General features: G+C 45.4%; 3 protein-coding genes across 4 annotated transcripts in view; 2 read left to right on the top strand and 1 right to left on the bottom strand.

The window, feature by feature from the left end:
* Positions 1-6415, bottom strand: part of DPPA3 (developmental pluripotency associated 3) — a 6772-nt gene extending 357 nt beyond the window's left edge. The window contains exons 1-4 of one of the 2 annotated variants that reach the window (XM_003811794.5): positions 5557-6415; positions 1782-2026; positions 965-1006; positions 1-236 (exon numbers count right to left, since the gene is read on the bottom strand). The exon at positions 1-236 is cut by the window's left edge and continues 357 nt beyond it. In XM_003811794.5, coding sequence (XP_003811842.1) covers positions 126-236; positions 965-1006; positions 1782-2026; positions 5557-5638 — 480 coding nt within the window. In that variant the 5' untranslated portion in view covers positions 5639-6415 and the 3' untranslated portion in view covers positions 1-125. The other variant, XM_034935294.3, reaches the window with a different exon arrangement.
* A 6709-nt stretch (positions 6416-13124) lies between these two features.
* On the top strand, positions 13125-27429 carry GDF3 (growth differentiation factor 3). The gene is made up of 2 exons (XM_003811793.4): positions 13125-21772; positions 26506-27429. Exons 1-2 carry the CDS (start codon positions 21505-21507, stop codon positions 27330-27332), a joined length of 1095 nt encoding a protein of 364 aa, XP_003811841.1. The 5' UTR covers positions 13125-21504; the 3' UTR covers positions 27333-27429.
* Positions 27430-49539: 22110 nt separating this feature from the next.
* APOBEC1 (apolipoprotein B mRNA editing enzyme catalytic subunit 1) lies at positions 49540-62828 on the top strand. The gene is made up of 5 exons (XM_003811792.5): positions 49540-52050; positions 57764-57791; positions 59547-59944; positions 61232-61350; positions 62679-62828. The coding sequence occupies exons 1-5, from the start codon at positions 51999-52001 to the stop codon at positions 62826-62828; spliced, it is 747 nt and encodes a 248-aa protein (XP_003811840.2). The 5' UTR covers positions 49540-51998.
* The last annotated feature ends 7814 nt before the right edge of the window (positions 62829-70642 follow it).

Here is a 70642-nt window from a genome sequence, read left to right as displayed (position 1 = left end):
CAAGAAAAATACATCCTAGAACTCATTATCAAAATTATTGGTGTATAGTCTATACTAGCATAGAGTAGCTTTCTCAACCTGCTATATAAAATTACTAGCAAGAAAAAAAGGTGCAAGAATAAGATTTATGGCTGAAGTGGCTTGGTGTCTTGATTCCCTATTCTAGCATTCTCAGAAGGATCCCATCCATTAGACACGCAGAAACTGCAGGGACATTTGAATGGTCTTGATTCCTTCTGAAAAAAAATGATGAAATGGATTAATTGGAATATTGTACCCCAGAGAAATGTAATAAACCCTCAACTATAATGTTGTTTATTTTGGTAAGTGTTGGAACAGGGAACACACACAAAAAAGGACATACAGGCCAAAAGCAAAACATTTTAGGAGAAAAAAAGATCAAAATATGGGTACCACAGAATGGCAGCTTGTGGGTCATTTTGTAATGGTAACAAGTGCAGATTGTCAATAAAACATTCTAGTCTCCGTTCTCTGAATGCCTTAAATGTAACTCATTCTGCTGCTAGACACTCTGCTGAAGTGTTTGTCCTCTTACTATACAGTGCTACCGTGAAGATATTTGTGACAGCACGTGAAAGTATCAACCTAACACCAAGAGTGACCCCTAGTGTAAACTATGAACTCTGGATGATAATCCTGTCAGGGTAAGTTCATCAGCTGCAAAGTGTGCAATTCTGGTGTGTGACGTTGACAGTAGAGGCGGCATGTGTGGGGTGTGGGGGAAGGGCTATGAACATAAAACTTCTCTGAAAAATAAAGAATAAAGAATATATTTTTAAAAACTACAAACATGAACTGACTTATCCAGGGTCCCTGGGGATTCAGAAAGTCCAAGCAAATTCCCTAATTCCCTATTCCGGCAAAAGGAAACAAACCAGATACCCATCCACATATATAGCCAAAAAAAAAAAAAGGAAAAGAAAAAGAAAAAAATTATACTTACCTTAACTCCCTTAGGCTCCTTGTTTGTTGGTCTTCTTTCATGCTTCATGGGAAAAAAATATATATATGTTTATTGAAAACTATCAAGAAAAAGATTACTAATATTACACATCTATATAAGGGAGAGAAGCTAGGGAATTTGTTATTGAGACAGGGTCTTTGTTGCCCAGGCTGGATTGCAGTGGAGCAATCATGGCTCACTGCAGCCTTAACCCCCCAGGCTCAAGTGATCCAGCTGCCTCAGCCCTCAGCCACCCACCCCACAGCAGCTGGGACTTACAGGCACGCACCACTACACCCAGCTAATTAATTTTTTGTAGAGATGGCTGATTTTATTAATTTTTTATATTGCCTAGGCTGGTCTGGAACTCCTTGAGCTCAAGTGATCCTCCCACCTCAGCCATCCAAAGTGCAGGGATTACAGACGTGAGCTGGGAGTCTTTTTTTGAGACTCTTGTTTTGCTCTTGTTGCCCAGGCTGGAGGGCAATGGCACAATCTCGGCTCACTGCAACCTCTGCCTCCAGGGTTCAAGCGATTCTCTAGCCTCAGCCTCCCAAGTAGCTGAGATTACAGGTGCCCACCACCAGGCCCAGCTAACTTTTTGTATTTTTAGTAGAGACAGGGTTTCACCATGTTGGCCAGGCTGGTTTCGAACTCCTGTCCTCAGGTGATCCACCTGCCTCAGCCTCCCGAAGTGCTCAGATTACAGGCCTCAGCCACCGCACCGGGCCTAGAGCTAGGGAGTATTAATTAGGTCTTAATTTATGAGTGTCACTCTCCGGAATTGGACAGCCCCGGCCACATCACATCAACATACCCTACGAACTCCGCCGAGTAACATGTATCTCAATCTTGCCATCTTTTCTCTCTGCACAGACAGCAATGTTCTTACTCCTCTCCTGCTGTAAAGCCACTCATCTTCGATTTCCCTGAGGACTGCTGCTCCTACAGACTCTCGACGGAGTAAAGCTTCCGATAGAGGGGAAACAGATTCGCTACTAGCGTTGATAGTCAAGTTACTAAGGTTCTTTATCAACGTCTCGGAGGAGATTTGAGAGGCCCCTGAAAGAGAAGGTTAAAAGCCATTACATTAAGGGGATCTTCAACATTCACACTTCAACTAGGTCTGCCCTTAAGCAGGGGAACAGGGCGCTGTGTGGGAAATTCCTCAGGGTGGAAGGTCACAGTAAACAACGCACAACCTCTAGTCTTTTCTCAAAAATCGTAAAGTTATCCCAGCGCGGTGGCTCACGCCTGTGATCCCAGCACTTTGGGAGGCCGAGGCGGGCAGATCATAAGGTCAGGAGATCGAGACCATCCTGGCTAATACGGTGAAACTCCCTCTCTACTAAAAAATACAAAAAATTAGCCGGGCGTTGTGGCGGGCGCCTGTAGTCCCAGGTACTTGGGAGGCTGAGGCAGGAGAATGGTGTGAACCCAGGAGGTGGAGCTTGCAGTGAGCCAAGATCGCGCCACTGCACTCTAGTCTGGGCGACAGAGCAAGACTCCGTCTCAAAAAAATAAATAAATAAAAATAAAAATAGAAATAAAACTACAAAATTAGCCAGGCGTGGTGGTGCATGCCTGTGATCCCAGCTACTCGGGAGGCTGAGGCAGGAGAATCGCTTGAATCCGGGAAGCGGAGGTTTGCAGTGACCTCAGGTTGCGCCACTGCACTCCAGCCTGGGCAACAAGAGCAAAACTCCGTCTCAAAAAAAAGGAAAGTCAAGGCAGGAAGAAGTCACTTGTACAGGGGCACATGATAACACAGCTGACCCTTGAACAACACGGGTTTAAACTTTGGGTCCCCCTTACGCGAGAATTTTTTCCAACCAATCACAAAATTCGAAATCCCCACACACACTGTTAACCTTTTTCGCAAGGTTTCGCAGGGCCCACTGTGGCACTTGATCACTTACAGATTTTGGGGGTCTCCTGGAACAATTCCCAGAGTATAACCGAGGGATGACTGTAATCCCTTGTTTTCTAGACTGTTTTATTATTATTATTATTATTATTATCAAGACGGAGTCTCGCTCTGCCGCCTAGGCTGGAGTGCAGTGGCGCCATCTCGGCTCACTGCAAGCTCCGCCTCCCGGGTTCACGCCATTCTCCTGCCTCAGCCTCCCGAGCAGCTGGGACTACAGGCGCCCCCCACCATGCCCGGCTAATTTTTTTCTATTTTTTAGTAGAGAAGGGGTTTCACCGTGTTAGCCAGGATGGTAGACTGTTATTGTTTGAGACAGGGTCTTGCTCTGTCACCCAGGCTGGAGTGCAGTGGCACTATCATGGCTCATTGCAGCCTCTACCTCCCAGGCTCAAGCGATCCTCCCACCTCAGCGTCCAGAGTAGCTGGCGCTACAAGCGTGTCCCACACGCTGCCCTGAGCTAGCTTTGTTCACTTACACTTAAGAGATCCCCTGAGTATCTCACAAGCATTACCTACCGTACATTCTGTGGAATCTTGTGAAAGAGACAAGAAAAACCCATATACTATTTTCTCCCAGAATCCTCATCCTTAAGCAAAACTGGGCAGTCGAAGTAAGTGGCTGTTACCCTCTCCAGTTAGCCCTAATTTAGTTGCCCAGCTTCTTCATGGTATTAGATCTCTTCACTCAAACTCTATTTTGGGAAATCAACCACTCATTCTCGTCTCTCCCATCCGAACTGTGAGGCGTATCCCCTACATACGCATATCTCATACAATAAGAAGGTTATCGTTAACTGCCCCCTGTATGTGTGTTTTGTTTTGTTTTTTGCCCCCTATATGTGAAAGTATTAAACAATATCAAAGTTCGAGATCGATTCTCAAAGTCTAGGGACCTGTGCACATGGAAACGAGGATCCTTTGTGGAACTGTGAGGTACTAAGGCAGACGCAAGGAAAGGGAGAGACTGGGGGTACGTTCATTTTTCTTTCCCACTCGGATATATAAACCAGCATTCTTTCTTCTGGACGCAGGGGACACAGCTAAGACCAGGCGCAGAGGGCGTCAGCGCGCCAGCGGCCCAGTTCCCAGACCTCCCGGCATCGGGCAGTCGAAGTTGTTGGCTCCAGGGTTTCTGCCGCCACCACCCTAGACACCCAGCCCCGCTGTCAGGGTCATAAATAAGACTTCAAACCACGTGGAGGGCCTCAGTGGCCAAGCCCGCGCTTGGGTGCTGCTGTAAGAAAGGAGTTCTCCACCGGAAGACCCGGCCTATCAGGGAGCAGAATTACCCAAGCAGTTTCTAGATAAGCCGCCCTCCGGTGTAGGTCCTGCTACTAATTTACATTACGGAGCACGTTTACGGCCTCTCCCTTCCATTTTCCCAGTGAAGCTGTTAGTCTGTTTATTAACATTTAGCTGGAAAGCCAGTCTCAAAAATGTTGGCTTAGAGCCCGGACTCGGTGGCGCACGCCTGCAGTCCCAGCTACGCAAGAGGATGGACTGAACCCAAGTGTTCGATACCAGCCTGGGCAACATGGAGAGACCCACTGTCAAAAATAAAAATAGGACGGGCGCGCTGGCTCACGCCTGTAATCCCAGCACTTTGGGAGGCAAAGGTGGGCGGACCACGACGTCAGGAGATCCAGACCAGTCTGGCCAACATAGTGAAACCCTGTCTCTACTAAAAATACAAAAGATTAGCCGGGCGTGGTGGCACATGCCTGTAATCCAGCTACTTTGGAGGCTGAGACAGGAGAATTGCTTGAACCGGAGAGGCGGAGGTTGCAGTGAGCCGACATCGCGCCACTGCACTCCAGCCTGGGCGACACAGAGAGACTCCGTCTCAAAAAAATAAATATAAATAAAAATAATGTTGGCGAGAGATTAAGAAAAACTTTAGGTTCAACTGAAGTTAAAGTTTCTCATATTCTTTCATTTTTTTCCCCTATCTTTTGTTTATTTGGTCTCTGTATTTGTTCCTTTTTACCGTTCCTGACATGTATTGCTGTTGGGGAAGATACTGATGCAACGACGCCATGAGCCGCGTTCTGTGATTCCAATTATTTCTCCCCAGAAACTGGTCTTAGAAATCTGAAGTACTGGCCGGGCGCAGTGGCTCAAGCCTGTAATCCCAGTACTTTGGGAGGCTAAGGCGGGCGGATCACGAGGTAAGGAGATCAAGACCACCCTGGCTAACACGGTGAAACCCCGTCTCTACCAAAAATACAAAAAAAAAAAAAAAAAAAAATAGCCGGGCGTGGTGGCGGGCGCCTGTAGTCCCAGCTACTTGAGAGGCTGAGGCAGGAGAATGGCGTGAACCCAGGAGGCGGAACTTGGAGTGAGCCGAGATCGCGCCACTGCACTCCAGCCTGGGCGACAGAGCAAGACTCCGTCTCAAAAAAAAAAAAAAAAGAAAGAAAGAAATCTGAAGTACTCCTAAGCATAGTGAATAAAATAATACAATTCTCACCACCACCATCACCGCTTTTAATAAAGTCTTTGACCTCTGTGTTGACTACCTCTGGTTTGAGGTTTACCTAAATACATTCCTCTTGCAAAGACTGAAGTCAACATTAAAAAAAAAAAAAAAAGAAGACGGCAGCCTTTTGACCTCCCAACCCCCCTATAGTCATATAGTCAAGAAGGGCATTATCTGGCTTACCTGAATCGTCCCGGGAATTTTCTTCGGTAAGCATTTGTGGAGACCCTGGGATGTAGGTTGGATTAAACTGTGATGGGTCCATCGGCGTCTTGACACAACACTAAGCTTCTCCTGGATCTTTGAAACGTAGCAGAAGCTGATGACAGAGCCTCAAATTGCTACAAGGTAGCCCGGAAAGAGGCTGAAAACCGGAGCTCCAACGAATGGTCAAAGAACTGACGTAAACTATAGGTCCGGCTTCCTTTTAAAATACAGATAGGCCAATCTTCCAGGATATTTGAATGTTAATGATCCCATGATTAGAGGATTAAGGGATCCAAATGATTAAAGGTGAATGGGTGTAGTTTAGACTCATAGGGTAGTTCTTCATCTGCTTTGCATTAAAATAATCTGTCGGATGTCATATCTGCTAGAAAATTTATTAAAATCCTCTTTTTGTGGTTCTGTCTCCCTGAGGTTGCCTTACATATAAGTTGTTTTTTTCTTGTTTTTTTTTTTTTTTCCCCAAACTCTGCTCCTGGAGATGGCTTCTGTTTTGTGAACTGGGCTTTAGTGTTCTAGTGCAGAGAGGAGAATGGCAGTTCTTACCGCCCCCGCTCCACCACCACCACTGCCCAAAAACTCCCAATTAAGCTAACTGAGAAAGTTTCCTTTAAGTTTTCCTTGCTTCAATCATCTTAAACCTTTGCTGCTACTAAGAAAGAAGAGAGGAATAATGAAGAAGTATCTGTTATGAACACTTTCATAGCTTGATATTTTAGGGACATGTATTTTTTATTTGTTAATTTGTTTTATAAACTATAAACAGTACCTAACATTTCTGAGCAGCTGAAATTAACTAACCTTACAAATTGCTACTCCCTCCCCACAAAAAAATGCTTGTATTTGTAGCAAAGCACAACAACATTTAACCACTGATTGTCTGCAGGAGGTGGAAGAACAAGTCCCCAGCTGCCCCTCTCATCTTTTTCCCTCTTATTCAAATACGCACCTTCCCCCATTCCCTCTCTAGGTGGAAACCACGAGAAAATACTCAAAGGCAACCTTGTTTGGGTTTGGTAAAAAGCAAAAATTGAAGTTATGATTAAGAAATATTTTCATAGAGAATGAGCAGCCATAGGCATAGATCATGTCCCAACACTTTATGCAAGTGATTCTCAAAAGTGTGGTCTCCAGCATCGCTTAATCAGCCAGCAGTTAAAGGCTGCAGTGACCTATGACCGTGCCACTGCACTCCAGCCTGGTAGACAGGGCAGGACCCTGCCTCTTGGGAAAAAAAAAAAGTGCAGTTTACAACAAGCACCTAGTTAACTTAGATATACAAATTCTGAGCTCCAACCCAGCCCTACTGAATCAAAGACTGGCGCCCAGTGGTAATGCTTTAACAAGCCTCCCAGGCAATTCTGCATTTAGCCAGAAGACCCAGAAGTGATCCCCAGGTGATTCTGATGGGTGCTCAAGTTAAGCAGCCCTGCTTTACGGCACTGTGAACTTTCTACTTCTGTTGTTCAGCTCTTGGCTAATCTCCCTCTTGCCTGGGGGAATCTCTGATAATCAGTCCCCAAGAATTTCACTGGAGAGAGAAATACAAAAAAATCCCATTGCAGGGGGTTTAGGATTAGGAGGTGAGATAACAAAAAGGGCTGAAATAGACTCTCATTTGTAAAAAACCTAGGCTGGGCACAGTGGCTCACGCCTGTAATCCCAGCACTTTGGGAGGCTGAGGCAGGTGGATTGCTTGAAGCCAGGAGTTCGGGACTAACCTGGCCAACATGGTGAAACACTGTCTCCACTAAAAATACAAAAACTAGGCCAGGCACAGTGGCTCACGCCTGTAATCCCAGCACTTTGGGAGGCCGAAGTGGGCAGATCACAAGGTCAGGAGATCAAGACCATCCTGGCTAACACAGTGAAACCCCATCTCTACTAAAAATACAAAAATTTAGCTGAGCGTAGTGGCAGGCGCCTATAGTCCCAGCTACTCAGGAGGCTGAGGCAGGAGAATTGCTTGAACCCGGGAGGTGCAGGTTGCAGTGGGCCGAGATCATGCCACTGCACTCCAGCCTGGGCAACAGAGCAAGACTCCATCTCAGAACAAAACAAATACAACAATTAGCCGGGCTTGGTGGCAACCACCTGTAATCACAGCTACCTAAGAGGCTGGGGCAGGAGAATCACTTGAATCTAGGAGGTGGAGGTTGCAGTGAGCCAAGATCGTGCCACTGCACTCCAACCTGGTGACAGAGCAAGACTCAGTCTCAAAAAAAAAAAAAAAAAAAAAAAAAGACAAAAAAGAAAAGAAGCAAATTAGAAGGATGAGGAACCAAATTTGAAATATGTTAATACATGAGAAGGAAGAGGAAAAAAGCCACATCTGCATGTTAGAAGTCAAGAAAGGATGCCTAAATGGAAAAAATCAAGACATATCATTACAAACTTGCTCTATAGACCAGGCACGGTGGCTTATGCCTGGACTCCCAGCACTTTGGGAGGCCAAAGTGGGTGGATCACCTGAGGTCAGGAGTTCGAGACCAGCCTGGCCAACATGGTGAAACCCCCGTGTCTACTAAAAGTACAAAAATTAGCCAGGCGTGGTGGTGCATGCCTGTAGTCCCAGCTATTCTGGAGGCTGAGGCAGAAGAATTGCTTGAACCCAGGAGGTAGAGGTTGCAGTAAGCCGAGATCATGCTATTGCACTCCAGCCTGGGCGACAAGAGTGAAACTCCATCTCAAAAACAAAACAAAACAAAACAACAAAAAAACTTGCTCTATAGAAATACACAAAGGCCGGGCGTGGTGGCTCCCGCCTGGAATCCCAGCACTTTGGGAGCAGATCACTTGAGACCAGGAGTTTGAGATCAGCCTGGCGAACATGGTGAAACCCCACCTCTGCTAAAAATACAAAAATTAGCCGGGTGTGGTGGCACATGCCTGTAGGCCCAGCTACTGGGGAGGCTGAGGTGAGAAAATCGCTTGAACCCGGGAAGCAGAGGTTGCGGTGAGCCCAGATCGCGCCACTGCATTCCAGCCTGGGTGACACAGTGAGAGGCTCTGTCTCAAAAACAAAAACAAAAAAAAGAAAAGAAATACACAAATGCCCCCCCAAAAGCCATCCATACCAAAGTTTAAAGTGGGTGCTTATGGGAAAAAGAAAATGAAGAATGCAGCAGAGGACGGCAGTTGGGACATGTGTCAGTTAGGACATGTGTCTGTTTTAAGAAACTTAGAACTATGTGCTACTTTATAGTATATGCACATACAACTTTTTGAATTTAAAAAAGTGGGGGAAAAAGGGGTAAAGGGGCCAGGCACAGTGGCTTATGCCTGTAATCCTAGCACTTTGGAAGGCCAACAGAGAGGCCAGGAGTTTGAGACCAGCCTGGCCAACGTGGCAAAACCCCATCTCTACTAAAAATACAAAAATCAGCGGGGCATGGTGGCATGTGCCTGTAATCCCAGCTCCTTGGGAGGCCGATGTGGGAGAATCCCTTGAACCAGGGAGGGCGAGGTTGCGATGAGCCTGGATGGGCCACTGCACTTCAGCCTGGGCAACAGAGCAATACTCTGTATCAAAAAAAAAAAAAAAAAAAAAAAAAAAGGTGGGGAAGGAAAGAGGGGAGTAAGAAAAAGAAAAAAATGGGGGAGAAAACAATTATCAGCTGTAAAACACATAAGAGAAGGGGAAAGGGGAGCAAGAATGAACGTAGGGAAATCCACAAGAACATTGCATTGAGTCTGGATGAGTAATGAAAATTATTTAAGTGTTTAATGATACATGGTAAAGAGTTATAATTTTAAAAAGTTCGTAAGTTCAGTTATGAAAATCTGTTATGTGTATAGAGGAAACAGGGCTGGGCCTGGTGGCTCAATCCTATAATTCCAGCACTTTGGGAGGCGGAGGCCGGAGGATCACTTGAGCCCAGGAGTTCAAGACCAGCCTTGGCAGCATAGTGAGACCCCTGTCTCTACAAAAAATACAAACATTAGCTGGGCATGGTGGCTCGTGCCTGCAGTCCCAGCTACTCTGAAGGCTGAAGTGGGAGCAGAAATTCTGCCTCCCAGGTTCAAGCGAGTCTCCTGCCTCAGCCTCCCGAGTAGCTAGGATTACAGACATGAGCCACCATGTCCAGCTAATTTTTTTTAGTAGAGACGGGGTTTCACCATGTTAGCCAGGCTGGTCTCGAACTCCTGACCTCAGGTGATCCACCCGCCTCAGCCTCCCAACGTGCTGGGATAACAGGCGTGAGCCACCGTGCCCAGCCTCATACCTGACACTTCTATAACAGAAGACAGATTAACAAGAGGTAAGCATAACAAATTTATTTAAACATATTTTAAGTGGACCGACCATGGCGGCTCAGGCCTGTAATCCCAGCACTTTGGGAGGCTGAAGTGGGAGGATCTCTCGAGCCCAGGAGTTTGAGGCCAGCCTGAACAACAAAGCGAGGCAAGGTCTCCCCCCAAAAATGTAAAAATTAGCTGGGGCTGATGGCACAGGCCTGTGGTCCCCAATATGGGTACCCAATACGGGTCACTGAGGCAGGAGGATGGCTTGAGCCCAGGAGTTGAAGGCTGCAGTGAGCTATGATTGCACCATTGCACTCCAGCCTGGGCCACAGAGACCCTGTCACAAAAATATATATATTTTTGACCTCCCATTTTGAAACAAATTCATATATACATACATACACACATGTATATGTGTGTGTGTGCGTGTATGTGTGTGTATGGTATTCCAGAGAGGGAAAGCCTGGTAAGGGGAAGATGAGGGCTGCTATTTTGGAAAACCCTACCAACATGCAGCTATTTTTCTTTCTTTCTTTTTTTTTTTTTTTGAGACGGAGTTTCGCTATTGTTGCCCAGGCTGGAGTGCAATGACACGATCTCGGCTCACCGCAACCTCCGCCTCCCAGGTTCAAGCGATTCTCCTGCCTCAGCCTCCTGAGTAGCTGGGATTACAGGCATGCGCCACCACACCCGGATAATTTTGTATTTTTAGTTGAGACGGGGTTTCTCCATGTTGGTCAGGCTGGTCTCAAACTCCCGACCTCAGGTAATCCGCCCGCCTCGGCCTCCCAAAGTGCTGGGATTATAAGCGTGAGCCACCGTGCCCGGCCCGCTATTTTTCTTTTCTTTTCTTTTCTTTTTTTTTTTGTTTTTTGTTTTTTGAGACGGAGTTTCGATCTTGTTGCCCAGGCTGGAGTGCAATGGCGCCATCTCGGCTCACTTCAACCTCCGTCTCCCGGGTTCAAGCAATTCTCCTGCCTCAGCCTTCTCAGTAGCTGGGATTACAGGCACGCGCCACCACGCCCGGCTCATTTTGTATTTCTAGTAGAGACAGGGATTGCTCCATGTTGGTCAGGCTGGTCTGGAACTCCCGACCTCAGGTCATCCGCCCGCCTCGGCCTCCCAAAGTGCTGAGATTACAGGCGTGAGCCACCGCGCCCTGCCGACACGCAGCTATTTTACTTAAGCTCTTTCCATGCTTTCTAACCGTGGCGGCCCGGGCCTCCCCCGGGCCTGTCCCTTTGCCCCGGCAGCCCCACCCCAACGCTAGCCTCTCTTTGCATTCGTTCTCACTCTCCACCCTAGCATATGTGCGGTTCAAACCGGACGTTTCCACCTGGCTTTGAAGGTTACCCGCCTTGCATTCCTGCAGTGGAAGCCCAAGGGGGCACGACGGAGTCGAGCAGCCCCGCTGGGGTGGGGCGGGAGGGTCCGGAGTTCACCTAGGCGGGACGCCGCGGGGCGTGTGAGCAAAACAACTCCTGGCGTCCACGCCTCCTCCTCACCTCCCGCAGCCCTCAGTTGCCTTCCTCTCCAGGAATCCTCCTTAGTTTTTGGAATTCCACAGTGAGAAATTAATACTCCCAGGGCCAATTATTTAATAGCTTAGTGGAAAATAATGATGACAATACGATGACAGCCCTCTAAAGAGCTTGCTGGAAGAAATGGTGGCTCTGATAGAAAGGGGAAGATGGGTGGTAGATTTCCCAAAAGTCGCTGTTTGAGTGAGGCTATCTGGAACCCTGACTAAAGGTCACTCGGGCCTCTCAGAAGAGGGTAGTAAATACTGTTAGCATTCCCAGATTTGCTTAAGGATGAGATTTCAGGAAAGACTTGTTTTGTGTATTTATAGAGCTCCACAGAATGTACAGGGAGTAATGCTGGTGGGGTGTTGCCTAAGAATAACTTTGTGTTTCATTGTTTCTGTTTCTTTTTTTCTTTTTTGAGACAGAGTCTCGCTCTGTCGCCCAGGCTGGAGTCCAGTGGCGCGACCTCGGCTCACTGCAACCTCTGCCTCCCGGACTCAAGCGATTCTTGTGCCTCAGACTCCCAAGTAGCTGCGATTACAGGCACGTGTCACCACGCCCGGCTAATTTTTGTGTTTTTAGTAGAGACGGGGTTTCGCCATGTTGGCCAGGCTGGCCTCGAAATCCTGACCTCCGGTGATCCACCGCCTCGGCCTTCCAAAATGTTGGGATTACAGGCGTGAGCCACCGCACCCGGCGAGATCTTACTTTCTAGTAACATTCTCCAATAAAAAGAACGAGAGCTCCTTGGAGAAATGGCTAATTCTAGGACTGGGAAGAAAATATGTAAGATAAGAGCATTGTCAGACCAGGCGTGATGGCTCACACCTGTAATCCCAGCACCTTGGGAGGCCAAGGCAGGTGGATCACTTTGATACTGCTCAGGTGAATGAAGGAACACCAGGGCTCTTGTCTCTCCTTGAATTAGATAAAACAACATGGCCGGGAGCGGTGGCTCATGCCTATAATCCCAGCACTTTGGGAGGCTGAGACGGGCAGATCACAAGGTCAGGAGTTCGAGACCAGCCTGGCCAATATGGTGAAACCCCGTCTCTACTAATAACACAAAAATCAGCTGGGAGTGGTGGCACACGCCCGTAGTCCCAGCTAGTCGGAAGGCTGAGGCAGAAGGATCACTCTAGCCCAGGAAATCAAGGCTGTAGTGAGCTTTGTTCATACCACTGCACTCCAGCTTGGGTGACTGAGCAAGACTGTCTCAAAAGAAAAAAGAACCAAAAACAACACACCTGTTGGTAGGAGCACAGGAGCCAACTAAAAGACCTGGAACAGCTTGAGCCACAAAATAAATAAGTAGTATTGGATTATCACCCAAAGTTTAAAATAAATATTCATGAGGTCACTCTGATGTAAATAAATGATAGGACAAATTAATAATTGGACAGGAAGTGACAACTCTCTCTCTGGGCTGTTTTTTGTTTGTTTGACAAAGAGTCTCGCTCTGTCTCCTATGCTGGAGTGCTGTGGCGTCATCATACCTCACTGCAGCCTTGAACTCTTGGGCTCATGCGATCCTCCCACCTCAGACTCCTGAATAGCTGGGATTACGGTCATGAACCCCAACAGTCGGCTAATTTTTTTAAGTTTTGGACAAGAATTCCAACTCTCTTTAGAATTGCAGAAGAATTCCAAACAATATATGCTCAAGACAGGGGTGGGGGGGCACACCCAACTACCCACTTCTTAGGTGTGAGCTGCACATAGTGACTCCTTTTATGGTATGAGGCCACCACTTCTCCTGTTGGCCTTCTCAGTTTCTCCCCAACCTCCCCTTTTCCCTAGTTTATAAGACAGGAGAAAAGGGAGAAAGCAAAAAGTTGGAAAGAAACAGAAGTAAGATAAATAGCTAGACGACCTTGGCACCACCACCTGGCCCTGGTGGCTAAAATAATAATAATATTATTAACCCCTGACCAAAACTACTGGTGTTATCTGTAAATTCCAGACATTGTATGAGAAAGCACTGTAAAACTTTTTGTTCTGTAAGCTGATGTATGTAGCCCCCAGTCACGTTTCTCACGCTTACTTGATCTATTATGACTTTTTCACGCAGACCCCTTAGAGTTGTAAGCCCTTAAAAGGGCTAGGAATTTCTTTTTCGGGGAGCTCAGCTCTTAAGACACGAGTCTGCCAACGCTCCCGGCCGAATAAAAAAACCTCTTCCTTCTTTAATCTGGTGTCTGAGGAGTTTTGTCTGAGACTCATCCTGCTACACTTTCAAAGTGTACAGTATGGCTGGGTGTGGTGGCTCATGCCTGTAATCCTAGCACTTTGGGAGGCCAAGGCGGGTGGATCACGAGGTCAGGAGTTCGAGACTAGCCTGACCAACATGGTGAAATCCCATCTCTACTAAAAATACAAAAATTAGCCGGGTGTGGTGGCGCACACCTGCAACCCCAGCTACTTGGGAGGCTGAGGCAGAATCACTTGAACGTGGGAAGCAAAGGCTGCAGTGAGCCGAGATCACACCACTGTACTCCAGCCTGGGCGACACAGTGAGACTCTCTCAAAAAAATAAAGTAAAAATAAAAATAAACCCCAAAAATCAAAGTGTACAGTATGGAGCCAGGCACGGTGGCTCATGCCTGGAATCTCAGCACTTTGGGAGGCTGAGGCAGGCAGATCACTTGAGGTCAGGGTTTCAAGACCAACCTGGCCAACATAGTGAAACCCTGTCTGTACTAAAAATACAAAAATTAGCCAGGCCTGGTGGTGTAGGCTGAGGCACAAGAATCACTTGAACCCAGGAGGCGGAGGTTGCAGTGAGCCAAAGTTGCACCACTGCACTCCAGCCTGGGCAACAGAACAAGACTCCATCTCAAAAATAAGAAAAGAAAAGAGAAGAGAAGAGAAAGAAAAAAAAATCAGGTGTTGGGATTATAGGCGTGAGCCACCATGCCTGGCCCTTTATGTACCCTGAATTGATAATTAGACATAATTTAATAAGAAGATAATATGGCCGGGCTCAGTGGCTCGTGCCTGTAATTCCAGCGAGGAGGCCAAGGAGGGCAGATCACGAGGTCAGGAGTTCAAGACCAGCTTGGCCAACATGGTGAATCCCCATCTCTACTAAAAATACAAAAAATTAGCCAGGTGTGGTGGCGGGCGCTTGTAATCCCAGCTACTTGGGAGGCTGAGGCTGAGGTAGGAGAATCTATTGAACACCCGGGAGGTGGAGGTTGTGGTGAGCCAAGACCGCACTACTGCACTCCAGCCTGGGTAACAGAGCAAGACTCTGTCTCAAAAAAAAAAAAGAAGGTAATATAAAATGTAAATCTTTTTTTTTTTTTTTTTTTTGAGATGGAGTTTCACAGTGTCACCCAGGCTGGAGTGCAGTGGCACAATCTCTGCTCACTGCAGCCTCCACCTCCAGGGTTCAAGCAATTCTCCTGCCTCAGCCTCCCGAGTAGCTGAGATTACAGGTGCCTGCCACCATGCCCGGCTGATTTATTTTATTTTATTTTATTTTATTTTATTTTATTTTTTGCATTTTTAGTAGAGTCGGGATTTCACCATGTTGGTCAGGATGATCTGGATCTCTTGACCTTGTGATCTTCCCACCTCGGCTTCCCAAAGTGGTAGGATTACAGGGGTGAGCCACCGTGCCTGGACGTGAGATTCTTTTCAAAAGTTAGTTTTGGTATGTTGGCTTTGTATGTACCCTCGGCAAATTCTATTCAACCTATTTCGATAATGTCTCATTGCCTGTGCTCATTTCCTTTCTTTGAAAACTAGTAAGAAAGGTAGAAATGGTCACCAGGGCATGGCGTGTAATTAGTACAGGACATCTCAAGGAGTTTTCCTTAATTTCTGAAGATTCTTCTCAACTTTCTTTTTTTTTTTTTGAGACCGAGTCTCACTCTATTGCCCAGGTTGGAGTGCAGTGTTGTGATCTCGGATCACTGCCAACTCCGCCTCCTGGGTTCAAGGGATTTTCATGCCTCAGCCTCCCAAGTAGCTGGGATTACAGGTGTGTGCCACCATGCCCGGCTAATTTTTGTATTTTTAGTAGAGATGGGGTTTCATCATGTTGACCAAGCTGGTCTTTAACTCCTGACCTCAAGTGATCCACCTGCCTCGGCCTCCCAAAGTGCTAGGATTACAGGCATGAGCCACCGTGCCTGGCCTCAACTTTCTTATATCCCTACTAATGATCATATCATGTTTAGAACAGATGGAAGAGGTGTCCACAATTCAGTTGAGAAAAAAAGTTTCAAACAACAACAACGAGACATTTCTATTAGGAAAAGGAGCTCATTTATCAATGGGAGGGTGTTAGAGTATAAGGGTTGAAGAAGAAGCTTCAATATATTTGAAGTTCTCCTCCTGAGTGTTTTTTGTTTGTTTGTTTTCAAGACAAGCTCTTGCTCTGTTACTCGGGCTAGAGTGGAGCAATTACACTTTTTTTTTTTTCTTTTTTTTTTCTTCCTTTTTGTGGAGAACGGGGTCTCGCTATATTGCCCAGACAGGTCTTGAACTCCTGGGCTCAAGCTATCCTCCCGCCTGTGCCTCCCTGAGAGCTGGGATTACAGGCGTGAGCCACCGCGCCCGGCTGAGTGGAGCAATTACATAGCGGAGCAATCACATAGCGGAGCAATCATAACTCCTGGGCTCAAGGGATCCTCCTGCCTCTGCTCCACCAAAGCACTGGGATTACAGGCATGAATCACCATGCCCAGCTGGGTTTTCAAATTTTTTTTAATTTTTATTTTTAATTTTAATTTTTAAATAGAGGTGGGGTTTTGTCATATTGGCCAGACGTCTCTTGAACTCCTGGCCTCATGTGATCCACCCTCCTTGGTCTCCCATAGTGATAGGATTGCAGGCGTGAGCCACCACGCCTGGCCAGGAATAGTTTTTAAACATTTAGTATATATTACAAATTTTTCTTCCAGATAAGTTATGTTAATGTATACCTAGACCTGTGTATAATAGTGTTAATTTCCTTGTTTCCTCATCCACACAAGCCGTTGTCTTTTTTCATCTTGCTAATTGGATAGACAAAGACATTTCATTGTTTTAATTTGCATTTCTTTTTTTCACTAGTGAAGTTGAAAATTTTTTATGTTTATGATAACAATAATTCTGCTGGACTGATATTTTTCTCATTTTATTTTATTGTATCATTTTAACTTTTATTTATTTATTTATTCTTGAGGACAGAGTCTCTGTTTGTCGCCCAGGCTGAAGTGCAGTGGCACAATCCTGGCTTATTGCAACTTCCACCTCCCGGGTTCAAGCGATTCTACTGCCTCAGTCTCCCGAGTAGCTGGGATTACAGGTGCGCGCCCCCACGCCCAGCTAATTGTTTTCATATTTTTAGTAGACCCAGGGTTTCACCATGTTGGTCAGGCTGGTCTCGAACTCCTGACCTCAAGTGATCTGCTCGCCTTGGCCTCCCAAAGTGCTGAGATTCCAGGCATGAGCAACTGCGCTCAGTCCTTAACTTTTATTTATTTTTAATTTTTTAATTTTTAATTTTTCTGAGACGGAGTCTTGCTCTGTCGCCCAGGCGGGAGTGCAGCGGCGTGATCTTGGCTCACTGCAAGCTCCGCCTCCCAGGTTCAGGCCATTCTCCTGCCTCAGCCTCCGGAGTAGCTGGGACTACAGGCACCCTCCACCACGCCCGACTAATTTTTTTGTATTTTTAGTAGAGACGGGGTTTCACCGTGTTAGCCAGGATGGTCTCGATCTCCTGACCTCGTGATCCGCCCGCCTCAGCCTCCCAAAGTGCTGGGATTACAGGCGTGAGCCACCGTGCCCGGCCAACTTTTATTTTAAATTCAGGGGTACATGTGCAGGATGTGCAGGTTTGTTACATAGGTAAATGAGTGTCACGGGGACCCATTGTACACCTGGATTGTTTAATCCAGGTGTTAAACCTAGTATCCATTCATTATTTTTCCTGATTCTCTCCCTCCTCCCACCCTCCCTCATTTTCTCATTTTATGGATTAGAAAACTAAAGACCAGAGAAACAATTTTTCCAGGACCCACAGCCAGTAAGCGATTGAGTTAGGATTTTAGTCTTAAGTCCATGACTCCAGAACCAATTCTATACTACCTAGCTATATTGCCTTGATTTTCTTTTCTTTTTCTTTTTTTTTTTTTTTTTAAGACAAGTCTCGCTCTGTCACCCAGACTGGAGAACAGTGGCACAGTCTCAGCTCACTGCAACCCCCACCTCCCGGGTTCAAGTAATTCTCCTGCCTCAGCCCCCTGAGTAGCTGGGATTACAGGCATGTACCACCAGGCCCAGCTGATTTTTGTATTTTTAGTAGAGATGGGGTTTCACCATGTTGGCCAGGCTGGTCTCGAACTCCTGACCTCAAATGATCCACCTGGCCACTGTGCTTGGCTGATTTTTATTTTCTGATTTGGGCTCAAAGTCCAGAATTACAGTGGCTTTGCTTATAGAATCTTTTTTTTTTTTTTTTTTTTGAGACAGCGTCTTGCTCTGTTGCCCAGGCTGGAGTGCAGTGGCATGGTGGCATGATCTTGGCTCAATGCAAACTCTGCCTCCTGGGTTCAAGCAATTCTCCTGCCTCAGTCTTCCGAGTAGCTGGGATTACAAGCATCTGCCACCATGCCCCGCTAAGTTTTGTATTTTTAGTAAAGATGGGGTTTCACCATGTTGGTCAGGGTGGTCTTGAACTCCTGACCTCAGGTGATCCACCAATGTCGGCCTCCCAAAGTGCTGGGATTACATGCGTGAGCCACTGCACCTGGTCTGCTTATAGAATCTTTAAAAACAATAAAATTCAATCCTATGATTTCTTAGGTAAGCAAAGTGAGTCCCAAATAGGTTAGCCCTGTATGACATATCAGACCATTCCAATTCTTCACTTTGAAAAATTTCCATGCCTGAGTATATATCATAAAAGACTGAGTGAATTGCCTAAGATTACATTGTTTGTTTATTTATTTATTTATTTTTGAGATGGAGTTTCATTCTTGTTGCCCAGGCTGGAGTTCAATGGTGCGATCTCAGCTCACTGCAACCTCCGCCTCCTGGGTTCAAGTGATTATCCTGCCTTAGCCTCCTGAGTAGCTGGGATTACAGGCAAGCGCCACCACTCCAGGCTAATTTTGTATTTTTAGTAGAGACGGGGTTTCAGCATGTTGGTCAGGCTGGTCTCAAACTCCTGATCTCAGGTGATCTGCCCACCTTGGCCTCCCAAAGTGCTGGGATTACAGGAGTGAGCCACCGCGCCCAGCCTACAATTACATCGTAATTGGAAATACTGTGCTTAACTCAGATCCCCTGGCCGATTTGGTGCTTTTTCTGCTAGGCAACTGCACATTCTCTATTACTTCTTTTTCCCTCCATGATCAAACTACCTCTCTCCCTGCCTTTTTTTTTTTTTCTTTTTCTTTTTCTCTTAGCATGTGCTCTGCTGAACCTTTTTTTTTTCCTTTAGGAACTGGGTCTTGCTATAGTACCCAGGTTGGCGTCGCACTCCTAAGCTCGAGGAATCTTCCCACCTCAGGCTTCCAAGCGGCTGGGACTACAGGCACAAGCCACTGCACCTGATCGACCTCCTCTTTAATTAATAATAATGACGATAATAATAATAGCTAACTTTTATTGAGTGCTTTCCATTCGGCAGACATTGTCCTGAATGTCATCTGTACATTATTTTACGAGTTGCCCTCAGCACCTTAACAAAGAATGTTTTTGTTTGTTTGTTTGTTTGTTTTGAGACGGAGTCTTGCTCTATCCCAGGCTGGAGTGCAGTGGCGCGATCTCTGCTCACTGCAAGCTCCGCCTCCTGGGTTCACGCCATTCTCCTGCCTCAGCCTCCTGAGTAGCTGGGACTACAGGCACCCGCTACCATGCCCGGCTAATTTTTTTGTATTTTTAGTAGAGACGGGGTTTCACCATGTTAGCCAGGATGGTCTCGATCTCCTGACCTCGTGATCCGCCCGCCTCGGCCTCCCAAAGTGCTAGGATTACAGGCGTGAGCCACTGCGCCCAGCAACAAAGAATATTTTATTCCCACTTTACACTTGAGTGGCTTGCTCATGGTCACATAACTAATCAGTAGTGGAACCAGAATTTGAACCAGTTAGTCTGATTTCTGACCTTAAGTCAGGAAAGTCAAATAAAGAAAACCCAAATACAACCTACTCTTATTGTTGAAAAAAGGTTAAGATTGTAGATTAATTTAAAAGTGTTAAATAAGATAGAAACAGGAGATAAGAGAAGTGGGACCTGCGAGCAGTGGCACCTGCCTGTAGTTCTAGTCACTTGGAGGCTGAGGCAGAAGATTCCCTTGATCCAGTAATTCAAGGCCAGCCTGGGCAACACAGTGAGACACTCCCCAAACCTAGTCTCTAAAAAAAAAAAAGAAAAAAAAGAAATGGGGAAAACCTCGCTATATAAAAGAGTGAGACCTCTAGAAATAGCAACCAATTAATTCCTTAATTTATTTTTTGCACAGATATTTATCAAATGTCTGCTACCTGTCGGACACTTTCCTCACCAGTGGAGATACTTTGGGGAAAAAGACACACTGAAGATACTTAGGCAAAGAGACACAGTTCTGATCCTCAAGGTGTGAGTTGTCTGAAAAGGAAGGAGGCAAACACAGTAAAATGCACTGCAGAAACTGTAATGGAGGGCCGGGCGCAGTGGCTCACACCTATAATCCCAACACTTTGGGAGGCCGAGGTGGGCGGATTACCTGAGGTCAGGAGTCTGAGACCAGCCTGACCGACATGGAGAAACCCCGTCTCTACTAAAAATACAAAAGTAGCCGGGCATGGTAGCGCATGCCTGTAATCCCAGCTACTAGGGAGGCTGAGGCAGGAGAATCGCTTGAACCTGGGAGGCAGAGGTTGTGGTGAGCTGAGATCGTGCCATTGCACTGCAGCCAGGGCAACATGAGCGAAACTCCGTCTCAAAAAAAAAACAAAAAAACAAAAAAAACTGTAATGGATGCCCAAGTATGGCTCAGTGGGAGAAAGAAGTATCTCAATCTATTTTGGTGAGTCGAAACTGTGGAAGTAGAGGTGACCTTTGAACTTGGTCTGTGTAAAGGCTCTGAGATGAAATGAGCTCACAGAGCTACAAATAGGTCAATGTAATTAGAGCATCCACACTAAGGATGGTGGGTGGTGAGAAACAAGGCTGGCGGCTGGGTGTAGTGGCTCATGCCTACAATCCCAGCACTTTGGGAGGCCGAGGTGGGAAGACTGCTTGAGACCAGGAGTTCAAGACCAGTCTGGACAACATGGCAAGGCCCCATCTCTGTAAAAAATAAAACAATTAGCTGGAAGTGGTGCCCTACGCCTGTAGTCTCAACTACTCCAGAGGCTGAGGTGGGATGATCTCTTGAGCCCAGGGGGTCGAGGCTTGCAGTGAGCCAAGATCAGGCCACTGCACTCCAGCCTGGGCGACAGAGCGAGACCCTGTCTCAAAAATAAATAAATACATAAATAAAAATAAAAATAAAAATAAAATAATAAAATCTACTTGAGTATTTGTCTAATCCAGGGGTGTCCAATCTTTTGGCTTCCCTGGGTCACATTGGAAGAAGAAGAATTGTTTTGGGCCACACGTAAAATATACTAACACTAATGATAGCTGATGAGCTTAAAAAAAAAAAAATCACAAGAAAGTTTCATAATGTTTTACAGAAGTTTATGAATCTGTGTGGGGCTGCATTCAAAGCCATCGTGAGCCTCATGCGCCCCTCGGGCCGCAGGTTGGACAAGCTTGGTCTATGTAGATGATTAATTACAAGTCTATGAATTATTCACTGCTCTATTCCTAGCACCTATCTCAGCACCGTGCACATAATAGATGCTTAATAACTGTTTGTTAAATGAATAAATGCATGTCTCCTTTTCACTCTGTCTACTGCTGACAACCTCACATTGTTGTAGAGTTTATGTCCATGCATTGGTAATCTTTGTTCTGTGAACTTTTTCCTGGAAGAGTAGAGCAAGAGAAGAGAAAAAAAAATTCCCTCTTCACATCCAATGGCCTTTGAGGAGCTGGGAAGAGAGCAATTCACACTTGATTATCTTACATCAGATAAATTAGCAGCCCCTGAATCGTTGGGCAGTCTGGCAGTGGAGCTCTCCCCGGTCTGACAGCCACTCCAGAGGCCATGCTTCGTTTCTTGCCAGATTTGGCTTTCAGCTTCCTGTTAATTCTGGCTTTGGGCCAGGCAGTCCAATTTCAAGAATATGTCTTTCTCCAATTTCTGGGCTTAGATAAGGCGCCTTCACCCCAGAAGTTCCAACCTGTGCCTTATATCTTGAAGAAAATTTTCCAGGATCGCGAGGCAGCAGCGACCACTGGGGTCTCCCGAGACTTATGCTACGTAAAGGAGCTGGGCGTCCGCGGGAATGTACTTCGCTTTCTCCCAGACCAAGGTAAGGAAATGGGAGTGTTATCCAGAAAAACATCTGGAACTGGGTGGTGTGAAGAAAGGAAAGGACAATAGGAAATGACAATTACTGATGGCCTTGTGCTGGTATTTTTCATATTTTATCTCATTTAATTCTAGCCACGATCCTGAGAGGAAGTTAGATATTCTTATCAAGTTCCTAACAGTAAGGAAATCAGGCTGAGACAGTAGGTAACCTGTAATCTATTCAAGATCATACAGCTAGTGTGTGAGAACAAAGTCAGGATTTGAAATAGGTTTTTGTTTTCTGAATCAACTGCTTTGTGCTTCAGTTGAGATGAAAGAGGTGAGGGAGGAGTCGGAGCTCAGTCTCCCACCCTTCAGCCCATATATACACATCCTGCCGTCTTCCGTGTGGCAAGCAGGGTATGAAAATTTTGAGGTTGGTTTGCCCAGGAGTCCTGCTTCCCTTATTTGTACCTCCTGGCTACTCTTGTTGGGTGGCAAAGGTTATTCTAGATTTGTGAATAGAGAGCAATAATATATACAACTGTCATATCCTTTTAAAAGGATCTCAGTGAGTGGGATCCAGTACTTTCCCAAACTGACCACCCACCAAATAACTTAGGTGTTCCATTGACAGTAGATCCTCCAACCCCATTCCTGCCCCTAGTTCTCCCCACCCAATTCTTATTCAAAGTCTGAAATGGGTGTTGAGAATCTGCATGTCTATACAACCTCCCGGGTGTTTCAGATGCAGAATTTAGAGCCTTGGTTAGTTTTACAGCAACTGGAGAGAAGATTTGAATATTTATTTGTCCAAGAAGCACTTATTGGATACCTATGGTGAGCCAGGAACTGTGTATGGCCTTGAGAATACAAGATAAAGTTTGCCTTTTTTTTTTTGAGAGTCTCGCTCTGTCTCCCAGGCTGGAGTAGAGTGGCACTTTCTCAGCTCACTGCAACCTCCGCTTCCTGGGTTCAAGTGATTCTTCTGCCTCAGCTTCCCAAGTAGCTGGGATTACAGGCGTGTGCCACCACGCCCAGCTAATTTTTTAATTTTTTAGTAGAGACAGGGTTTCACTATATGTTGGCCAGGCTGGTCTTGAACTCCTGACTTCAGGTGATCCGCCTGCCTCAGCCTCCCAAAGTGCTGGGATTACAGGCCTGAGCCACCGCACCCAGCCCAGAATTACCTTCTAAAAATGCGTATTGAGTCATACTGCTCCTCCACGTAAAATTCTCGTCTGCAAAATTCTGCAAGAGTTGACCCACCATGCCCTGCCTGTTCTGACCCTGCTGCTTACTTCCCCAGTCTCACCTTTTACGCCCTCTCCTTGCACACTCAACTCCAAGCTCATAGTAGTCTATTTCTTTTAGAGCATGCATTCTTGTCTCATCCTCACACGTGCTGTATCCAGGCTGCCTGAAGTACTCCCTCAGAATTTGCCTGGTCAAGTACTTCAGGCTTTTCTTCTTCTTCCTCTTGTTCTTCCTCTTTTTGTTTTTTCCCCTTGAGACAGGTCTTGCTGTGTCACCCAGGCTGGAGTGCAGTGGCACAATCTCGGCTCACTGCAGCCTCCACCTCCTGGGCTCAAGCGATCTTCCCACCTCAGCCTGCCGAGTAGAGTAGTTGGAACTACAGGCTACAGGTGCACGCAACCACGCCAGGCTGATTTTTGTATTTTTTTTATAGAGATGAGGTCTCACCATGAGGCTGGTCTCTAACTTCTGAGCTCAGGCAATGGCCTGCCTTGACCTCCCAAAGTGCTGGGATTATAGGCATGAGCCACCATGCCCAGCCAAATTTTGTTACATTTTGAATGATGCTTGAGAATGAAGAGGTGTGGTGGTGGGGTGCTTAAGAGTGTTTCGGTTTGAGTTGTAATTTCTCCCTAAGCTGAATGACCTCAGAAAATACCTACTTAAGGCCGGGCGTGGTGGCTCACACCTGTAATCCCAGCACTTTGGGAGGCCGAGGCAGGCAGATCACGAGGCCAGGAGTTCGAGACCAGCCTAGCCAACATGGTAAGGCCCTCCCCCCACTCCCCCGACCCCCGTCTCTACTAAAAATACCAAAAAAAAAAAAAAAAAATTAGCCAGGTGTGGTGGCGGGCGCCTGTAATTCCAGCTACTCTGGAGGCTGAGGCAGGAAAATCGATTGAACACCCGGGAGGCAGAGGTTGCTGTGAGCCAAGATCACACCACTGCCCTCCAGCCTGGGTGACAGAGCAAGACTCCATCTCGGGGAAAAAAAAAGAGAGAAAATACCTACTCAAGCGTGAAGTCATTCTACCAAACAAAATGATGGCATTAGGCCAAATGAGTTATTTGTGGAAAGGGAGAAATTGAAGATGCAAAAAATAAAATAGTAAAAGTATACTGTATTGGGTCTTTTCCTAGAGGAATAGGTAAAATTTGAAAATTCAGGCAGGAAGTTAGCTTAGAAAACAGGGAGAGCACATTTGTAACTTCAGAAGAGGGGCATCCATGGACAAAAATCGAAGAATCACATTGTACTTCAATATGAGGAGAGGCTGGGCACAGTGGCTCATGACTGTAATCCCAGCACTTTGAGAGGTGGGAGGATCCTTTGAGCTCAGGAGTTCTCGATAAGCCTAGGCAACATAGAGAGACCCTATCTCTACAAAAACTTAAAAAAAAAAAAAAGTGGCTGGGCGTGGTGGCTTTTGCCTGTAATCCCAACACTTTGGGAGGCCGAGGTGGGCGGATCACCTGAGGTCAGGAGTTTGAGACCAGCCTGGCCAACATGGTGAAACCCCGTCTCTACTAAAAATACAATTAGCCAGACGTGGTGTGCACCTGTAATCCCAGCTACTCCAGAGGCTGATTCAGGAGAATTGCTTGAACCCGAGAGACGGAGGTTGCAGTGAGCTGAGATCAAGCCACTGCACTCCAGCCTGGGCAACAGAGCAAGACTCCGTCTCAGAAAAAAAAAAAAATTAAAGCCAATCTGAATGATTGGACTTTGGCCAACAACACCTGACTGTCTAGGTTGCTATTTTTTTTTTTTTTTAATTGAGACGGAGTTTTCCTCTTGTTGCCCAGGCTGGAGTACAATGGTGTGATATCGGCTCACCACAACCTCTGCCTCCCAAATTCAAGTGATGCTCCTGCCTCAGCTTCCCGAGTAGCTGGGATTACAGGCATGTGCCACCCTGCCCGGCTAATTTTTTTGTATTTTTAGCAGAGACAGGTTTTCTCCATGTTGGTCAGTCTGGTCTCCTGACCTCAGGTTATCTGCCCGCCTTGGCCTCCCAAAGTGCTGGGATCACTGGTGTGAGCCACCATGTCCTGGCCCAGTCTATTGACTCTTTCTCAGAATAATGGTTTAAGTGCTTGAAGTAAAATATTTAGGATTTCAAAAGAAACCAATTAAATATTGAAATACATTTAAAAAATTTTTTTTAAACTTTTTTTATTTTTTATTTATTTTTTATTTTTTGAGGCAGAGTCTTGCTCTGTCGCCCAGGCTGGAGTGCAGTGGCGCGATCTTGGCTCACTGCAAGCTCCGCCTCCCGGATTCACACCATTCTCCTGCCTCAGCCTCCTGAGTAGCTGGGACTACAGGCACCCTCCACCTCGCCTGGCTAATTTTTTGTATTTTTAGTAGAGATGGGGTTTTACCGTGTTAGCCAGGATGGTCTTGATCTGACCTCGTGATCCGCCCACCTTGGCCTCCCAAAGTGCTGGGATTACAGGCATGAGCCACCACGCCTGGCTTTTAAAATATTTTAAAGACAAATGTATATATAGTAATATATATAATGCTTTATTCATATAATACATAACAAGATTTAGGGAGGTGACTATACCTATAACTACCATAAATTTCGGCATAGTGTTAGCATAAGTGTTTTTTTTTCTTTTTCTTTTATTTATTTATTTATTTTGTAGAGATGGGGTTTCACTATGTTGCCCAGGATGGTCTCAAACTCCTGGCCTCAAGCAAATCTCCCATCTCAGCCTCCCAACGTGCTGGGATTACAGGCATGAGCCACCTTGCCTGGACTCCATAAATATTTTAAGTTATTTGCAACAACTAAACGTATGAACACACCTATGATTTTATTGATAACAATGTCATAGGCCCTGATGATATTACTGGGATTTGTTACCTATATTCATAATGAAGGAAATGCTAAATTTCATTTAGAGTTTAGTGGAAATAATGATGTAATTATTTTTCCCATCTAAGTTCGTGCACCCTCTACATTTCATCCAGGAATCTCTGGGAACCTGTGGATGTGAAGATAAGAACCTCTGGCTTTCTTTTTTTTTTTTTTTTTTGAGACGGAGTCTTGCTCTGTCACCCAGGCTGGAGTGCAATGGCACGATCTCGGCTCACTGCAAGCTCCGCCTCCCGGGTTCACGCCATTCTCCTGCCTCAGCCTCCTGAGTAGCTGGGACTACAGGCGCCCGCCACCACGCCTGGCTAATTTTTTGTATTTTTAGTAGAGACGGGGTTTCACCATGTTAGCCAGGATAGTCTCGATCTCCTGACCTCGTGATCCGCCCGCCTCGGCCTCCCAAAGTGCTGGGATTACAGGCGTGAGCCACCGCGCCTGGGGAACCTCTGGCTTTCAGGAATAGAGAAACAAACCCTCCCAAATGACAGGGCTTGTGTCTTTCCCTGCCCTTATATTGTATATGTGGGTATCTGACATTTCTATTATATAGGTGGATATGAAGTAAAATACATTATTATGACTCTGACATGTCTCTTTTCCCATCTAGGTTTCTTTCTTTACCCAAAGAAAATTTCCCAAGCTTCCTCCTGCCTGCAGAAGCTCCTCTACTTTAACCTGTCTGCCATCAAAGAAAGGGAACAGTTGACATTGGCCCAGCTGGGCCTGGACTTGGGGCCCAATTCTTACTATAACCTGGGACCAGAGCTGGAACTGGCTCTGTTCCTGGTTCAGAAGCCTCATGTGTGGGGCCAGACCACCCCTAAGCCAGGTAAAATGTTTGTGTTGCGGTCAGTCCCATGGCCACAAGGTGCTGTTCACTTCAACCTGCTGGATGTAGCTAAGGATTGGAATGACAACCCCCGGAAAAATTTCGGGTTATTCCTGGAGATACTGGTCAAAGAAGATAGAGACTCAGGGGTGAATTTTCAGCCTGAAGACACCTGTGCCAGACTAAGATGCTCCCTTCATGCTTCCCTGCTGGTGGTGACCCTCAACCCTGATCAGTGCCACTCTTCTCGGAAAAGGAGAGCAGCCATCCCTGTCCCCAAGGTTTCTTGTAAGAACCTCTGCCACCGTCACCAGCTATTCATTAACTTCCGGGACCTGGGTTGGCACAAGTGGATCATTGCCCCCAAGGGGTTCATGGCAAATTACTGCCATGGAGAGTGTCCCTTCTCACTGACCATCTCTCTCAACAGCTCCAATTATGCTTTCATGCAAGCCCTGATGCATGCCGTTGACCCAGAGATCCCCCAGGCTGTGTGTATCCCCACCAAGCTGTCTCCCATTTCCATGCTCTACCAGGACAATAATGACAATGTCATTCTACGACATTATGAAGACATGGTAGTCGATGAATGTGGGTGTGGGTAGGATGTCAGAAATGGGAATAGAAGGAGTGTTCTTAGGGTAAATCTTCTAATAAAACTACCTATCTGGTTTATGACCACTTAGATCGGAAATGTCAATATACCTGTGTTTATAATTTGTCTTCCTGAAAAACCCACCATAATTAACAGTGCCCATACTTGCATGCGTGTGCACACACACACATCCTGGAGTCCTAATAATCATAGTTAATTTCTGTTCTAACATACTCATTATGCATGTGACAGTATGGACACTGGCATTTACTGATGGCCGATTATGGGCAGGCATTATCCTACGTGTTACTTTACAAACATTTCACTGTCTTTGAGGGAAGCATTGTTATTTATGCTTTATAGACAAAGAAGCTGAGGTTTAGAGAAGCTAACAAATTTTCCTAAGGTCAGCAGCTCTCCCTGGCTCTCCCTGGCAAATCTGATATGCTAATAGCATTACATTAAAAATATTTGAGGCCGGGTGTGGTGGCTCACGCCTGTAATCCCAGCACTTTGAGAGGCTGAGGTGGGTGGATTATGAGGTCAGAAGATCGAGACCAGATTGACCAACATGGCGAAACCCCGACTCTACTAAAATACAAAAAATTAGCCGGGCGTGGTGGTGCATGCCTGTAATCCCAGCTACTTGGGAGGCTGAGGCACGGGAATCGCTTGAACCCAGGAGACCGGTTGTAGTGAGCTGAGATCGTGCCATTGCACTCCAGCCTGGCAACAGAGCAAGACTCCGTCTCAAAAAAAAAAAAAAAAATTAATTTTTTTAAAGGAAGCCTCGGCTTCTAAAAGTGCTGGGATTGCAGGTGTAAGCCACTGCACCGGGCCCTAGTTAGACCAGCCCCGTTCTGGTCTTTTATTGACGTTCCATATGATTCCTATAGTGCAGATCACATTGTACATATAATCTTTTTTTTTTTTTTCTTTTTGAGACGGAGTCTTGCTCTGTCGTCCAGGCTGGAGTGCGGTGGCGTGATCTCGGCTCACTGCAAGCTCCACCTCCCGGGTTCACGCCATTCTCTTGCCTCAGCCTCCCGAGTAAATGGGACTACAGGCACCCACCACCACGCCCGGCTAATTTTTTGTATTTTTAGTAGAGACGGGGTTTCACTGTGTTAGCCAGGATGGTCTCGATCTCCTGACCTCGTGATCCACCCGCCTCAGCCTCCCAAAGTTCTGGGATTACAGGCGTGAGCCACCGTGCCCGGCTCATTGTACATATAATTTTATTTTATTTTATTTATTTAATTTTGAGGGCTGGGCACGGTGGCTCACGCCTGTAATCCCAGCACTTTAGGAGGCCGAGGTGGGCAGATCACCTGAGGTCGGGAGATCGAGACCATCCTGGCTAACACGGTGAAACCCTGTCTCTACTAAAAGTACAAAAAATTAGCCAGGTGTGGTGGCACATGCCTGTAATCTCAGCTACTCGGGAGGCTGAGGCAGGAGAATCGCTTGAACCTGGGGGAGGCAGAGGTTGCAGTGAGCCGAGATTGTGCCATTGCACTCCAGCCTGGGCAACAAGAGTGAAACTCTGTCTCAAAAAAAAAAAGGAAAAGAAAAGAAATATTTTGAGACAGGGTTTCACTCTGTCACCCAGGCTGGTGTGTAGTGGCACAGTCTCAGCTCTCTGCAGCCTCCGCCCCCTGGGTTCAGTCGATTATCCTGCCTCAGCCTCCCGAGTAGCTGGCATTATAGGCATAGGCCACCATGCCTGGCTAATTTTTTTGTTTGTTTGAGATAGAGTTTTGCTCTTGTCGCCCAGGCTGGAGTGCAATGGCATTGTCTCTGCTCACAGCAACCTCTGCCTCCTGAGTTCAAGCAATTCTCCTGCCTCAGCCTCCCAAGTAGCTGGGATTACAGGCATGTGCCACCACACCCAGCTAATTTTGTATTTTTAATAGAGATGAGGTTTCTCCATGTTGGTCAGGCTGGTCTTGAACTCCTGACCTCAGGTGATCCGCCCACTTTGGCCTCCCAAAGTGCTGGGATTACAGGCATGAGCCACCTCGCCCAGCGCCGGGCTAATTTTTGTATTTTTAGTAGAGACAGGATTTCACCATGTTGGCCAGGCTGGTCTTGAACTCCTGACCTCAGGTGATCCACCAGCCTTGGCCTCCCAAAGTGCTGGGAGTGCAGGTGTAAGCCACTGCGCCTAGCCCTAGTTAGTTAATTTAATGGCTGCAACTGTATGTGCTTGTTTAGATATACCATAATTTACTTCAGAGAACGTTTATCACTAGACATTATGAAGTTTGCAGTTTTCATGATGGAATAGGGTTGTAACTCTGTGTTCACATATCATTGTCCATTTTTTAGTCCCCACCCACTTAGAAAATTTTCAGACATGGAATTGCAGAGTCAAAAGCATAAGCTGACTCGTGTATAATTAACATAAAATCAATATTAAAACAAATATGGATAAATTTTGGGGTGAAATGCAAAATTTGCATATATATAGAAAAACTCTAGTCTGGGCTTGGTGGCTGATGCCTGTAATCCCAGCACTTTGGGAGGCCGAAGTGAGAGGATCACTTGAGGCCAGGAGTTTGAGACCAGCCTGGGCAACATAGTGAGATCCCATATCTACAAAAAATTAAGAAATTAGCTGGGCGTGGTGGCACTTGTCTACAGTCCTAGCTACTTAGGAGGCTGAGGTGAGAGTATTGCTTGAACCCAGGAGATTAAGGCTGCAGTGAGCTGTGATTGCGCTACTGCCCTCCAGCCTAGGCAACAGAGTAATAAACAAACAAAATTTACAAAATAATAAAATGTAGATTATAATTTTACTATATTATAAATATATGTGAAGACCCCTGCATAACCCCCTCAATCTTTTTTCTCATCCTTCCAAAGAAACCACAAACCTGAATTTGTTGCATATCTTTTCTGTTTATTTCTTTAAAATTTTACTACATATATATATATATTTGAGACGGAGTTTGGCTCTGAATAGCAATCTATTATGTGCACGTTCCATGCTGCCCAGGCTGGAGTGCTATGGTGCCACATCAGCTCACCACAACCTCTGCCTCCTGGGTTCAAGCGATTCTCCTGCCTCAGCCTCCCTAGTAGCTGGGATTACAGGCATGTACCACGGTGCCCGGCAAATTTTGTATTTTTAGTAGAGATGGGGTTTCTCCATGTTGGTCAGGCTGGTCTCAAACTCCCAATCTCAGGAGGTGATCCACCAGCCTCGGCCTCCCAAAGTGTTGGGATTACAGGTGTGAGCCACCACCCCTGACCTACTACATATATTTTTAATCCATAAACAGTATAAAACATTATTTCACAAATATGTAAACATTATACAAATCATATTGGAATATCTATCTATCTATCTATTTTAGAAATGGGGCCTCACTGCATTGCCCAGGCTGGAGTGTAGGGGCACCATCATGGCTCACTGGAGCCTCTACTTCCTCGGGCTCAAGTGATCCTCCCACCTTAGCCTCCCAAGTAGGTGGGACCACAGGGATGTGCCACCAAGCCCAACTCATTTTTGTGTTTTTAGTAGAGATGGGGTTTTGCCATGTTGCCCAGGCTGATCTGGAACTCCTGGGCTCAAGCGATCTGCCTGTCTCAGCCTCCCAAAGTGCTGGGATTATAGGTGTGAGCCACCACACCTGGCTTCCAAAGATATTTTTTTAAAAATTAGGTCAGAAGCTGGGCATGGTGGCTCACGCCTGTAATCCCAGCACTTTGTGAGGCCGAGACGGGCAGATCGCTTGAGCCCAGGAGTTTGAGACCAGCCTGGGGAACATGGCAAAACCCTGTCTCTACAAAAAGTACAAAAATTAGCCAGGTGTGGTGTGGTGTGCCTATAGTCCCAGCTACTTGGGAGGCTGAGGTGGGAGGATCGCTTGAGCCTGGGAGGTTGAGGCTGCAGTGAGCCATGATCGTGCCACTGCACTCCATTCTGGGTGACAGAGTGAGACCCCATCTCAAACAAAAAGAAAAAAAAAAGAAAGAAAAAGAAAAAAAAATGGTTTTTGAGATGGGTCTTTCTGTGTTGTCCAGGCTGGCCTTGAATTCCTGAACTCAAGTGATACTCCTTGTTTAGCCACCTGAGTAGCTGGAACTACAGGCACCTGCCACCACACCTGGCTAATTTTTGTATTTTTAGTAGAGAAGGGGTTTCACCATGTTGGTCAGGCTGGTGTTGAACTCCTGACCTCAGGTGATCCACCCGCCTTGGCCTCCCAAAGTGCTGGGATTACAGGCGCGAACCACTGCGCCCGGCCGGTGATATAATTAATTTTTTTCCTAGCTGAATAGCAATCTATTATGTGCATGTTCCATGATTTATTGATTTGCTATCTCATTATTGGATACTCAGGACATTCAAACGGATTGCAACAATCATTCCTGTAGAAGGGACACAAAATCTCTTTGCATAGCTAGAGCTTCATTAGGGCAGCAGTTTGGGCAATTTGTAAGGCGAATGGAGAAAAGCACAGGGAGCCTGTGGCTACTCTGAATGTATGTCCTTGAACATAACTGAAACTGGTCTTTAAAAGCACTCGCCTCGCCAAATGCATCATTTGAATGAAAAGTACTGTTATGACTGAGAGTAGGAGATTGACTCTGGACCAATCATTTAGAACAAATTAGTGGAATAATCACTAACTTGGATAACACAGTAATAACCTGCATGAATATGATAACAAGGCACTTTTAGATTACGTTTGTTGAAGAAAGAGCTAAGAAATTAATGTATGGACATAAAGAAGGGAACAACAGGCACTGGGGCCTACTTGAGGGTGGAAGTGGGAGGAGGGAGAGGAGCAGAAAAAATAACTATTGAGTACTAGGCTTAGTACCTGGATGACAAAATAATCTGTATAACAAATCCCCAAGATCGGAATTCAACTATGTAACAAACCTGCACGTGTACCGCTGAAATTAAAATAAAACTTAAAAAAAAAAAAGTCCTGGCACGGTGGCTCACACCTGTAATCCCAGCACTTTGGGAGGCCGAGGTGGGCGGATCACGAGGTCAGGAGATCAAGACCATCCTGGCTAACACGGTGAAACCCTATCTCTACTAAAAATACAAAAATTAGCCGGGCGTGGTGGCGGGCGCCTGTAGTCCCAGCTACTTGGGAGGCTGAGGCAGGAGAATGGCGTGAACCTGGGAGGCGGAACTCGGAGTGAGCCGAGATCGCGCCACTGCACTCCAGCCTGGGCGACAGAGTAAGACTCCATCTCAAAAAAAAAAAGAATGTAACAGAAGAAAGATGGGTGGATGTTTTGGTGAAGGTAGCAGTGCTTTGGTGAGGATGCGGTGGTCTCAACCCTGACCTCTGTCTGTGGGTCTAGGATTCTTTTTTTCTTTTTTTTTTTTTGTGAGACTGGTCTCGCTCTGTCGCCCAGGCTGGAGTGCAATGGCGCGATCTTGGCTCACTGCAACCTCTGCCTCCCAGGTTCAAGCCATTCTCCTGCCTCAGCCTCCTGAGTAGCTGGGATTACAGGCACCACCACCATGCCCGGCTAATTTTTTGTATTTTTAGTAGAGATGGGGTTTCACTATGTTGGCCAGGCTGGTCTCGAACTCCTGACCTCGTGATCCGCCCACCTGGGCCTCCCAAATTGCTGGGATTACAGGTGTGAGCCACCGCACCCGGCTGTATACTTAATCTATGAGTTTACAAAAAGATGCCAAGGGAAGAGGGCCAGCCAGCACTCTTGTTGATTAAAAACAAAACAGAAAACAAAAAGTAAAACTTTCTGCTAGGGTTGGAGGGGGAAAAAAAAAATGAAAAAGAAAAGAAAAAACAAAGTACACTTGAAAATCAGTTTATCATCTGAATGTGTATTGGGAAATCAGAGGAAAGGAATTAGGTAAATTATCCCAATGGCAAGATTTATTAACCTCCAGGTCCACACACTGAAGACATTTTCTAGTCATTTTACATCTTATCTCTCCTATTAATATTCTAATTAGTCTACAATATGCTTGATAGAACTCTAGCTTTTTTTTTTTTTTTTTTTTTCCAGACAGAATCCCGCTCTGTCCACCAGGCTGGAGTGCAGTCGTGTGATCTTGGCTCACTGCAACCTCCACGTTCCGGTCTCAAGAGATTCTCTCACCTCAGCTGGGACTACAGGCACCTGCCACCACATCCGGCTAATTTTTTGTATTTTTTGTAGACATGGGGTTTCACCATGTTGCCCAGGCTGGTCTCGAACTCATGAGCTAAAGCGATCCTCCTGCCAGACCTCATATAGCCCTGGAATTACAGGCGTAAGCCACTGTGCCTAGCCTAGCTTTCTTATTTGTATCATATGTCAAACCCGCTTCCTAAAGCCTCCTAAAGTGCTGGAATTACAGGTGTGAGCCACCGTGCCCAGCCTAGCTTTCTTATTTGTATCATATGCCAGACCTGCTTCCTTGGGCTTATATTGATTGGTGTAATCCTAAATCATGTTGGCCAAACATTACAAATCATAGCACAGATTATTTCTGAAGTAAATTATCTGCACAGTTTCACTTTTATTTCATTCAACTGATATTTATTGTGTGTCTATTATATGCCAATTAGTGTACTAGGTCCTCGGAAATAAGAATAAATGGTCACTTTCATTGTAGAGGTTAAAATCTAGCACTTTTTTTTTTTTTTTTTTTTGAGACGGAGTCTCACTCTGTCATCCAGGCTGGAGTGCAATGGTGGGGTCCCGGCTCACTGCAACCTCCACCTCCTGGGTTCAAGCAATTCTCCTGCCTCAGCCTCCTGAGTAGCTGGGACTACAGACATGTGCCACCACACTCAGCTAATTTTTGTATTTTTAGTACAGACAGGGTTTCACTATGTTGGTCAGGCTGGTCTTGAACTCCTGACCTCATGATCCGCCCATCTCGGCCTCCAAAAGTGCTGGGATTACAGGTGTGTAACACCACACCTGGCCTTTCTAGCACTACAAATTATTTGAGTATAAATTATTTGAATATGTACGTGTGAAAAAATTTAGCATATATCCCAATGTAGGCATATTTAATTATTCACAAACTGTATGTATTATTTTTAATTAATATATTGTGCATATTTGAAAATGCTCACATTAAAGTTTTTTTTTTCTTTTTTCGAGTCAAGAGATTTGCTCTGTAGCCCAGGCTGGAGTGCAGTGGTGTGATTATGGCTCACCTCATCTTGCTTGAGCCTGCAGCCTCAACCTCCCAGTCTCAAACAATCCTCCCATCTCAGCCTCCTGAGTAGCTGGGACCACAGGTGTGCAACACCACACCCAGCTAATTTTTGTGTTTTTATATATATATATATGTTTTTTGTTTTTCGTTTTGTTTTTGTTTTTTTTTTTTGGTAAAGATGGCATTTCACTATGTTGCTCAGGCTGGTCTTGAACTCCTGGGCTCAAGCAATCCGCCTACCTCTGCCTCAGGGAGGCAGAGGTTGCGGTGAGCTGAGATCGCGCCATTGCACTCCAGCCTGGGCAATGACAGTGAAACTCCGTCTCAAAAAAAAAAAAAAAAAAAAAAAGAGAATAGTGGCTACTGCCTTTTTCCAGTTGTTCTGAGGTTGGCTGGTTTGTTCTGTTCCTGAATGAATCACATTATCTCCTGAGGTCATTATCATGCCTAAAACTAAAGAAATGCATGCATAACTGCCTTCATGGGTTTGGGATCCACATTATTCTATTTCTCTACTAGAATCTTCATGTTCGTCAGACCAGTCTACAATAGGCAGAGTATGTGCCCTGTAGGCCAAGTTATAGGCTGTGATTTGGGCAGGTTGGGGCAAGATGGGACTCTTTATTCTAAAATTTAAGTAAATTAAGCATATGTGTACAGCACAGCTATTTTAGAACATTTTAAGACTCATGATCTTATTTAATGGCAGGAATTTTTACCATCAATTTAATTTATTTCTATTCAATTTCACATTTACTGAATGCCTTCGTGAGGGAAAAGAGATTTCTTTCTTTACCCATTGTTCAATTCATGGCTGATGCACACATAACATAAGAAAAGAAGGATTGGTGGGGCGCGGTGGCTCACACCTGTAATCTCAGCACTCTGGGAGGCCGAGGCGGGCAGATCACGAGGTCAGGAGATAGAGACCATCCTGGCCAATATGGTGAAACCCCGTCACTACTAAAAATACAAAAATTAGCCAGGCATGGTGTCATGTACCTGTAGTCCCAGCTACTCGGGAGGCTGAGGCAGGAGAATCGCTTGAACCCAGGAAGCGGAGGTTGCAGTGAGCAGAGATTGCGCCACTGCACTCCAGCCTGGCGACAGAGCGAGACTACGTCTCAAAAAAAAAAAAAGAAAGAAAAGAAGGATTAACAAGGGAAAAGCAATCAAATTTATTTAACGTTAAGTTTTAGTGAAAGGAGAACCTTCAGAAATGAAGACTCAAACAGGGAAACTTGTGCTAAGTTTGATAAAGGGTAGACAGTTGTGCCGAAGTATGATTGGACAAAGGAGGTCTGATTTAATGGTAATATACTGGGAATGGCTCGGCACTGTGGTGTGAGCCTGTAGTCCTTGCTGCTTGGGGGGCCAAGGCCTGAGGATCACTTTAACCCAGGAGTTCAAGACCAGCTTGACCAGCTTGGGCAACATGGTGAGACCCCCACCTCTTAAAACAAACAAACAAACAAACAAAGGAACTGGAGGAGTACTTAGCAAGCCTGTTCGTTCTGATTCTTCTTAGTGCCTCTGTATCTTTAAGGATAAAGATGTTCCTTTTCTTTGGGTATAGAGAGGATACATCTAGAATGAAGTTTTTATGCAGAGGAAGGGCAGAGAGTTCTTTCATGGCCTGCTTTAAGAGGAAGGGCAGGAGAAAGTGCAAGAGACTTTCGGGCTTCTGTTTCCTCAGATACCAAGGTGCTGTATTTTGGGATAGTATGTCCTGAACCCCATCACCTTGAAGGGAGAAAGAAAAATAAGATAGAGATTCGGCCTTTGAGTAGTAGTTTATCGTAAAACTATACTTCCTAAATTCAGACTGGGCCTAATTTTTGTTTTCCTTTATTTATTTATTTATTTATTTATTTATTTATTTATTTATTTATTTATTGTGAGAAGGCATTTCGCTCTTGTTGCCCAGGCTGGAGTGCAATGGCATGATCTCAACTCACCGCAACCTCCGCTTCCTGGGTTCAAGCGATTCTCCTGCCTCAGTCTCCCAAGTAGCTGGGATTACAGGCATGCACCACCACGCCTGGCTGATTTTTTTGTGTTTTTACTAGAGACAGGGTTTCTCCATGTTGATCAGGCTGGTCTCGAACTCCTGACCTCAGGTGATCCGCCCATCTCAGCCTCCCAAAATGCTGGGATTACAGGTGTGAACCACCACGCCCGGACTTTTTTCTTTCTTTCTTTTTTTTTTTTTTGAGACAGAGTCTCTCTCTGTCGCTCAGGCTGGGGTGCAGTGGCACCATCTCAGCTCACTGCAACCTCTGCCTCCTGGGTTCAAGCAATCCTCCTGCGTCAGCCTCCTGAGTAGCTGAGATTACAGGCATGTGCCACCATGCCCAGCTAATTTTTGTATTTTTATTAGACATGGGTTTTCACCATATTGGTCAGGCTGGTTCAGACTCCTGACCTAGTGATCCACCCACCTCAGCCTCCCAAAGTGCTGGGATTACAAGTGTGAACCACCATGCCCGGCAATTTTTGTTTCTTTTAAAATAAAACAATCTTTTCTCCTAATCCACTCCCACTGCTTCACTCGACTAGCCTAAAAATAAGTAAGTAAATAAAATAAAACAATCCAGGCTCAGTGGCATGCTATCAGCTACTCAGGAGGCTGAGGGGGAGGATCACTTGATGCCAGGAGCTCCACTCCATCCTGGGCAACATAGCAAGAAATTAAAATTTCTAAAAAATTAAAAATAAAGGGATTCATTTTTATGAAATGAAGGGACTCATATAGGTTCACGCCTATAATCCCAGCAATTTGGGAGGCCGAGGCGGGCAGTTCACTTGAGGTCAGGAGTTCGAGACCAGTCTGGGCAGCATGGTAAAACCCCATTTCTGAAAAAAAAAAAAAAAAAATTTGCTGGGTGTCAACAAGTGGGCCTGTGGTAAGGCGGGAGCATTGCTTGAGCCTGGGAGGTGGAGGTTGCAGTAAGCCGAGATTGCACCACTGCACTCCATCCAACTTGGGTGACAGAATGATGCCCTGTCTCAAAATAATAATAATAATAATAATAAATGAAAAAATTAAAATTACACAAAACAAAAAAGCAATGGAGCATAAACATCAGTACACCAGGGGTGGTTGCAGGATTGTTTTCTCAACATTTTATTCTCTCCTCAAAATGATATTGAGCACTTTAACTTTTATCGCAGTGGTTTCTGTGCTTTGTTTTTGAGTGGAATATTTGGAGCATGTGTCTTTAAATATTTGAATCTGTTGACTTTTGACGAGAGTTTTGACTGAAAACAGGCACCTGTTTCAACAGGAAAGGGGTATGTTCTGTTGTTTTTTTCCACTCTTCGTAGGGCAGAAAGCACTGTCAGTGATTGCATATGCCAAGATTTTCTCCTGGACCAAACTTTGGTGGGGCTCTTCTGAGCTTGCTTTTCTACTCAGCTTGACCTTGGGCTTCTGTGTTCAGTTCTGGCAAGAATTCCCAACCTTGATATAGGATCACTGTCTTTAAGTGACCAAATTCCTCATCCTGCATTGCCCCCAGGTGATGTCTGATCACCTTGGCTTGTCTTCAGCAAGAATTCTAGTCTGAAAAAAAAAAAAAAAAAAAAGAATTCTGTTAGGTCAATTTAGCCAGAATCCCCCCTTACTCCTGACGTTTTTTTCGTAGTAATTTTCCATCAGAGATGAAAGTTTTCCGTCAGAGATTGGAAAATTACTGGTCTTTGGCACTTCATACTTTCATACCCATTTTTCCTTGTTGTATTTGGAATTAAGCCCACTCTAAACTAGGCCCCTTCTCCCCTATTGCAATCGTCCTGAACAAAATCTATTTTTACCACATCAGCTACTGTTCAGCTCTAGGTTTTCTTCAATACATGCAAACATGAATGCATTCCTTTAGGTCCGGGCACGGTGGCCGTGCACGCCCAGGCTGGGGTGCAGTGGCACCATCTCAGCTCACTGCAACCTCCGCCTCCCGGGTTCAAGCAATTCTCCTGCGTCAGCCTCCTGAGTAGCTGAGATTACAGGCACGTGCCACCATGCCCAGCTAATTTTTGTATTTTTCCTTTACATTACAGGCATGAGTCTGTAATCCCAGCACTTTGAAAGGCTGAGGCGGAAGGATCTCTTGCGCCCAGGAGTTTGAGACTAGCCTGGGCAACACAGGGACATCCCATCTCTACCGAAAAAAAAAAAAAAAAATTAGTCGGGTGTGGTGGCACGCCCTGTAGTCCTAGACTGGGACTACAGCCGCATCTGAGATGGGAGGATCACTTGAGCCTGGGAGTCGAAGGCTGCAGTGAGCTGTGATTGCGCCACTGCACTCTAGCCTAGAAAGCAGAGCAAGACTCTGTCTAAAAAAAAAAACAAAAAAAAAAGTATATCACACAGACACACATATATACACACACACATGCATACATATATACATATATATTCAAGTGGGTTTGATGGACAGATAGATTCTTTCTTCTCTCTTTTAATAACAAAAAGCATTAAATAACAAGAGTAGGGGCAATTCTTTCTGATCAAAAATTTATCACTGCAATCATTATTACCCTGTTGCGATAATGTAAAATTTATCTTTCTGAGATAGTGAAACTTACTTGAGAATTGTTTTAGCCACAAACTATTTCCTCCTCCTCCTCCATTTTTTTTTTTTGAGACAGAGTCTCACTCTGTTGCCCAGGCTGGAGTGCAGTGGCTTGATCTCGGCTCACTGCAACCTCTGCCTCACGAGTTCAAGCGATTCTCGAACCTCAGCCTCCCGAGTAGCTGGAATTACAGGCGTGACACCACACCCGGCTAATTATTGTATTTTTAGTAAAGACAGGGTTTCGCCTTGCTGGCCAGGCTGGTCTCGAACTCCTGACCTGAAGTGATCCACCAGCCTCGGTGTCCCAAAGTGCTGGGATTACAGCTGTGAGCCACCGGGCCCGGCCCTATTTTCATCTTTCAAAAAGTAAATAATATACAATAATTATATGGTAAGTGATATGGGAGCTTTAGGCTCCTCATGGGGTAATTGTTCAAGGTCTCCTGGAACAATAGTAATTAAAACAATATCAGTTGTGAAAGAGAATATGATAACTACCGCAGGTGTAAACAGAAATGAGAAAATTAAATTCTTCTGGAAAGATGATTTAAAAAAAAGAAAAATGCAAATTAAAGACTGAGTCCAACTAAATAAAAGAAGAGGTAGGACGCAGTGGCTCACGCTTCTAATCCCAGCACTTTGGGAGGCCGAGGGGGATGGGTCACCTGAGGCCAGGATTTCAAGACTAGCCTGACCAACACGCTGAAACCCTGACTCTACTAAACATACAAAAATTAGCCAGGCGTGTTGGCGGGCGCCTGTAGTCTCAGCTACTGGGGAGGCTGAGGCAGGAGAATCGCTTGAACTCGGGAGGTAGAGGTTGCAGTGAGCCGAGATGGCGCCATTGCACTCCAGCCTGGGTGACAGCAAGACTCCGTCTCAAAAAAAAAGAAAAAAAAGAAGAAGAAGAAGGACTGCTTATCTTGATATGGTTATTCAGAGATAGTAGTATTTTGACAGAGGGAGATGTCAGGGAATTTTATCTAGAGCAAAGGCAGGAAACAGATGGCAGAAACTGAGAGGGACTGGAGGAGTTTGAGCAATTTCTGTGTTGTGGTTGGCTCTGCTAATTCTATTGTTTTTCTGCCCTCTGCTGACTTAAATGGGGAAAAGCAAATCTATGAAAACACTTCTTACGTCTGGGGGATTGAAGGACCCATTAAGAACCTGATAAAACATGTAGACACTCCCCCAGAAAATAATGCACATAAACACAAAATGCTTTGCATATAATTTCAGTGGCTTCATGGATAAACTATGGGATGATGAAAGGCACACTCCTCTTGAGTCAGGTATTTTTCCTTTTGTCTGTTTATGATTTTGTGTATGTGAGTACACACAAACTCTTTTGCAGTATTCAATTCCTTTTAAGTAACCTATTTCTCACTCCAGCTTTTTCTATTTCCATGTATCTATGGCAGGTTTGTTATGACAATTGCCCTTTAACCTATTCCCTACACTGCAGCTGTGGTGGTTCTTTGAAAACCCGATTCTGGACCAGGTGCTGTGGTGCACGCCCAGCACTTTGGGAGGCCCAGGCAGGAGGACTGCTTGAGCCCAGGAGTTCAGATCAGCCTGGGCAACATAACGAGACCTCGCCTTTACTAAAACAATTTAAAAAATAAAATAAGCTTGTACAGTGTTGAGCACCTATAGTCCCAACTACTTGGGAGGCGGAGGAGGAGAGAAAAATCACTTGAGCCTAGGAGTTTGAGCTTATGATGAGCTTTGATTGCACCACTGCACTCCAGCCTGGTGACAGAGTAAGACCTTGTCTCAAAAAATAAAACATAAATTTAAAAAACCCCAATTCTAGTCATGTTACTTCCCTGTGGTACTGAATTATTTTTTGCCTTAGGGAAGACAACCCCCTGATTTTCCTTAGAACACTTATTTCACTTTTTTTTTTTTTGAGATGGAGTCTTGCTCTGTCACCCAGGCTGGAGTGCAGTGGCGCGGTCTCGGCTCACTACAAGCTCTGCCTCCTGGGTTCACGCCATTCTCCTGCCTCATCCTCCCGAGTAGCTGGGACCACAGGCGCCCGCCACCACGCCCGGCTAATTTTTTGTATTTTTAGTAGAGACCGGGTTTCACCGTGTTAGCCAGGATGGTCTCGATCTCCTGACCTCGTGATCCGCCCGCCTCGGCCTCCCAAAGTGCTGGGATTATAGGCGTGAGCCACCGCGCCCGGCCACTTATTTCACTTTTGTTTGCCTTACTGCAATTAATTTTTTAATTAAAAAAAAAATAACAAACAAAAAAACCCCATACACACTCAAAAGCATTTCCTGGAAGAGAATTGAAGTCTATGACAAAAATGCACAGACTGATCAAAAGTCTCTAATTTCTTCCAATTTCTGAAATTTCTCCTGGAAACTGATTTGTCTTGTTTTGAGACAGAGTCTCCTCCATCACTTAGGCTGGAGTCCAGTGGTGCAATCTCTGCTCACTGCAACCTTTGCCTCCAGGGTTCAAGCAATTCTTGTGCCTGAGCATCCCAAGTAGCTGGGATTACAGGTGTGTGTCACCACAACTGGCTAATTTTTTTTTTTTTTTTTTGAGACAGAGTCTCACTCTGTTGCCCAGGCTGGAGTGCAGTGGCGCAATCTCAGCTCACTGCAACCTCCGCCTCCCGGGTTCAAGCGATTCTCCTGCCTCAGCCTCCCAAGCAGCTGGGATTACAGGCGCCCGCCACCACGCCTGGCAATTTTTGTATTTTTAGTAGAGATGGGGTTTCACCATCTTGGCCAGGCTGGTCTCAAACTCCTGGCCTCATGTGATCTGCCCCCCTCAGCATCTCAAAGTGCTGGGATTACAGGCGTGAGCCACTGTGCCTGGCCAAAATTGGGTTTTTATTTCAGGTTTGATAGATGATTAAATAGCTGTTGGAGTCCTTGGTTATGACATTATTTTTCAGACTCAGGCTGCATTTTGAGAAAGGCAGTACAGGAACTGGAGACTAAAGATTTTGATTTATGGCTTGATTACCCAACGGAGGTGTCACAGTGCCAGATGGTCTCAGAGTCAGTGGCATGAAGGAAAAAGGAAGTCTGTGAGACCTCACTGTAAGAGGCTCATGACAATAAAATTGAGTCTGAGAACCCTTCTCAAGCTAATATTTTTAAATAATAATCACTTGGCACATATTGATTGAAAATTTAGGTCGGGCGCAGTGGCTCACACCTGTAATCCCAGTGACTTAGTACAAAATGCAGTTGGTTCAAATGATTCTGGCTGAGATGCCAAATACATAATTCAGATGTTTATGTTACAAGTATTATTGTTTCCCTTTTTCCTCTGTTAAATAGCTATTTATACACACACACACATACACACACACGTATATACAATACACTAGGACACCAAGTGGGTATTTTTTGCAACCCAAACTAAAAATCCATAAGCATATGCATGGCAAACCAAATAGTAGAGATAAGAAAGAGAAGTATTCCTACACAGGAGGCTCTCACCTCCTCAAAATTCCCGAGTTGGCATTTAATGTCAATGATGTTCTTGCCATTGAAATAAACATAAAACAGGAATCACTCTGTTGCCTCGGCTAAAGTACCGGTGGTGTGATCATAACTCACTTCAGCCTCGACCTCCTGGGTTCAAGCAATCCTCCTGTTTCAGTTCCTAGTAGCTGGAACTACCCTGAGGAAGCCGAGTGCAGTTTCTCATACCCGTAATTCCAGCATTTTGGGAGGCTGAGGAGGGAGGATTGCTTAAGCCCAGGAATTTGAGACCTGCCAGGGCAACATAGTGAGACCCAGTCTCTACAAAAAATAAAAAAATTAGCTGAGCATGGTGGCAAGTACCTGTATTCACTGCTACTTGAGAGGCTGAGGCAGACAGGTTGCTTGAGCCCAAGAGTTCAGGATGCAGTGAGCTGTGATTGTTTCACTGCATTCTAGCCTGGGCAACAGAGACCTTATCTCACTTAAAAAAAACAAATAAAAAAGAAAACAAAAAACTTAGAGGGATCTCAGAGAGATCTTTGCACACCTATGTTCATAGCGCCACAATTCACAATAGCCAAAAGGTAGAAGCAATACAAATGTCATTGACTAATGAAAAAACAAAATGTGATATACACATATAATGAATATTATTCAGACTTTAAAAAGAAACAAATCCTGTCACATGCTACAACGTGGATGAATCTTGAGGATATTATGTTAAGTGAAATAAGAGTGGCCGGGTGCGGTGGCTCACACCCGTAATTCCAGCACTTTGGGAGGCTGAGGTGGGTGGATCATCTGAGGTCAGGAGATCAAGAATAGCCTGACCAACATGGTGAAACCCTGTCTCTACTAAAAATACAAAAAATTAGCCAGGCGTGGTGGTGGGCGCCTGTAATCACAGCTACTCGGCAGGCTGAGGCAGGAGAATCACTTGAACCTGGGGGCGCTGAGGTTGCAGGGAGCCGAGATCACGCCATTGCACTCCAGCCTGGGTGACAAGAAACTCCATCTTAAAAAAAAAACTTACTGGCCGGGCGCGGAGGCTCACGCCTGTAATCCCAGCACTTTGGGAGGCCGAGGTGGGCGGATCACGAGGTCTGGAGATTTAGACCGTCCTGGCTAACACAGTGAAACCCCGTCTCTACTGAAAATACAAAAACTTAGGCAGGCTTTGTTGCAGGTGCCTGTAGTCCCAGCTACTCGGGAGGCTGAGGAAGGAGAATGGCCTGAACCCGGGAGGCAGAGCTTGCAGTGAGCCGAGATCACGCCACTGCACTCCAGCCTGGGCGACAGAGCGAGACTCCGTCTCAAAACGAAAAAAAATAAAAAATAAAACTTACTATAAATTTATGATAATCATAACAATGTGGTGTAAACATAATAATGGACATATAGATAATGGAATTAGAGGATTCCAAAATGAATTCATGCACATATATGGCCAATTAGTGTTTGTTTGTTTGTTTGTTTGTTTGTTTTGAGATGGAGTCGCACTCTGTTACCCAGGCTGGAGTGCAGTGGCACGATCTTGGCTTGCTGCAACCTTTGCTTCCTGGGTTCAAGCGATTTTCCCGCCTCAGTCTCCCGAGTAGCGGAGACTACAGGCAGAGGCCAACACGCTAGGCTAATTTTGTATTTTTAGTAGAGACAGGGTTTCACTATGTTGGCCAGGCTGGTCTCAAACTTCTGACCTCAAGTGATCCACCTGCCTTGGCCTCCCAAAGTGCTGGGATTACAGGCATGAGCCACCGCACCCAGTCTTTTTTTTTTTTTTTTTTGAGATGGAGTCGCACTCTGTCACCCAGGCTGGAGTGTAGTGGCACGATCTTGGCTTACTGCAACCTCCACCCTCTGGATTCAAGCGATTCTCCTGCCTTAGCCTCCTGAATAGCTGGGATTACAGGTGCGCACCACCACACCCAGCTAATTTTTGTATTTTTAGTAGAGAGGTAGTTTCACCGTGTTGGCCATGCTGGTCTCAAACTCTGGACCTCAAGTGATCCACCTACCTCGGCTTCCCAAAGTGCTGGGATTGCAGGCCTAAGCCATTGCGCCTAGCTGCCAATTGATTTTGTATTTTTTGTATTTTTTATTTTTTGAGACTGAGTTTTGCTCTTTCACCCAGGCTGGAGTGAAGTGGCTAGATCTTGGCTCACTGCAACCCCCGCCCCCCGGATTGAAGAGATTCTCTGCTTCAGCCTCCCGAGTAGCTGGAATTACAGGCACCTGCCACCACGCCTGGTTAATTTTTGTATTTTATTTTTTTGAGACGGAGTTTCGCTCTTGTTGCCCAGGCTGAAGTGCAAAGGCTCGATCTCGGCTCACCACAACCTCCACCTCCCAGGTTCAAGCAATTCTCCCACCTCAGCCTCCCAAGTTGCTGGGATTACGGGCATGCACCACCATGCCCGGCTAATTTTTGCATTTTTAGTAGAGACAGGGTTTCACCATGTTGGTCAGGCTGGTCTCGTACTCCCGACCTCAAGTGATCCGCCCACCTCGGCCTCCCAATGTGCTGGGATTACAGGCGTGAGCTACAGTGCCCAGCCTAATTTTTGTATTTTTAGTAGAGAAGAGGTTTCGTCATGTTGGCCAGGCTGGTCTCGAACTCCTGACCTCAGGTGATCCACCCGCTTCTGCCTTCCAAAGTGCTAGGATTACAGGTGTGAGCCACAGTGCCCAGCCTGCCAATTGGTTTTTAAATAAAGGTGCCAAGGTAATCCAATGGGAAAAGTGTACACACACACACACACACACACACACACACACATATATATGTATTTCTTTCTTTCTTTTTTGAGATGGAGTCTCACTCTGTCACCCAGCCTGGAGTACACTGGCGAGATCTTAGCTCACTGTAACCTCTGCCTCCCGGGTTCAAGGGCTTTTCCTGTCTCAGCCTCCCGAGTAGTTGGGATTACAGGCATGCACCACCACGCCCGGCTAACTTTTGTATTTTTAATAGAGACAGTTTTACCATGTTGGCCAGGTTGGTCTTGAACTCCTGACCTTAAGTGGTCTGTCCGCCTCGGTTTCCCAAAGTGTTAGGATTACAGGCACGAGCCATGGTGCTTGGTCGGAAAAGTATATATTTTTTAAAACAAATGATGCTATAAAACTAAATATCCATACGAGGGAAAAATAATGCAGATATTCATATGTACAGAAAAGAATCCTGGCCAGGTGCAGTGGCTCATGCCTGTAATCTCAGCACTTTTGGAGGCCATGGAGGGTGGATCACTTGAGGTCGGGAGTTTGAGACCACCCTGGCCAACGTGGTGAAATCCCATCTCTACTAAAAGTACAAAAAAAAATTATCTGGGCATGATGCTGCACACCTGTAATCCCAGCTCCTTGGGAGGCTGAGGCAGGAGAATCGCTTGAACCCAAGAGGCGGAGGTTGCAGTGAGCCGAGATTTCGACAATGCACTCCAGCCTGGGCGAAAGAGCAAGACTCCATCTCAAAAAAAAAAAAAAAAAAAAAGAATCCTGACCATGACATCACACCATATATAAAAATAACTCGAAATGTATCATAGGCTTAGTGTAAAAGCTAAAACTAAAAATATATAAGTACCAGAAGAAAATATAGGAGAATATCTTTGTGCCTTTTGAGTAGACAATGATTTCATAGACAAAAAGCACTAACCATAAAAAGTAATCCAATTGATAAACTGAACTTTACTAAAACTTCATTAAACTTCTGCTCTTCAAAAGATACCATTAAGGAAAATAAAAGGCAAACCAGAGACTAAGGGAAATATATACAGACAGTCCCCAGTTTAATGATGGCATGACTTAGAATTTTTCAATTTTACAATGGTGTACAGGTGATATGCATTCAGTAGAAATTGTATTTCAAGTACCCATACAGCCATTCGATTTTTCCTGTTAAGTGCAGTATTCAATAAATTGAATGGAATGTTAAGCACTTCATTTAAAAATAGTCTTGTGTTGGATGATTTTGCCTAAGTGTAGGCTAATATAAGTGTTCTCAGCATGTTTAAGGTAGGCTAGGCTATGATGTTTGGTAGGTTAGGTGTATTTTTTTTTTTTTTTTTTTTTTTTTTTGAGACAGAGTTTTGCTCTTCTTGCCCAGGCTGGAGTGCAATGGCACGATCTCGGCTCACCACAACCTCTGCCTCCCAGGTTCAAGTGATTCTCCTGCCTCAGCCTCTGGAGTAGCTGGGATTACAGGCATGTGCCACCACACCCGGCTAATTTTGTATTTTTAGTAGAGGTGGGGTTTCTCCATGTTGGTCAGACTGGTCTCGAACTCCTGACCTCAGGTGATCCACCCGCCTTGGCCTCCCAAAGTGCTGGGATTACAGGTATGAGCCACTGCACCCGGCCAGGTTAGGTGTATTAAATGAATTTTCAACTTAACAATATTTTGCAATTATGATGGGATTATGGAGACATGACTTCATTGTAAACTGAGGAGCATTTGTATACAGATATGACAAAGCTTGTATCCACAATACGTAAAAAACTCTTACAACTCAGTAATGAGACAAAGAACCCAATTAAGAAATGGACAAGGCCAGGTGTGGTGGCTCATGCCTGTAATCCCAGCACTTTGGGAGGCTGGGGCAGGTGGATCACCTGAGGTCAGGAGTTTGAGACCAGCCTGACCAACATGATGAAACCCCATCTCTACTAAAAATGCAAAAATCAGCCAGGCATGGTGGCACACGCCTGTAATCTCAGCTACTCGGGAGACTGTGGCAAGAGAATCACCTGAACCCGGGAGGAGGAGGTTGCAGTGAGCCAAGATGGGGCCATTGTACTCCAACCTGGGCAACAAGAGCAAAATTCTGTCTCCAGGGTGGGTGGGAGGTGGACGAGGTAGGGAGGGAAGACAAAAAATTTGAACAAGTTTCAGAAAAAAGATATATAAATAACTAATAAGTACATGAAAAGATGTTCATTGCATTTAATTTTAATGCAAATTAAAATCACAATGAGATACTACCACACACAAGTATGATTGTAACTAACAGGGCTGACATTACTAAGTACTGATGAGGTTGTATAACAATTGGTGCTCTCTTATACACCTGATGAAAATGTAAACTGGTAACAACAATTTGGCATTTTCTTCGGTTAAATGTAGCTGGGTGTAGTGGCTCACACCTGTAATCCCAGAACTTTGGGGAGGCCAAGGCAGGAGGATTTCTCAAACCCAGGAGTTCAAGACCAACTTGGGCAATATAGTGAGACCCTGTCCCTATAAAAAATAAAATCAATTTTTTAAAAAAGAGTTAAATGTGCATTTACCCATTTGATCCAGCAATTTCACTCTTGGGTATTTACCCAAGAGGAAGAAAAAGAGACGTGTTGCCCTCTCCCTCTCCCTCTCCCTGTCCCCTCTTTCCAGGGTCTCCCTCTGATGCCGAGCCGAAGCTGGACTGTACTGCTGCCATCTCGGCTCACTGCAACCTCCCTGCCTGATTCTCCTGCCTCAGCCTGCCGAGTGCCTGCGATTGCAGGCGCGCGCCGCCACGCCTGACTGGTTTTCGTATTTTTTTGGTGGAGACGGGGTTTCGCTGTGTTGGCCCGGCTGGTCTCCAGCTCCTAACAGCGAGTGATCCGCCAGCCTCGGCCTCCCGAGGTGCCGGGATTGCAGACGGAGTCTGGTTCACTCAGTGCTCAATGGTGCCCAGGCTGGAGCGCAGTGGCGTGATCTCGGCTGGCTACAACCTCCACCTCCCAGCCGCCTGCCTTGGCCTCCCAAAGTGCCCAGATTGCAGCCTCTGCCCGGCCGCCACCCCGTCTGGGAAGTGAGGAGCGTCTCTGCCTGGCCGCCCATTGTCTGGGACGTGAGGAGCCCCTCTGCCTGGCTGCCCAGTTTGGAAAGTGAGGAGTGTCTCTGCCCGGCCGCCATCCCATCTAGGAAGTGAGGAGCGCCTCTTCCCGGCCGCCATCCCATCTAGGAAGTGAGGAGCGTCTCTGCCCGGCCGCCCATCGTCTGAGATGTGGGGAGCGCCTTTGCCCCGCCGCCCTGTCTGGGATGTGAGGAGCGCCTCTACCCGGCCGCGACCCCGTCTGGGAGGTGAGGAGCGTCTCTGCCCGGCCGCCCCGTTTGAGAAGCGAGGAGACCCTCCGCCCGGCCACCGCCCCGTCTGAGAAGTGAGGAGCCCCTCCGCCCGGCAGCCGCCCCGTCTGAGAAGTGAGGAGCCTCTCCGCCCGGCAGCCACCCCGTCCGGGAGGGAGGTGGGGGTCAGCCCCCGCCAGGCCAGCCGCCCCGTCCGGGAGGGAGGTGGGGGGGTCAGCCCCCCGCCCGGACAGCCGCCCCGTCCGGGAGGGAGGTGGGGGGGTCAGCCCCCCGCCCGGACAGCCGCCTCGTCCGGGAGGTGAGGGGCGCCTCTGCCCGGCCGCCCCTACTGGGAAGTGAGGAGCCCCTCTGCCCAGCCAGCCTGAGGTCAGGAGTTCGAGACCAGCCTGGCCAACACGGTGAAACCTCATCTCTACTAAAAGTACAAAAATTAGCTGGGCATGGTAGTGCGTCTCTGTAATCCCAGCTACTTCTTGCAAGGCTGAGACATGAGAATGGCTTGAACCCGGGGGGCTGAGGCTACAGTGAGCCAAGGTCAAGCCACTGCACTCCAGCCTGGGCGATAGAGGAAGACCCTGTCTAAAAAAACCCAAAAAAACAAAAGAACTTTTGGGGTGATGGGAATTTTAAATATCTTGACTGGAGTAGTTACATAAGTGTATGTATACATTTTTCAAAATTCATAAATTTCCAGGTGCAGGACAGACTTAAACTGAATAGCTACATTTCATCCTTGATTATCTTTGACCTCACTTACAAATAATTAACCACATGATAGTCTGTCATATGTCATAGTTCCAAGTTTTCTTAAACAAAACAGAACACGGACGAAGCGCTCAATAGGCATTCTAGTAGAAAACAAACCCAAGTTTTGCGTCCTCTTGGCTGCTGCATGTTTACTTCCTGGGAGCATGTCCTACCATATCAGTTTCCTATTGCTGCTTCATGAAATTGCCGGAGACTTAATGGTATAAAACGACACACATTGTTTTATAGTTCTGGAGGTCTGAAGTACAAAACAGGTCTCACTGAGCTGACATCAAGGTGTCATCAGGGTAGCATTTCTTCTGGAGGCTCTGGGGGAGAATCCATTCCTTGCCTTTTCCAGCTTCTACAGGCTTTCCTCATTCCTTGAATCGTGGCTCCCTTTGAGCCAGCAAGCAGAATTCTGCTCTCATCCTCATATCTCCATTTTGCATCCTGACTCTGACTTTTCTACCTCCCTCTTATAAGGACCCTGTGATTAGACTGTGCCCACCTGGATAATCCAGGATTGTCTTCTCATCTCAAGATTTTTAATTAACGACAAAGACCCTTTTGGCACTTAAGTTCATATGTTTAACAGATTCCAGGGATCAGGACATGGATATCGCTGAGGGCTATTATCCTATCTTTTTTTTTTTTTTTTTTTTTTTTAGACGTAGTCTCACTCTGTTGCCCAGGCTGCAGTGCAATGGTGAGATCTCGGCTAACTGCAACCTCCCCTCCTGGGTTCGAGCAATTCTCATGCCTCAGCCTTCCGAGAAGCTGGGATTACAGTCACCTGCCACCACGCCCAGCTGACTTTTATATTTTTAGGAGACTGGGTTTTGCCATGTTGGCCAGGGTGGTCTCGAACTCCTGACCTCAGGTGATCCTCCCATCTCTGCCTCTCATAGTGCTGGGATTACAGGCGCGAGCCACCGCGCCTAGCCTAACCTACTTTTATTCTACAATGATTCTACTCTTACCTAACTTAGAAAAACTTGGTCTCTGAAGGGCCTTTATTGATGATGTGGGATTTCTGCCCCTTCTTCAAAACACTGGTCTGCCCCTGTCGAAACACCTGCTTTATCTCATGGAGGCTCCAGGTTGACTTTCATAACTAAGTAAAGTCTTGTATGTAGGATTCGGGTTTCAGGTTCATGGGGCCTTGAGATTCAAAGTTCAGGAGTTCTAGATTTGAGACACTAGAGGGAGACTTAGGCCTTGAAAAAGTGACCTCAATTCTAGGAGTAAGTGCTGAGACTCAGAGGAATTTTTGGCTTGAACTTGACCCAGGGTTCAGGCAACAGAGAGCAATGGCATAGGGAAGTATGGCATTTACTTTTTCAAGGGGGATAAAAAAGCAGAAGTGGCTGGGAGAGGTGGCTCATGCCTGTAATCCTAGCATTTTGGGACGCTGAGGCGGGTGGATCACCTGAGGTCAGGAATTTGAGACCAGCCTGGCCAACATGGAGAAACCCTGTCTCTACTAAAAATATAAAAATTAGCCTGGTGTGGTGGTGGGTGCCTGTAATCCCTGCTACTTGGGAGGCTGAGGCAGGAGAATCACTTGAACCTGGGAGGCAGAGGTTGCAGTGAGCTGAGATCGCGCCATTGCACTCCAGCCTGGGTGACAAGAGCGAAACTCTGTCTCAAAAAAAAAAAAAAAGGGCAGAAGTGGACTTGGCCACACACTTAATCTTAGATTCAAGGATGAAGAGAGCACCAAAGACCTGTACACAAATTAGCTGACTCAGAGGCCAAGGTCCTTCTCATTTTGTATCTAATAGCTCCCCTCCCCTCTCCAACACGGATGTAGGACAGAGAGCAAAATGAGAGGAAGTTGGAAATAGGTGAATAACAACTGAAAGCCAAGGCCACAGTGTGCTCACCAGATAACATAAAATTTTTCAAGCTATAGTTACAGATTAAGTCTCTCTTAACTTTATTTTTCCTGTCATCTCTCCATTAAAGAATGATGCATCCTAGGCTAGGCACGGTGGCTCATGCCTGTAATCCCAGCACTTTGGGAGGACGAGGCGGGTGGATCACCTGAGGTCAAGAGTTCCAAAACAGCCTGACCAACATGGTGAAACCCCGTCTCCACTAAAAATACAAAAAATTAGCCGGGCGTGGTGTTGGGCGCCTGTAATCCCAGCTACTCGGGAGGCTGAGGCAGGGGAATCGCTTGAACCTGGGAGGCAGAGGTTGCAGTGAGCCAAGATTGTGCCATTGCACTCCAGCCTGGGCGACAAGAGCAAAACTCTGTCTCAAAGAAAAAAAAAAAGAATGATGCATCCTTGATGCAGAGTAGGAGATAATGAAAAATAAATAAATAAAACAAAACAAAACAAAAAAGAATGATGGATCCACCTTGCCTTAATCTTTATTTAAAGAAAGAGAAAGTTTACCAAATTCAGATGTCATTGAAGAACTTTGGAATTTGGTACCCAGTGATCCACCCTACAAAATTCATGTCATTTGCATCATAGGCTTTCTCATCACTAAAGATGCAAATCCCCACGATAATGTCCCTCTCAGTCGGCCCCCTGTTTGTACAGACAGCTCAGATTCCCATAACTGCCTGAGATGCGGGAATGAGTCATCCTCTGCCCAAGCAGGTGGCAGTGGGCACACCTGAAGCAACAAAGTCCAGGAACAATCAGCACAACTTATGACTCCAGAGGAGGAAGTCCAGAGACAGAGCACCATGACTTCTGAGAAAGGTAAAATGGATCCGGGGGCTTGGCAAGTATTCTTGAACAATGCAAGAATGGTGTGTGTGTGTGTGTGTGTGTGTGTGTGTGTGTCCCCTGCTGATTCTTGCATCTGTGGGTGTTTTCAAACTTCCCTATTATTGATTAATATATTAGTCTTAAATAAGATGGTTTATTATTATTAAATATTTACATCTCCAAGTGACTTTAACCAAATCAGTGTTTGTTTCACCATGATAAAAAATTAAGTAGCCAGGCGCTGTGGCTCACACCTGTAATCCCAGCACTTTGGGAGTCCAAGGAGGGTGGATCACTTGAGGCCCAGGGTTTGAGACCAGCCTGGCCAACATGGTGAAACCCTATCTGTACTAAAAATACAAAAATTAGCCAGGCATGGTGGCGCATGCCTGTAGTCCCAGCTACTCGGGAGGCTGAGGCAGGAGGATCGCTTGAACACAGGAGGCGGAGGCTGCAGTGACCTGAGATCACGCCACTGCACTCCAGCCTGGGCAACAGAGCAAGACTCTGTCTCACGAAAATAAAAAAAAAGTTAAGTAAAAGCACAACTGTTTAAATAACAGTTTAAGGTAACAACAGACGTGATAGCATGAGAACAATGTGCTAATTGATAAATGAATTGACTATAACTAATTGATAAATTTGTGCACAGTCAGTGTTAGAAAAATGCATGGGAGAGGAAGAACACTTCAGGCTGAAGGAAGTAATTTCAGCTGAGCTAGGATTTGAGCTGGATTCTAAGAGAAGTGTAGACCTAAAACAATTTTTATCTTATTTTGTTTTTAGAGACTAGGGGGTGGGTTCACTACTTCGCCCAGGCTGGTCTGGAACTCCTGGGCTCAAGCAATTCTCCACCCTTGGTCTCTCAAAATACTAGGAATACAGGCATGAGCCACCATGCCTAACCAAATTTTTTTTTTTTTTTTTAAGACTCGCCCTGTTGCCTAGGCTGGAGTACAGTGGTGTGATCACTGCTCACTGCTGTCTTGACCTCCCGCCTCAGCTTCCTGGGTAGCTGGGACAACAGGCACGGGCCACCAGCCCTGCTAATTTTTTTGCAGAGATGAGGTCTTGCTTTATTGCTCAGGCTGGTCTTGAACTCCTGGGCTCAAGTGATCCACTAGCCTCGGCCTCCCAAAGTACTGGGATTACAGGTGTAAGCCACCATGCCAGGCCAGAAGGGCAGACTTTGGATCGACAAAGAAGAGGAGATTCCAGGTTGATTGAATCCTATTGATGAACAGAATTTAAAAGCTTTTATAGAGACTTGTGTCTGGAATATAATGAATAAACTGGTTAGGCTACAAAAAATTTATGTAAACAATTTGCAGTAAGACCAGAAAGCAAATTTGAAGTGTTATTATACTATAGAGGACTTCGAATGCCAGGCTCAAGGAATGAAAGTTTTTCTTTATGGTAGAGGGAATATCTTTGGAAAATTTATGAATAGCACAGAGATATGACTAAAATAGTGCTTTAGACACATTTACTTGACATGTGATGGGTTTTGGACTGGAAGCAAGGAGACCAGTTAGAAGACTATTGCAATAGTGTGAGTGTGATGGGGCAGAAGGTAATATAGATATCAGTTTGGAGTTCAAGTAACAATTTATTTTCTCCTTTATGTTCTCCATCTGTTAGAATTCTTTTTTAAGGTCAGGTGTGGTGGCTCACACCTGTAATCCCAGCACTTTGGGAGGTCAAGGCAGGCGGATCACCTGAGGTAGGGAGTTTGAGACCAGCCTGACCAACATGGAGAAACAACGTCTCTATTAAAAATACAAAATTAGCTGGGCACGGTAGCACACGCCTGTAATCCCGCTACTTGGGAGGCCGAGGCAGGAGAATCACTTGAACCAGGGAGGCGGAGGTTGCGGTGAGCCGAGATCGCGCCATTGCACTCCAGCCTGAGCAACAAGAGCAAAACTCCATCTCGGGAAAAAAAAAAAAAAGAATGATTTTTTAAGTGGCATACTGGGGGAAAGACCAAACACATTATTTGATTGTAGTATCTAATACCTTCCCTGGACTTTTCTTATGAAGGTGGTGTGTTCTATACCTCAAACTGTCCCCAATCATGTGGCTGGTATCCTTGTCTTTGCATCCCAGGAATAATATTGATCAGTGTAGACACAGCATATGTCTCACCGTCCCTTTCTGAACTTCTCACTGCTGCTTCAGCTCTTTCAGAGAAAGTGTCTTCCCATCATCAAATGCCTTTTTCCTATGATGTGGCCTCTGTTTATGTAAGGCTCCCTCGGAGTAGATTACTGGTTCAAGGGCCCCAATTTGCACTAAGATCTGAGAAGAGCTCAGTCCAACGTGCCAGCCACCCCCTTCCTCCTTCCTCCCAATGCTCAAATTCCCCATCCCTCCTTTAAAAGTAAGAGATTTGTTCTTCAGGTCACACTTGGAATAGTGTTTCCTGACTTCGTCCTACTTCCTAGATATCTGGCTAATTTCTCATTTTAGTTCTTCTCCCCAGCTAGAACCACTCTCTGCAAAAAAACCATGCCATGCCCAAGTCCTTTCTACAACTCCTCTACCATCCAGTGCAAATGCATAAAAAGTAACACACACAAACAGGCACACACACAGCCTAGGGTAAAGCATGCTCTGTTTTAAAGGAAGTGTCTTCCGGAGCCTGTGACTCTTCTTTGTTCAAAAATAGCACCTGCGAGTTAAGGTTTGGCCAGGAGCGTGGGATGAATTTCTTGCCTGCATCTCCCCAAATCACCCTTAGAGGTTCAGGCCTTGTCAGTGCCCATTTTATTGCCAGGAACATCCCCAAGGCTCTGAGTCCTGAGAGGCGCAGGTCTCTAAAATTCAGTACTCTCCCTTGAATCATCCCCATACTCTCTAATGGCTTCTTACACTTAGCATACTATCCAGAGCTGGTAAGGCCCTGTGGCTTACCCCCTCCATTGCTCATCTCCCTCCATTGCAGGTCTTGATCACTCCGACCCAGCCAGGCTGACTTGCTTGCTCTTCCTTGAATAAGTCAAGGTCCACACTTCAGGTCGTTTGCACCTGGTGTTCCCTGTGCTTGGAAAGCTCTCCCCTTCCCCGATGTCCACACGTCTTGCTCTCTAAATTTACATTCAGGTCTCAGCTTTAATGTCCCTCTTTACAGATGTCTTCTCTGACTGCCATCTCTGATATGGTCGATATGGTGCCCCCACCACCTTTTGTCTCCTTCCAGTACTTTTCTTCTTCCTTTTTTTTTGAGATGGAGTCTCTCTCGCTCTGTCGCCCAGGCTAGAGTGCAATGGTGTGATCTTGGCTTACTGTAACCTCCACCTCCCAGGTTCATGTGATTCTCCTGCCTCAGCCTCCCGAGTAGCTGGGATTACAGGCACGTGCCACCATGCCCGGCTAATTTTTGTATTTTTAGTAGAGACAGGGTTTTGCCATATTGGCCAGGCTGGTTTCAAACTCCTGAACTCAGGTGATCCACCCACCTTGGCCTCCCAAAAATGCTGGGATTACAGGCATGATCCACCGTACCCGGCCGTCTTTTTTTAAATTTTTAAATTTTTTTTATTTTTTAAAGACAACGTCTTGCTCTGTCGCCCAGGCTGGAGTGCAATGGCGATCATGGCTCACTGTAGCCTCGAACTCCTGGGCTCAAGTGATCCTCCCACTTCAGCCTTCTGAGCAGTGGGGACTACTGGTGCACACCACCATGCCCGGCTAATTTAAAAAAGGTTTTGTTTTGTTTTGTTTTGTTTTGTAGAGACGGGGTCTTGCTGTGTTGCTTACGGTAGTCTCAATTTCCTAGCCTCAAGCAATCCTCCCGCCTCAGCCTCCTGAAGTGTTGGGATTATAGGCATGAGCTATGGCACCCAGCCAGGGATTCTTTTGACTAAAGCAGAGATCAAGATAATCCCCACTCCCTGAAGCCCTGTGCATTGGGAATTTAGATGACTGCTCATTTCCACATCAATTGTTACTTCCCATCTCTCAATTCTAGTGCTGGACCTACTATTAGGTTCTATACCTAACAGCAGCAATTGTTGCTTTTTTCTCTTTCCCCTTCCAGGTTAGCACGATTCAAAGGGAGAATCTGTGCCCACTTGAGGTCCCTTATGTAGCAGGACTGCCCTGTAAATGTCTTCAGGAACCACTTGGCTCCAGTTGGAGCCTGGTCCTTTTTTGCTGGTTCAATAGGATCTTTCCATATGTTCTTTACAAGTATCTTTTTACACTTATTACTCATTCAGTTGTCTTTTCTCCTTCCTCTCGAGTTGTGGTTTAAAATATGTATAATTACAATTATAAAGAGATATCTATTTATCTATCTATCTATCTATCTATCTATCTATCTATCATCTGTCATCAAAGATATCCTGGCTTCTCTCCACACTACCAAATACTCTTTATTTTTTAATTATAATTTTTATTTCAGATTCATGGGGTACACGTGCAGATTTGTTACAAGGGTATATATTGTGTGATGCTGAGGTTTGGGCTTGTATTGACTCTGCTACCGAGATAGTGAACATAGTACCCAATGGGAAGTTTTTCGGCTCTTTCCCCTCTCCCTCCCTCAGTCCTTTTGGACTTTTCCAGTGTCTATTGTTCCCGTCTTTTTTTTTTTTTTTTTTTTTTTGAGACGGAGTCTCGCTCTGTCACCCAGGCTGGAGTGCAGTGGCGCAATTTTGGCTCACTGCAAGCTCCGCCTCCCGGGTTCACGCCATTCTCCTGCCGCAGCCTCCCGAGTAACTGGAACTATAGGTGCCTGCCACCACACCCGGCTAATTTTGTGTGTGTGTGTGTGTGTGTGTGTGTGTGTGTGTGTGTTTAGTACAGACGGGATTTCACCATGTTAGCCAGGATGGTCTCGATCTCCTGACCTTGTGATCCACCCGCCTCCGCCTCCCAAAGTGCTGGGATTACAGGTGTGAGCCACCATGCCTGGCCGTTCCCGTCTTTATGTCCATGTGTACCCAAGGTTTAGCTCCCACTTATAAGTGAGAACATGCAATATTTGGTTTTCTGTTTCTGTGTTAATTTGCTTAGGATAATGGTATCCAGCTGCATCTATGTTGCTGCAAAGGACATGATTTATGATTTCATTCTTTTGTATAGCTGTATAGTTTTCCATCAAATACCCCCCCTTTTTTTTTTTTTTAGATGGAATCTCATTCTGTCACCAAGGGTGGAGTGCAGTGGCACATTCTTGGCTCACTGCAAGCTCCGCCTCCCGGGTTCAAGCGATTCTTGTGCCTCGGCCTCCTGAGTAGCTGGGATTACAAGCATGGGCCACCATGCCTGGCCAATTTTTTGTATTTAGTAGAGACGGGGTTTCACCATGTTAGGCTGGTCTCGAACTCCTGACCTCAGGTGATCCACCTGCCTCGGTCTCCCAAAGTGCTAGAATTACAGGCGTGAGCCACCGCACCCGGCCTCTAAGAGGCTTTAAGAAGTGACTTTCCCATTGTGCTTAATCATTTTTGTTGAAGCCTTAAGGCAGACTACCTTGTTTGGGATTGGGCATCTGGGAAAAGAGATTTTGGCAGAGTCCTTAAAAATCTTGCTTTTCTTGGGTACAATGAGCTGGTCCAATACAATTAATCCATGAGAGAATCTTCAAATTCCATTTTCTGAGATGATTTGCAGGTTTGGAATAATAGAGCACTTTTTCTTAGCAACTCATTTGATATTTGAGTGTTGTTTGACATAATCATATCTTGGTCAACAGGTCCTTCAACCGGTGACCCCACTCTGAGGTAAGAATAACACTATCACAGCGCCCATTTAATTCGATCAAGAATCAATGGGTATTTAAGAGCTGTGCATGGTGGCACATGCGCCTATAATCCCAGCTACTCAGGAGGCTGAGGCAGGAGTAGGAGGATCGCTTGAGCCCAGGAGGTCAAGGCTGCAGTGAGCTATGACTGCACCACTGCACTGCAGCCGGGGTAACAGACTGAGACCCTGTCTCAAAAAAAAAAAAAAAAGGAACTGTGGATATAGCTTTCTTTATTGTTCCTTTTCTCTTTTGCCATTTTCCATTCTTTCTTTCATTTTTGCCTTTTCCAGTTTCATTTTCTATGGTTATTGTTTTTTATATCTTTGCTCTTATGTCTTTTGATCTCTTTAAATAAATGATTTTCTAGCTTGCTTATCTGTTATTGTCTTACAATTTCTCTTCTTTTTTTAAATCGCATGCTTTTATAGCCATTAGTGAAATACCTGGGAAACTCATTTGTCACTTTAACTTCATCTTCATTTTATAATGTCTGCCCATTTTTCAGACATAGGACAGGGAAGTCATGTTAAGGAATATATTATCTCGTGATAGGTGGAAGGATTGATCTATGTAGTAAATGAATGTGATACTTTAGGGATGAGTGGGAACTATTAGGATGTAATAAGTTTGTGACTTAACCATATTGCAAAGAAGAGTCTGCAGTTCAATTCTGAGTTTCCCTTGAGTCACAGCTGTCAGACATAGAGTGTTAAATCTAAAGACACCACTGAGAGCAAGTAGAATTTCTTTCTTATAGGAGTTAGTATATAGAATTCTAATGTGGAAGAATCTTGAGGCTAAATTGCTCTTTTGTCTGTTCTTGACAATACAATCTTGTTGGCAATTTGAGGCTTCAACACTTGAGAAAATCTGGTTAGAGTCCATTGAGGAATAGAAAAGATAAGGATTGGAACATAGCACCTCTAGGTGTAAAATAGAAAAGTTAGAATATAGCTAGGCATGGTGGGGCACACCTGTAGTCTCAGCTACTCAGGAGGCTGAGGCAGGAGAGTAGCTTGAGTCCAGGAAGGGGAGATCAGGCTGGCCAGCTTAGAGAGACCATGTCTTAAAAAAAAAAAAAAAAAAAAAGGGTTAGAATATAATGAAGGAAACTTTAAAAGAGAAACAAAGACACACTTACACCTGAATTCAAGACTAAAACATAATGGTATTAGAGAGTGGTCACCAAATAATGTGACTGGGGGAAAAAACCTGTGCACTATGTTTGTGAGAAAAAAAAATCTGATAATTCAAACAGACCTCTTCAGATAACTTTGAGACATATACTAGAAAAAGAAGTTTCCTGAGATGTTATGTCTCAGATCAGCCTGATAGAAGAGGGGAGCAGAGGCTGGGCGTGGTGGCTCACGCCTGTAATCCCAGCACTTTGGGAGGCTGAGGTGGGCGAATCACAAGGTCAGGAGTTTGAGACCAGCCTGGCCAACATGGTGAAACCCCGTCTCTACTAAAAATACAAAAAAATTAGCCGGACATGGTGGCGGGAGCCTGTAATCCCAGCTACTTGGGAAGTTGAGGCAGAAAAATCGCTTGAACCTGGGAGGCGGAGGTTGTGGTGAGCTGAGGTTGCACCACTGCACTCCAGTCTGGGCAACAGTGTGAGACTCCATCTTAAAAAAAAAAAAAAAAAAAAAGAAGAAAAGGGGAGCAGGAAAAGATTTCTAAGATCTTTCTAAATATGGCATGACAGTGTGGGCTGCTTTTTGTATTTCAGGAGAAGAATCGAACCCTGGGAGTTTGACGTCTTCTATGACCCCAGAGAACTTCGTAAAGAGGCCTGTCTGCTCTACGAAATCAAGTGGGGCATGAGCCGGAAGATCTGGCGAAGCTCAGGCAAAAACACCACCAATCACGTGGAAGTTAATTTTATAAAAAAATTTACGTCAGAAAGAGATTTTCACCCATCCATCAGCTGCTCCATCACCTGGTTCTTGTCCTGGAGTCCCTGCTGGGAATGCTCCCAGGCTATTAGAGAGTTTCTGAGTCAGCACCCTGGTGTGACTCTAGTGATCTACGTAGCTCGGCTTTTTTGGCACATGGATCAACAAAACCGGCAAGGTCTCAGGGACCTTGTTAACAGTGGAGTAACTATTCAGATTATGACAGCATCAGGTAAAAACAGTAAACAAAGAAACTTCATTGTTTACAACAGACTGTGGTGATAGTAGCTGTTTTTAGGCCAGAAGATTGGTTAGCCCAGGCTGGAAGTCTCAGAAGTAAAAGTCCAAAATAATGTCATAAAGGACTAGGTCTGAAATTCATGACAAGGAAATTTACAAAAATACAACTCCTGGCTACGCATGGTGGCTCATGCCTGTAATCCCAGAACTTTGGGAGGCCAAGGCAGGAGGATCACTTGAAACCAGGGGTTCAAGATCAGCCTGGGCAACATAGTGAGACCCCATCTCTAAAAAAAAATTTAAAAATCAGGCCAGGTGCGGTGGCTCACGCCTGTAATCTCAGCACTTTGGGAGGCTGAGGTGGGCGGATCACGAGGTCAGGAGATGGAGACCATCCTGGCTAACATGGTGAAACCCCGTCTCTACTAAAAAATACAAAAAAATTAGCCGGGCGTGGTGGCGGGCGCCTGTAGTCCCAGCTACTTGGGAGGCTGAGGCAGGAGAATGGCGTGAACCCGGGAGGCGGGGCTTGCAGTGAGCCGGGGTCGCGCCACTGGAGTGCAGTGAATGCACAGAGTGAGACTCCGTCTCAAGATAAAATAAAATAAAATAAAATAAAATAATCAGACAGGCATGGCAGCATACACCTTTAGAGGCTGAGGTAGGAAGATCTCCTGAGCCCAGAAGTTCAAGGCTGCAGTGAGCTATGATTGGACCACTGCACACTGGCCTAGGTGACAGAGCGAGACCCTGTATCAAAAAACAAAAACAAAAACAAACAACAATTCTTTTTTTTTTTTTTTTTTTTTGAGACGGAGTCTTGCTCTTTCGCCCAGGCTGGAGTGCAGTGGTGCAATCTCGACTCACTGCAAGCTCCGCCTGGGGTTCACGCCATTCTCCTGCCTTAGCCTCCCCAGTAGCTGGGACTACAGGCGCCCACCACCACGCCTGGCTAATTTTTTGTATTTTTAGTAGAGACGGGGTTTCACTGTGTTAGGCAGGATGGTCTCGATCTCCTGACCTGTGATCCACCCTTCTCGGCCTCCCAAAGTGCTGGGATTACAGGCGTGAGTCACCGCACCCGGCCAACAACTCTTTTCTCTGGTCTTGCCTCTCAGCCATCTTTAAATGAACTGCTTTATTCTTTTTAGGGGGTCTAATGTCCAGCAGCAACTAGACTAGAGACTACAGGCTTTCTATATGGGAAGCTAGGTTGGGGATCTTCTTAAGTAATTTACCATTGTGCTTGTTGAATGAGCCAAGATTTGTGTTTCCTTAGAGTATTATCACTGCTGGAGGAATTTTGTCAACTACCCACCTGGGGATGAAGCTCACTGGCCACAATACCCACCTCTGTGGATGATGTTGTACGCACTGGAGCTGCACTGCATAATTCTAGTAAGTCACTTTAGGGACACAAATGCTGATGCAAAAAGAAGCATCCTTCTTCAAAGTTCTTTCCTGAGAAAATTTGACTCATATCTTCTTTTTGACATTTATATTGAGATTTAGTTATTTAACTAGCTAGCTCCTCTTAAGAAAATCTCAGAGCCAGGTATGGTGGTGCACACCTGTAGTCCCAGCTACGCAGGAAGCTTGAGTCTAGGAGTTGCAAGCTGCAGTGAGCTATGATCACGCCAATATGCTCCAGCCTGCGTGGTATAACAAGATCCTGTTTCTAAAAAACAGCTGGGTACAGTGGCTCATGCCTGTAATCCAAGCACTTTGGGAGGCCAAGATGGGAGGATTGCTTGAGGCCAGGAGTCTGAGACCAGCCTGGCCAACATAATGAGACCCCCATCTCTATAAAAAAGAAAATTATGTATCAAACAAACTAAACAAACAAGCAAACAAACAACATCTAAGCCTAAGAACAAGAAGTGCGTTTGTGGGAGGTAAGTGGGAGAAGGGAATTTGGGTAAACCGATCTAAGATGTGGGTGGTCCCCATATTAATTACATTTTATCATTTTTATTCTTATTTTATTATCATTATCTTTTAAGCCACAGGGTCTCGCTGTGTTGCCTAGGCTGGGGTGTAGCGGCTATTCACAGGCACCATCACAGCAACCCACAGGCTCAAACTCCGAATTCCTAGCCTCAAGCAATCCTCTGACCTCAGCCTTCTGGGTAGCTAGAACTACAGGCGTGTGTCATCATGTCTGGCTTTATCATTATTATTGTTCTTGTTACTACAACACATATTGGCTCTACTGTGTTTCAGATAGTCTCCTTTCCCTTATTAGTGTGTGTAATCTTATTGAAGAGAATGTACGTGTTCCATTGGATTCTCTTGAAAGTGGTTCAGGCTGGGTGCAGTGGCTCATGCTTGTAATCCTAGCACTTTGGGAGGCAGAGGGGAGTGGATGGCTTGAGCCCAGAAGTTGGAGACCCGCCTGGGCAACATGGCAAAACCACATCTCAACAAAAACACAAAAAAATTAGCTGGGTGTGGTGGTGCGTGCCTGTAGTCCCAGCTACTTGGGAGGCTGAGGTGGGAGAATTGTTTGAGCCTAGGAGGTTGAGGCTGCAGTGAGCTGTGATTGCACCACTGCGCTCCAGCCTGGGTGAATGCAGTGAGTCCAGAACCAGACCCTGTCTGGGAAAAAAAAAAAAGAAGAAATAGTTAAATCGTCTTCCAACTGATATTTTCAAATGTTTGTGGTGATAATATTATTAATTAAAATATTCATCCTAAGGATTAAATATAATCCTTTTTTATTCCAGAGTCTTCCACCCTGTTTAAAGATTTCAAGAAGATGGCAAAATCATCTTACATTTTTCAGTCTTCATCTTCAAAACTGCCATTACCAAACGATTCCACCACACATCCTTTTAGCTACAGGGCTGATACATCCTTCTGTGGCTTGGAGATGAATAGAATGATTCCGTGTGTGTACTGATTCAAGAACAAGCAATGATGACCCACTAAAGAGTGAATGCCATTTAGAATCTAGAAATGTTCACAAGGTACCCCAAAACTCTGTAGCTTAAACCAACAATAAATATGTATTACCTCTCGCAGTTTCTGTGGGTAAGGAATTTAGAAGCAGCTTATCTGTGTGTTCCTGTCTCAGGTCCCCCACGAGGTTGTAGTCAAGATGGCAGCCAACGCTGCAATCATTTGAGGGTTTGACTGAGGCTGGAGAATGTGCTTCCCAGGTGGCAGGCTCAGATGGCTGGCAAGTTTGTGCTAGTGGCTGGTAGAAGGTTTCAGTTTCTTGCCACATAGGCCTCTCCACAGGGTTGCTTAAATAACCTCCGGACATGGCAGTTGGCTTCCTACAGATTAATTTACCTTTTGAAAAATTTCCTGTAGAGATGGAGTTTTGCTGTGTTGCCCAGGCTGGTCTCAAAGTCCTGGACTCATGTGATCCACCAGCCTCGGCCTCCCAAAGTGCTGGGATTACTGGTGTGAGCCACCATACCTGGCCCAGAGCAAGTGATCGAAGAGAGACCAAGGTGGAAATTTCCATGACTTTGATGACTTCATCTTGGAATCACACCCTATTTCTTCTGCAGTATTCTATTTGTTACACAGGCCAGCCATGATTCAGAGTAAGAGGGGACTCATACACAAGGATTTGAAACTCAGGACATGAAAATCACTGGAAGCCATCTTGGATTTTCCCGGTAGGGGCTTTCTCTGTTTTCAGACAAATAATTACATGGAATCAATTTCTGAAGACACAGATAGAGGGAAACAAAAGACAAAGTAGTAACGTCTATTTTTATTTGTTTCTTAATTAGAATATCATAAGATTCATAGGTGATTTATAGAGGACTGGATGACCAGATGCAGAGAGGAGCTACCATCTCCATGAGAGCTTCGGAGACCTGCAGAGACATTGCATGACTTGCCTGCGGAGGTTGTTTGACAGGAATTCTCATTGGTTTACAGAAATAATATTGGTTAGTGATTGGCTATATATGGTGTCCAGCACAGGGCATTTTGTGGCTGCTTGGTGTCAGTCTAGAGCCCATGTTGCAAGGGGCTTTAAGAGGTAATTAGCTCAAGCAGAGAGTGAGATGTGATTGCTGTCACATTTTTTTTTTAAGTTTTTTTTTTTTTTTTTTTTTTGAGACAGAGTCTCACTCTGTCGCCCAGGCTGGAGTGCAGTGGCGCCATCTTGGCTCACTGCAAGCTCCGCCTCCCAGGTTCAGGCCATTCTCCTGCCTCAGTCTCCCGAGTAGCTGGGACTACAGGCGCCCACCACCACACCCGGCTAATTTTTTGTATTTTTAGTAGAGACGGGGTTTCACCGTGTTAGCCAGGCTGGTCTCAATCTCCTGACCTCATGGTCCGCCCGCCTCGGCCTCCCAAAGTGCTGGGATTACAGGCGTGAGCCACTGTGCCCAGCCTGCTGTCGCATTTTAAATATTCCTCTGGGCTTGATAATTTAAAGGAGCTCACATTCCTCAGATAAAATGTTCATTTTCTTTCTCAAACCTAAACATAATATTAACCACCGCTATATTATCATTTTTAGTAGGAGGATGAGAAGGGCTAAATCAGACACAATTACAAAAAACTCTTAGCCTACTCATCAATTACTCATATAAGCTGAGTAACAGCAATTCTAATTTATAACTCCTTTATAATAATATTAAATCTACTAATGAGGCTGGGCACGGTGACTCATGCCTGTAATCCTAGCACTTTGGGAGGTTGAGGAGGGCAGATCACTTGAGGTCAGGAGTTCGAGACCAGCCTGGCCAAATGGTGAAACGCGGTCTCTACTAAAAATACAAAAATTAGTTGGGCGTGGTGGTGCACGCCTGTAATCCCAGCTACTCAGGAAGCTGAGGCAGGAGAATCGCTTGAACCTGGGAGGCGGAGGTTGCAGCGAGCCGAGATTGCACCATTGCACTCCAGCCTGTGGGACAAGAGTGAAACTCCATCTCAAAAAAAAACCCATAAATAAATAAATAATAAATTTACTAATGAGAGGAGAGTGAAAAGTACCAGTTAGGCAGATAGCTAGGACATGTCCTTGGTAGAATTCCTTTCTAACAAAGAAACAGCTTGAAAGATCAAGCTGCAAGCACAGATCAGGGGGCTAGGTCCACCATAAAAATGCCTTCTGTGTAACTAACTAAGGTCACAGTCTGAGCTGTCAAAGTGTCAGTCAAAATCTTGGGTTTATATGTATTTTGGAGTCTAGTAGTTGAGGTCAATTACTCACATGTGTGGTCTGATGAGGTGTGACATACTACTCTTGCAGGGAAGGGGAATTACAATCTGTGTTCTTATCACAGCAATACATATATCACTCAAGTAGCAAACTACGGAAGTAGAATCATTTTAAAGCTTTAAAACAGCACTTTTAGCTGGAAATTTAGCCCAGGGAGGAGCCTCTGTAGATCAAATCATTTTCTCATTACACTTAGCAGGTATTTCATCAATGTTAGGTGCTACTAATTTTATCACAACAATTATTAATATACAACCACAAATTATATCTCAGTGTCAAAAATCATCATTTATTTGATCTGCATTAATTACAGCTGTGCTTTTGCTACTTTCTCTTCCAGTTTTAGTGTTGATATTACTATACCTGTGCTATTCAAAAACATAACCTTAATACTGCTGTTTTATCCCACAAGGAGACTCAATTTTATATCAATGTTGTATTCTGATTCTTTCTCTTACAGAAGTTTATGTTGTTATTTTACTGAGATGTAGAAGGGTTTCACATGTAACATATTCGGTTAATAGGAATAGTCTAAACCATGATATCTATTGGTTTCTTAAGATTCACTGTATAAGCCTGATACGGTTTGGATATTTGTTCCCTCCAAATGTCATGGTGAAATGTGATTCCCACTGTTGGAGGTGGATCCTAATGGCGATATGGCTCTGATGAATGGAGGAACACCAGGGTCTTTGGTCTCCTGCTGATTTAGATAAAACAACACGGAAACACTTTGAGTGGTTTTAAGGAGTAGAGAGTTTAATAGGCAGGAAAGAAGGAAGAAGCTCTCCTGTACAGAGACAGAGGGAGTGAGGCTCCAAGGGAGAAACCTCGTGTGTGGTACGGAAGTAGTTGGTTATATTAGGAAGCTGGAGGAGGAGGTGTCTGATTTGCATAGGGCCCAAGGGATTGGTTTGACCAGGTGTGTCATTCACGTAGACCACAAAAAACCCTGGCACTCCCACCTTAGCCCTTTAATATCCAAATGCAGGCCACCAAGATGTCCTGAGCACGTGTGAGTTATCTGGAGGTGGCTGTGACACCTGGCACATGTGGTGACAATGAGAAGAGGGTGGCAATTGCCATGTTGGGTGGACCTAGTTTCTAATCACTGGCATTTGCATATCAAACTTGCCGGCCTGGTTTTTCAAGCTGCCTGTTAGAAAAGAAATGGTTTGGGGGTTGCTTCTCATGACAGGAAAATTTCCACTGAGAACTTTTACCCTTTCTAGTGGCCTAAAAATTATTTCCTAATAACTCCTGTATTATTCCCTGCCTCAAGAGAAGTAAACCTAACTGCTGTTAAGGGGTGTTGGACGACAACTCTTTCTGGCTACTTCCTGTTGAAAAGGCTCGTCACGTGAGGGACAGCAGTCGGTCCTCCTCCTGAGGTTGATCTAAGTGTTCTAGGAAGAATGGTGTGTCCATGGGTGGCTCTGCTCGCAGCGTTGTTTGGAGTTTGATTGCTTCTAGGTGAAGAGAGATAAATTTTACAAGAAGATTTAAAATATAGGGTTAGAGTATGAGTATTAAGATGACCACCATTAGAGGGAATTCTGTAGACCATAACTGAGTTTGAAATGTTAGTTACACCAAAGGATTGCAATACCGGTTTTCGTCCACTAGATGCCGTTGTACATTACCAGAGACTTTAATATAAAAGTAACATTTTCCTTGAGAAAAGCACACATTTTCCTTGAGAAAAGCATACATTTTCCCCTTGACTTCCCATTAGAGAATAATTTTAGGCATAGGCCATTTTTGTGAGTTGCAATATGATTGGGAGAAATATGATATTGGGTGGCTAAAATAACTTTAGCATTAATCTTGGCAATTCCTTTCCTTTAATTAGTAAATTCTTTTGTGACTTTCACAGACCCTCTTACAACATACTCAAACTCTCTGACTTGTCCTAAACATCCTTCCTGTAAACAACCAGTCATTTCCTTTTAGGACAAGAATTTACCATACAAAATCCTTCCTTATATAAAATCTCTTTCTTTATAAACTTCTTTTAATAGTTTAGAATGCATCCTATTACCAACTTTCAGTAAAAAGTCATATCAAACTTAATGATAGTAAAACTTTTATACTTTCATGCTTGCTTCTTTTTTTCTTTTTTTTTGATATGGAGTTTCGCTCTTGTTGTCCAAGCTGGAGCGCAATGGCACGATCTCAGCTCACCACAACCTTCTCCTCCCAGGTTCAAGCGATTCTCCTGCCTCAGCCTCCCGAGTAGCTGGGATTACAGGCATGCGCCACCACACCTGTTTAATTTTGTATTTTTTAGTAGAGATGGGGTTTCTTCATGTTGGTCAGGCTGGTCTCGAACTCCCGACCTCAGGTGATCCACCTGCCTCGGCCTCCCAAAGTGCTGAGATTACAGGCATGAGCCATCGCGCCCGGCCTTATGCTTGCTTCTTATCCATAACTATCACTCCTGCTATAAGCAAAATAACCTTGACTAAATCTTTCCTGCAATTATTAATCCTAAGATAAGGAAGATAATCAGGCAAAATATTACAACAATTAGAATTTTACAACCAAAATTCCGCATTGTGGGTGCCACGGTGTATAGTGCCATCGCAAATAGTGGTGTAACTATAACATTTCCCACAAGAGTGGCATAGTAAATAATTTTCGTTTAAATCTTTACTTGCCTAGATATAACATTTCCCTTTGGGGATCTACAAAGTTACAAATGCAATCCCATGTATAATTAAATCTCGCTGCAAATATGCCTTAAAAGGAGTTTTAATATTTGGTGGCAGATTTTGAGAGGAAAGGCAGAAATAATAAAAAGTACCCGATGAGGTAGGAGTAGCCCTCACTCAGTTACTTATCTTTTATGATTTTCAGTTTAAGATCTTCTATTTCTCCACATTGTTATTCAGGACGTGCCTCTGGGCTGTCAGAGGTTGATCCCTCAGCTGTTCAGGCTTTGACTTGAATGTGGAAGTCAGGAGTTGATTCCTGTAACTTTTACTGCCAATGCGGTTGAAAGAAGAACAGTGTAGGGCCTTTCCCAGCTTGGCTTAGGGAAGGAGACAGAGATGAGGGTTTTCGCTAACACCAAATTTCCTGGGTTAAATAAAGGTGGTTCTGTTTCCTGGGGTTGGACTTCTGTTAGTTGCGTTAATTCTTGTTGGAAGTGAGCTAGAGAGGTTACATGCTTAACCAATTTAGAGGTTTCCTGCCTGAAACCAATCTCTGAGCACACTGATAAGTTTTATCCTTTCCCAAGTGAAAAGCTTGGTGAAGGATTTTAAGGACATTGGCTGGAGGCTGGCAAATGGAGTTTGCCATCCTCTGACTGTAGCCTTTCTGAGGGCTGGGAACTACGTCCTCGAGAAGTGGCCTATTTTATTTCTGCAGGGAAATACTGAGGTTTAATTTTTCTTATGGAGCCTTCCTAGATTAGAAGGGGTTTAAGTGCCTTAACGGCTTGAGGCTTCCTTGCCTCTGACTTAACTGCCTGATCAGCTAACCTATTTCCTTTGGCTACCTCATTTGTTCCCTTTTGATGTTCCTTACAATGCATTCCTGCTATTTCTTGTGGAAGAGAAACTGAAGATAACCTGCTAATTTCCTGGTGATATTTTTATAGGGGATCTATTAATGGTAAGAAAATGTCTTTTCTTTCTTTCTTTTTGAGACGAAGTCTCGCTCCGTCGCCCAGGCTGGACTGCAGTGGCGCGATCTCGGCTCACTGCAACCTCCACCTCCCAGGTTCACGCCATTCTCGTGTCTCAGCCTCCCAGGTAGGTGGGACTACAGGCGCCTGCCACCACGCCTGGCTAATTTTTCGTATTTTTAGTAGAGACAGGGTTTCACCACGTTAGCCAGGATGGTCTTGATCCCCTGACCTCGTGATCCGCCTGTCTGGCCTCCCAAAGTGTTGGGATTACAGGCGTGAGCCACCGCCTGGCCGAAAATGTCTTTTCTTTCAAATGGCAGCATGAGCATGGAGAACCAAGAAAGCATACTTGGAGTTAGTATAAATGTTAGCTACCTTTCCCTTGCTTAATCCAAGTGTGCTTGTAAAAGCTGTTAGCTCAGCTAATTGAGCGCTTGTGCCCGGGGAGAGACATTATTTAGAGTGACTACTGCTTATCCTGCCTTATGTACTTCTTGCTTTACTGGCGGTTTGTTGGCTAAGAGCTCCCCCTAGAGGACAGTAATCCTGCCACATTATGTGGGGTGTAAACAGTTAAATTATTTCCTAGGGTTAACTTGGAGGCTTTTCTGATTAGCGAGCTGTCATGATAATGGCTTGGAAGCACGTGTCAACTAAGGTTGAGAAAAATACTGGAGTAGAGTTTTTCCTGAGATGCCCCTTCTGGTTGTGCTATGGGAAGAGGGGAGGCCTGGATTAGAGAGGAGAAAAAAGAGACACTGGCTGAGTGTTTAGAAAGAGGTCTACTTTCCTTCTTTTAATGTCCAGAATCACTCAGAGCTCCTGTGCTATAATGGCAGTTTGAGCCGCTGGAGCTGGAGTTTGAGCCCCGGGATCCAGTTCTGCTGGATCATCAGTAAGACTGGTTCTGAACCCAGTGACCTCCACCTCTGGGGGCAGTTCCATCTCCTGTTGTCTCTGCCACAGGCTGGAGAGGGTTGAGGTGGCTTTGTCTTGCTGTATGGGCATTCTTTCTTAACATGCCCTGGCTTGCCCCACTGATACCAACTAGCAGATGCACCTCCGGGATCCTGGACTTTGCAAGCCTGCAAAGCTGCTGCTAGAGTCTCTGTCCTTCTGACCATTGTCTCTTTCTTTTGGGCCTCCTCCTGGTTCCTATTACAAAAGACCAAAGTGGCCACTTTCAGGAAGTTCTCTAAGGTGCTATCTGGTCCTATAGCTTGCTTGTGTAGTTTCCTTTTAATATTGGCAGCTGCCTGTCTAATAAACTTGTCCTTTAGGATGAGCTGTCCCTCGACTGAATCAGGGGATAAGGAAGGGTGTTCTGTTAGTGCCTCTCTCAGCCTTTCCATAAAGGCTACAAGATTCTCATCTGGCTGTTTATCATGGACAATTTAGAGTAATTGAGAGGTCTGGCCCTGGTTTTCCGTAGGCCCTCTAATGCACACTTAAAAAAGAGCTTCCTTTTCCATTCATCTCCTGAGTTATTGGGGTCCCAATTAGGGTTGTCAAGGGAAACTGCTTTCCTCCCAATTGGGAATGGCATTTCTGCTATTTCTTCTCTTTCCTTATCTGCTTTCTTCCCTTTTGGTGTATTATAGGAGATATGTTGCTAATCTCTGAAATCAGAGCTGCCTGCTTTTCAGCTGCAGTGAGGGTCTGACTTAGGAGCAACATAGCATCCTTCCATCTGAGATGAAATACCTGAGTTAAATTTTGGAAAGCTTTTTTTTTTGAGACGGAGTCTCATTCTATTGCTAGGCTGGAGTTCAGTGCCGTGATCTTGGCTCACTGCAACCTCCACATCCTGGGTGCAGGCGATTCTCCTGCCTCAGCCTCCCGAGTAGCTGGGATTACAG

This window comes from Pan paniscus, chromosome 10 (assembly GCF_029289425.2).
Source record: "Pan paniscus chromosome 10, NHGRI_mPanPan1-v2.0_pri, whole genome shotgun sequence".
NCBI classification, from domain to species: Eukaryota; Metazoa; Chordata; class Mammalia; order Primates; family Hominidae; genus Pan; species Pan paniscus.
The sequence above is the reverse complement of the archived record's forward strand: the minus strand, read 5'-3'. Positions and strand labels throughout refer to the sequence as shown.

Bases quoted from the DNA above. Each gene is read 5' to 3' on its own strand.
- GDF3 (XM_003811793.4), top strand. From the start codon at position 21,505: ATGCTTCGTTTCTTGCCAGATTTGGCTTTCAGCTTCCTGTTAATTCTG. The intron at 21,773-26,505 runs GTAAGGAAATGG...TTTCCCATCTAG, and splicing joins TCGCTTTCTCCCAGACCAAG to GTTTCTTTCTTTACCCAAAG.
- APOBEC1 (XM_003811792.5), top strand. From the start codon at position 51,999: ATGACTCCAGAGGAGGAAGTCCAGAGACAGAGCACCATGACTTCTGAG. The intron at 52,051-57,763 runs GTAAAATGGATC...CTTGGTCAACAG, and splicing joins CACCATGACTTCTGAGAAAG to GTCCTTCAACCGGTGACCCC. The intron at 59,945-61,231 runs GTAAAAACAGTA...GTGTTTCCTTAG, and splicing joins TCAGATTATGACAGCATCAG to AGTATTATCACTGCTGGAGG.